Source organism: Gigantopelta aegis, chromosome 6, assembly GCF_016097555.1.
Source record: "Gigantopelta aegis isolate Gae_Host chromosome 6, Gae_host_genome, whole genome shotgun sequence".
Classification (NCBI taxonomy): domain Eukaryota; kingdom Metazoa; phylum Mollusca; class Gastropoda; order Neomphalida; family Peltospiridae; genus Gigantopelta; species Gigantopelta aegis.
Genome location: NC_054704.1, coordinates 40,536,064 through 40,597,011, shown reverse-complemented (window position 1 = coordinate 40,597,011; position 60,948 = coordinate 40,536,064). Strand labels below are relative to the sequence as shown.

The 60,948-nt window shown below is 35.0% G+C and overlaps 3 protein-coding genes and 1 long non-coding RNA gene across 4 annotated transcripts; 2 read left to right on the top strand and 2 right to left on the bottom strand.

Annotated features, from left to right (window-relative positions):
* Positions 1-5,681: 5,681 nt before the first annotated feature.
* Positions 5,682-19,299, bottom strand: LOC121375722. The gene is made up of 6 exons (XM_041503323.1): positions 19,184-19,299; positions 14,859-15,042; positions 13,483-13,707; positions 12,795-12,870; positions 8,450-8,560; positions 5,682-6,961 (listed from the first exon to the last, which is right to left on the bottom strand). The coding sequence occupies exons 1-6, from the start codon at positions 19,274-19,276 to the stop codon at positions 6,883-6,885; spliced, it is 768 nt and encodes a 255-aa protein (XP_041359257.1). The 5' UTR covers positions 19,277-19,299; the 3' UTR covers positions 5,682-6,882.
* LOC121375723 lies at positions 10,879-19,335 on the top strand. Its single transcript, XR_005958350.1, has 3 exons — positions 10,879-11,182; positions 16,133-16,227; positions 19,201-19,335. It is a non-coding gene; the product is annotated as an uncharacterized LOC121375723 (long non-coding RNA).
* Positions 19,336-24,355: 5,020 nt separating this feature from the next.
* LOC121375513 lies at positions 24,356-53,537 on the bottom strand. Its single transcript, XM_041503002.1, has 17 exons — positions 53,282-53,537; positions 50,070-50,205; positions 48,867-49,080; positions 48,129-48,281; positions 47,567-47,654; positions 46,440-46,564; positions 45,562-45,620; positions 45,128-45,200; positions 44,743-44,827; positions 44,212-44,287; positions 43,614-43,700; positions 42,488-42,634; positions 41,498-41,667; positions 30,865-31,015; positions 29,016-29,089; positions 28,616-28,720; positions 24,356-27,437 (listed from the first exon to the last, which is right to left on the bottom strand). Exons 1-17 carry the CDS (start codon positions 53,534-53,536, stop codon positions 27,312-27,314), a joined length of 2,124 nt encoding a protein of 707 aa, XP_041358936.1. The 5' UTR covers position 53,537; the 3' UTR covers positions 24,356-27,311.
* Positions 53,538-54,692: 1,155 nt separating this feature from the next.
* On the top strand, positions 54,693-56,861 carry LOC121374326 (histone acetyltransferase KAT8-like). Its single transcript, XM_041501388.1, has one exon. The coding sequence runs from the start codon at positions 54,709-54,711 to the stop codon at positions 56,068-56,070; it is 1,362 nt and encodes a 453-aa protein (XP_041357322.1). The 5' UTR covers positions 54,693-54,708; the 3' UTR covers positions 56,071-56,861.
* Positions 56,862-60,948: the final 4,087 nt, after the last annotated feature.

Genomic DNA, 60,948 nt, shown 5'->3' with positions numbered 1-60,948 from the left:
TCAAAGGCCGTAGTATGTGCTATCCTGTCTGTGGGAAAGTGCATATAAATGATCTCTTGCTGCATTTGGAAAAATGTTGCGGGTTTCCTCCGATGATTACATGTTAGAATTACTAAATGTTTGATATCCAATAGCCGATGATTAATAATCAATGCGCTCTAGTGGTGTCGTTAAACAAAACAAACTTTAAAATGTTTTGGTAGGAGTAGCCTGTGTGCTGGAAGTGAGTTCTCGTTCTCTGCACAAAGTCAAAATAATCATTTGTTAGACACAAGTTAAAATGTAATGCAGTACTGGAATGAATCTTGTGTTAGACAATTTTCAGATAGATTATTTGACTGAATCTTTTTTTTTAATCGCTAATTTAAAGACATTTTATTAGCCAAATACTGAATGTTGGAGCCATATTGTATACAAATTCAGCAATTGGCCAATTTTTAGAAATGGACAGGGGGAACGCTGCTGTGCTGAGGTGTTAAGTACAGGATAGATGTCAAATGTAAGTTTAATATATTCAGCGCATGACCTGTCGGAAAATAAGAAAAACCTTCCCTTTTTAATTTAAAAATTACTTTTTTGTTTAGGTAGGGGACAATTCTATATTACTGAACCGATTATTTTCTACTGCCCACCCTCCCACTCCCGATATTTTATATTAGGTACAGCCCCTGAAATTGAAAGAAAACCATTGCCAGACTTCTGTACCTTCCTAAACAAGAACATTAATTTTTTCACAAGGTCTAACTCCTTTAAAGAAACAAATCATCAGCTATAGGGTTACGATACAAGCTCATATTACTAGAAATTTATGTTAAAACAGCAACATATATAAGAGAGTAAAAGTTTATTAATCAATAAGTACAGAACCAGCTGTGTAAAAATACAAAGTGAAAAAGTTACAGTATAAAAAATACATTGGATTTTAGTAAACATTTATATATAATCACAGAAGATAAGACTGATCGTATTCTTTATAAAAAAACCCAAAAAAAACAACAAACAGAATCACAGGTTAAAGGCAACGCCACACGATACCAGTGCCTTGTACGAGAATAGACGATTGTGACAAAACATACGTTACGATTTCATCCGAATCACTGGTTGCTGTGCAGTCGACTATTCTCGTACGTCTCATTTATTTCACTGTGGGGGCGGGATGTAGCCCAGTGGTAAAGCGCTCGCTTGATGCGCGATCGGTCTGGGATCGATCCCCGTCGGTGGGCCCATTGGGCTATTTCTCGTTCCAGGCAGTGCACCACGACTCGTATATCAAAGTCCGTGGTATGTGCTATCCTGTCTGTGGGATGGTGCATATAAACGATCCCTTGCTGCTAATTAAAAAAAAAGTAGCCCAGAAGTGACGACAGCGGGTTTCCTCTCTCAATATATGTGTGGTTCTCAACCATATATCCGTAAATAAAATGTGTTGAGTGCGTCGTTAAATAAAACATTTCCTTCCTTAGTTCGTGTGGCGTCGCCTTTTAAATCTTTAACAGGTTGGCGACCGACGCAGACTGAATAACATATAAAGACCACAGACAATTTTTATTGGAGCACAATCGCAGACCGCCTGCGCCGTTGTTTCCGTTAAAAGATGGTTATATTTACCATGACGCAAATGTTTATTTTCACTGAAATTTAACAATGCAACAAAAAATCTAGTCAATGCAAACGAGTCGAGTCAGACAAGTCACTTGATAAGCTGTAAGCTACTAGCTGCAGTTTATCATTTTGCTACAAAACTAAACAGTCACTACAACTGGTTGTTATGCTAGACTCAGACTATCAACTGTCACGACAGAGTTAGCCAACTCGACAGTTGCGTTGTAATTTCCCCAACACCCAACGTACGATGGATGTGCTCAAATTAACAACTACTCGATTGTATGAGTTGTATACGACGATAATTGAGTTGTAAGAGTGCTCAGAATAGCAACTGGACAGTCGTAGAAGTCGTGAGATCGGCGAGTTGGCCAACAGTTGAGAGTCTGACACTAGCATTACAAAGTTTGTAGAAAGTTTTAGCATTGATCCTGAAGTCAGTCAATTACAAATTCAAATCTGTTTTATTAATTTATAAAGTACAGAGCTCACCATTATTTCATCTGTAATACAAATCATTTGTTCACGTTCAGTACATGTATATATATTTTATTATTAAAATTTAATGTCCAACTTTCAAAGTTTAGCAAAATCGGAAACTTAATACATTTTGCAACACAATTTACATACATAATTGTTCTAGCATATTTAGAAAAAAGTAAATAAAATATAAACATTAAATGCATTGTCCAAACGCAAATACATTTTATGCTATATGAAGCCTACGCCAGTAAAGAAACAAAAAAGGCCGAATTGACGAAGCCTGTTTTTCCTGAACGCAGGTATTTAAGCATTGTAAATACATGTAGATATACGCCTGTTAGACACAAACACTTACAACAGGCTTTGTAAATTCGGTCCAAATTGTTTAATTTAACAGATAAATTATAAATGCATTGGAATTGTTTGATGTTTCTCATAAATATATTTATGTATTTACTAAATGCTCAAATTATTCGACTAGTTTTGTTAAACAACTGCCACTGAATTTGAGATGCAAAACAAATGAAGGTTTCTCTTTGAAGTTCGCATCGAAAACCACATTGATTCATTCAGTCTCAGCAGAAACGTAATCTGGCTTTGATTGCATTCAGACTGTAATAGATTCATTCTGGATTCCAGCAAGCACGTCTCTCAGTTTCAACTTTAACAAACCATCAATCGAATGCTAAGTCACCAACGTGACCAATTTATCGCAGAGAAGACGTTCTCCGCGAACCTGGAATTAGATATTTACACTTCACTTGTCACCAAGAGGAAATATATGTTTTCTTAACAAGCTGTACAAGCCATGATGAAGTTAATCATTCTACGTTATTTTTTTTTTTTATATTTTTTTTTTTAAATCCAGGACTTCTCGGGAAGCTGGTTCTTCACATTGTCAGGTAATTATCTTTTAAGAGTCTGAACCACCCTCAGTGCCGTAGTGATTAAGCTATTGGAATTACGGCTGGTAGGATTTGGGTTCGCATACCAGTACGGCTACAACTCACAGACAGTTTAACAGCTCAACGGGCAGGCGTAAGACCACTATGTCGACTTCTCTCTCATTAACAACTAATCGTTAATCAATGTCCTCGACAGACAGTCCAGATAGCGGAGGTGTGTGCCCAGAACAGCATGCTTGAACCTTCATTAGATATAAGTATCAAAAGGTGAAATAAACATAAATTTAGGATTTTGGGATTCATTTCTTTAAAAAAAAAAAAAAAAAAAAAAATCGGCTATTTGAAACATCAATTTCAAGTTTGCATTTAAAATGAAAAAGGATGATATTTGTCAGTTTCAGGAATGAACCGAAATGGAAACGTTTTATCCTCAATCTTCATCTTACTGTTGTTTACTCATGAGTAAACAGGTTTTTCCCTACGTTTTAGCCATGTTAGATCTCTAATGAAACCATACATCAACTGTATTTAATGCTATTTCTGTTTTAATGCTATTTCTGTTAACAGATTATCACTATTAAAAAAAAAATCCCAAAAGATCAATTTCAAAATAAAGAAAAAATAACCATATATGAGCAAAATAAAACCTCCACCCAAAAAAAAAAATCAAAAAAAAATCAGTATTATGCAGCTACTTAATAAGAAAAGAAAATGTGCGATTAATTTATAAACACTATGGACTAACATATACAGTCAATTGTATAATAAAATGCAAAAAAGAAATTATGTTTAGTTTAAAATAATAATAACACATCAGTATACACAGCATACATATAGCATAACTACAGTAAAACCCCTTTAAACCAGACACTTAAGGAAAGTATTAAAAAGTCTGGTTTTAAGGGGTATCCAGTTTGGAGAGGTTATGTACTACTGTTTAGAAAGGGACCATGAAAACTGTGTGGTTTTGAGGGAATTCTGTTTACAGAGGGTCCGGTTTTGAGGTGTTTCAGCGTAATTAATAATGTAGGATATCAGTTTTATTTTCTGATGGTAAGAATTGGACATTCTGCAAGGCTTGATGAGTAGAATTCCTTATTTGGCCTGAACAGGATAAAGCCAATATCCCATCTTTATCCTGTAATCCAAAAAATATTTTTGGGAAAAAAATATTATTCATGTTTATTTCAGGTATAATGTACATTACTTAGGTCAAGTGAATGATTTGCGACATATTTTGTCACAATACACATCTTGCTGGTTGCAGGATCGGACTTTGTATTTTCCAGTCAAAAGAGTGGCTGTAGGATTAAGTATACATGATGGAGAGTTGTTTTTGTTAATGGTAAAAGACATGATGTGAAATTGAAATGTCTGATCTTATAAAGTTTGTTTTTGTTAAACGACACCACTACAGCCCATTTATTTATTAATCATCGGCTATTGGAAGTCAAACATTTGGCAATTTTTGCATATAGTCTTAGAGAGAGGAAACCCACTACATGTTTTCACTGGGAGCAAGGGATCTCTCATATGTACCACAGACAGGATAGCACAGACCGTGGCCTTTGATATACCAGTCATGGTCTGATCTTTATAAGCTACATGCTAGTTGAAGAGGCATATTTAAAATTAACCTAGAAAGGACATGTTAGACTTAGAATGATGTCAATCTGACATGACGAGATCTGAACTTTAATTATTTCGTCATGATCAGTTATATCATTCTTCAATAAAGGTTAATCCCATTAGGTTCTGTATTGAGGTGACAGTCATTGTAGCCTTTAACAATGCAAACATCTAAAAATATAATTAAAATCATCTGTAAGAGACTGCCCACTCAATGCACAAGTAGTATTTTTTACGCCAGAAGTGGATGTAGAATTGTTTTTTCAGTGATGGGTGTTTAAATGTTTAAAAAGGACACCTACTGTATTTAGAGAGGGTGCAACATTTAAAAAATGGTACCTATAATATTCAAAAGTAAATTGGGAGCGAGACGTAGCCCAGTGGTAAAGCGTTCGCTTGATGCATGGTCGGTCTAGGATCGATTCCTGTCGGTGGACCCATTGGGCTATTTCTCGTTCCAGCCAGTGCTTCACAACTGGTGTAACAAAGGCCGTGGTATGTACTATCCTGTCTGTGGGATGGTGCATATAAAAGATCTCTTGCTGCTAATTGAAAAAAAGTAGCTCATGAAGTGGAGACAGCGGGTTTCGTCTCTCAATACCTATGTGGTCCTTAACCATATGTCTGAGGTCATATAACCATAAATAAAATGTGTTGAGTGCATCGTTAAATAAAACATTTCTTTCAAAAGTATTATAATATTTATGGCATTAATACTCTCCCAGTGGTAAAATACTCAACAGATGAGCTGTCAGTCTAGGATCGTTCCCAGCCAGTGGAACCATTGGGCTATTTCTCATTCCAGCCAGTGCATCATGACTGGTATATCAAAGACCATGGTATGTGCTATCCTGTCTGTGGGATGGTGCATATAAAAGATCTCTTGTTACCAATGCAAAAATGTAGCAGGTTTCCTCTCTAAGACCACATGTCAGAATTATCAAATGTTTGATATTTAATAGCAGATAATTAATAAATCAATGGGCTCTAGTGGTGTCATTAAACAAAAAACTACATTTTTAATACTCGCCCAAAACACTTAGCCGGTAAAGATATTACCTGCCCCCCACCCCCCCACCCCCCCCCCCCACCCCCACTAAACAGCATTTTTTTAGTTCCATTTTTTTTAAATACTACCCTGTACTGGTTTCAACATCTAACATATACTGCATAAAAACTGTATACTAAATAAAAGTATATTAATTTATGTGAAATAGATAATAGTATTTTTACAAATAATCAATGTCATATATTTCTACCAATTGTTATAAATACCTACCATCGCGACCATAACTTTTTTCTATGATCGCCAGCCCGTTCCATCAGCTTACTATCGTTGTAAATTACGGTGAAAATTTACAATTGGTGAAATATAAGCCACTAACGTAGATGTCAAATGGCAGTGAGATGATTACTTCATGATTTTCTATTATGGATACAAACTCTTTGGGTAAAAATGGATCTGATATACACAAAATACCTTTTATAAAATGTTCAATGAAAAACATTCTAAGCCATACGACTGTCACACAAAACTTTTTGGAGGTAACTCTCATGTCTTAGGCATTCGGCAATTATCGCTTAGCAAATAAACTGACAAAGTTACTTTATGGATGTCTGATACCATTGAATACACCCAAGATGTTTTGAATGTTGTGTAACCAATGTATTATATAACTAATTCTAAGGGGCACTTATGACTACTGTAAGGTTGCTTTGCGGAACAGCTGTAAAGTTTACAGTGCCAGTTGTAAAATTCACCGTACGTCACTACAATTAACCTTAGCTATGATTGTTTCATGGAACGGAGCCCACAGCTGCAGCTTCTTTTACTCCAGAAATATTTCATGGTGCACCATTGACACATAACTATCTGTTGTGGTACATATTTCTTTCAATATGTTTAACCTAGAAATTGGTTGTTGTGTACAAGCATGCCTTTAAAACAAATGCAGATGTATATAAAATAAAAACAAACACAATTTCCTACAGTGATACAAATACAGTGTACACAAAGAAAATACATGAAAATACATTAAAAAAACAAAACAAGACTCAAAAGAGCAAGAAAAATAAAACAATAAAACATTTTTTTACAGCTTATATAACAAAAGCAATCACAAAACATGGCCATATCACAGGTTTTCTAGTCACTACATCATCATTATATTATTTATTTGTGTCGATTTAGGCTTAAAAACATAAACAAAACCCCAATTTCCTCTAGGTCAGCAGATAATAAAATGGAATAAACTGAACCAAATCAGATCAATTCCATCTCCACAGAAAATAATTCCATTCCATTTCCTTCAGATTGCAGATCTTTTATAACATCATCATTTCTGAAATGAAAAAAAGAAGGAAAAAAAACAAAACAAGTTAAAGGAAAATACTAGAATATGGCACGAATCAGTTTTACAAAGACTGCAAAATAACTGGGAGTTTTATTAATACTTTTTTTTAAATTTACTTTTATATAGTGAAACAACTCAAATCCAGACCCATTGCAAACGAGAATTCTCTCAAAACTGGAGATATTAATCTCTCTAAACTGAATACCTTTCAAAACAAGACTTTTTTCTTTGTTCCATGGGTGTCCGGTTTAGAGGGGTTTCACTGTATTATTAATTTGTCCTAAACAGTACTACTTTGTGACAAGAGTCACCCAGTGCCAGGACAATAGCAGTATTGGTTATTTACATATTTAGTATGTCAGCTAAAAAACAGATTGGATGTAGCCCATGGTAGTGTTTACACTCACTGGACCCATCAAGGCTTGTTCAGTCCCTAACAGTGCCTCAATAATGGTACATAAAGATCACAGTATGTGCTGTCCCATCTATAAAAAAATGCATAAAAAGATCCCTTGTTGCTGTTTTCGAGTAAACCATGTGGCTGCAGTAGGTTTCTAGTGTTTTTGCCAGAGGGTAAAATGGGAACGGTGCCATACCCACAAATATTTGCAGATTTCTTTTTTTTAAGTTAGTCATTTGACAAAATTAATTTCTTTTATTATTACTGTATGATTTTCTTAACCCTAACTCTAAATTTAACCCATTTTCTTTCTAGGGGAGGCCTTCTATACCCCCTGTTGACTTTGGTTGCATTCAATTCCATAGTGCCAAACCCAAAAATTTCTTTCTAGCAGAAACACTGGTTTCCCTTACTCACATTTAAAACAATGTTCTGAAATAACCATGTTAGGTATTTAATAGCTGTAGTCAACAATGTGCTGAGGTGCTGATAAACAAATATTGCTTTCCTTTTTCTTTTTTTAATCTTATAAGAATGACCTGCAAATCTGTATTTTTTAATATGACACTTTTACAGAATTTATAGAGTTAAAGTTTGTTTTGTTTTATTAACACCACTAGAGCACATTGATTTATTTATCATCGGCTATTGGATGTTAAACATTAGGTAATTTTTGACTTGTAGTCTTAGAGAGGAAATTTGCTAAATTTTTTCATCAGTAGCAACGGATCTTTTATATGCATCGTTCCACAGACAGGATAGCACATACCACAGCCTTTGATATACCAGTCGTGGTGCCATGGCTGGAACAAAAAAATAGCCCAATGGGCCCACTAATGGGGATCAATCGCTCGCCAGGCGAGCACTTTACCACTGCGATATGTCCCACCCAAATCAACATGTATATGAATGATCTGATTTATAAAAAATAATAATACAAAATTGTTGATCTGCTGACAGTTTCCACTTTCTAATGAACACACTGATTATAATGAATAGTTTTACTTTAAGAACACAATGACAGTTTGTGCGAGAACAGGGGTGTTTTTTGGATGACATCTTTGATTGATTCTCACCTCAGTTCTTGCTTGTTATAACAAACATGGATGTTGCTGGCTGCCTTCATCAACTTGATTGCTAGCTTAGCTCTAACACCAGACACTCGATCTGTGTCACAAAGGGTTAATCTGACAAAATATATAATAATCACCAGCAAATCAATTAACTATGGTGTGAGACCCACAATCTCGAGAGCTGTAACATGGTAGGACAGATTAAAAAGAAAGCTGTGTTTAAGAGTGTATTAGAACAGTACTTACATATAGGTTGAATGGTACCAAAGAAGAGAGTTCCTTGTCAAAGTTCGTGGTGCACCGTCAAATATTTACAGAGTAAAAACAACTGTGGGTGTGATTGGTAGTAATATGTGACATTATTTATTTGTGCAAATACTATTATCCATTGACAATAAAGAAATACACATGTAGTTGTTATACAGTTGTTATGCAGTATATACCAGAGATTGAAACTAATGTGGGGTACCCCCAAAAATGGAACTGCAATTTTAAGCAAAAATGACGGTTGCTATTAAAAACATTAATTAAATCTCTTAAATGGTATGTGACCCCCCATTTTCTTGGAGGTAGATTAGATGTGAGGTGCCAAACTTATTATTGCTGTACTTCCTGGGTGTGTTGATATGCTGCTTATATCAGTTTTATTAGTACACATTAACATTATCGGCAATAGGAATTGATTTGGTCTATTAGAACCTATATAAAGAAGCATTCTAAGAGTACTACTAAAGCAATACATATCCCATACTGGGCCCATCAAATTGTTCTGTCTTCTAAGTTCAAGGGCCATAATTCTGTGAAAAATGGGTAAATTGCCATGAAAGTTAAACTCAATTTGTAACAGAACAAGATAAAGCTATACACAAAATTTCAGCTCAATATCTTGATGCATTACACAAAAAAGTCCAGACAATAAATTTCCATAATCTTCTAAGTTCAGGGGCTATAACTCTTTTAAAAATGGGTAAATCATCAGGAAAGTCAAACTTGATCTATAACAGTACATGATAAAGCTACAATGTATATACAAAATTTCAACTAAAGTACATGTATTGTGAAGAAGCATCCAGAAAACTAAAAGTGGGACAGACGGATGGACAGACAGAAGGAAATGATAAAATTATGAGACAGAATTTAAACATAATGCCTAACATGTTAAAGACATAACATGAGATGTTCTGTACATGACTATCAAATACTGAGGGTATTTATAGCCTTGCTATAACAATCAGCATTCAGAATTTATCTTGGAAGTATTTAAGTCTTAAAAAACAAATTTGATCCTAAATACCCTTTTAATGTTTCTATTTCACGGGCATAGGAAGGTGCCAAAATGTGGGTGGGGCACACACACATATATATATATATATTAGGGTCCTGCGAATCTCAATTTTCCGTTCGAATCGAATTTCGAATCGAATATTCAAAAATGTTCGAATCGAATCGAATTTCGAATACCTTGGAGAATAATCAAGTGTATCAAATGCAGTTCACGAAGGAATATTCAGCTTAGTAAAGGAAATTAGAAAAGACTTCATTGGGAGTACATACGGTGATTAACATGATTACATAAGGTTGAAGTTTAAATAATAAAATGCCCTAAATAGAAAACCAGTACATACGGTAGGTTGAACAGTTGAACTAATACTAGATAATATCTTGGAAGTGATCATTTATTGGCTTATAATTAGATCACAAAATAATTCAAGTAAACGTGAAAATTAACACTCATCACCAATCGGAGATCAAAACTAAATGCCAGTGGATATTCTTCGCACATACAAAAACAGAATCCTAAAAATTAAAAAAGAAATATACTTGTTAAGTCAAGCAATGTTTATTGACAGACTTAATTATTGATTCAGTGTGTCATGATGCATATAACATTATAATCACATCATTTTCTCTGCTTGAAGTCTGACATGGATGGGATGAGATCAGTGTTTTTATATCCCGATATGAGTGTCTCTGCATTTTGGCGAGACAGAGAGTGTCGTTTGTTGGTTGTAACGTTTGTGCCTGTGGAATTCACCCTTTCTGAAGAGCAGTTAGTAGCTTGAATGCCGAGTGTGTCTCTCGCAACTATAGCCAGGAGTGGAAAAGACTCCACGTGATCCTGCTTTGTCTTCCACATTGTTTATTGTTTATTAATGTTAATGGTTGGCCATATAGTTTGTTCCTCCTTTTCCAATTATTCGTACACTGCAATATTTGAAATTCCGAATATACAAAAATTGAATCGAATCGAAGCTTCGCGACGATTTCAAATCGAATCGAATATACGAAGCTTCGCAGGGGCCTAATATACATGTATATATAAATACATGTAAAAAAATATATAAAAACATCGCTGCTCTCACAAAGTGGGGGGGGGGGGGGGGGGGGAGACATGCCCCCTTGCCCCACCGCTTCCTAAATCTTGAAAATTAAATGTCCTTTGTCTTATAATTTACTTAAACAGGTAATGTTCTAAGTGAGTCCAGTCTCATCACTTGAGAAGATTGTCCTCTTCTCTTTTTTTTAAACCAGTTAATTTTCATTAAATCACAAACATTTTCAACTGCATTTAAACATACTTTTTGCATCTTATTTCAGTTTATAAAGATGAAATAGTTTTCCACTGATCCACCAAATCTTAGGTTGAAGAGGACTCTTTTTAAAATTCTCTCTCCATCCCTCTGCCCACCTAATCGACAATCCTAGATCAACATTCAACATTCTCGTCAGTTACAGGTATATCGACCAAAGAACTAATTATATATGGTGATCATTTTATTAATTTAAAAATAAAAAATATGACTAACCCTTTTTGGGAAGATGTTCTAGATAGCTGGCGAAACATCCAGTGTAAACAACCAATAGAAAATGAAAACGATATAGCTGGTATAAACATTTGGTTTAACAGTAAAATATTAATAAATAAGAAGCCTATTTTTTATAAAAAATATGCAGAAAATGGAGTTTGTTTCATTAGTGATTTAGTTAATACTGATGGAGGATTTCTAAATCTATGCGATTTTATTGCAAAATTTAATATAAAAACAAATTTTCTAGAGTATGCTTCTTTAATTAATGCAGTGAAATGTTTCATAGGAATATATGGAAAACATAATGATGAAATAAACGAGTCAATTATAAACGAAAAACCAGTCTACCCCCACAAGCTAAAACAACTTCTTAAAGACAAAACGGGATGTAGAGAAATATATAAATTGTTATGCTACACAAAAACCATTCCAAAGTCTCAATTAAAATATAAAAATAAAGGTTTTTGTTATTCACCAGCAGAATGGAATATATTATACAATATACCATTTAAATGCATTAGAGATACAACTTTACGTTGGTTTCAATATAAAATTCTACACAGATTTCTCGCTACTAACACATTTCTATATACAATACATTATATTAATTCAAATAAATGTACTTTTTGTAATCATATGCCAGAGACAATTAAACATCTATTTTATGAGTGTTGCTATGTTAAAGAATTTTGGAAAGATATTACAAACTGGATATTCAATACTATAGAAGAGTGCATAATTATAGATAAACATATTGCCATTTTGGGTCTGCTTAAAAAAAACAAATACATATGCAATAAATTGGTTAATTATTAACATAAAATATTATATTTATTCCATGAAAATACAAAAACAAAAATTAAACTTCTCTGCCTTAAAAACTATAATTAAAGAAAAGTTGGAAACTGAAAAATGTATCTTATATAAAAATGGTAATTATGAAGATTTCAAGACAGTATGGGAGCAGTGGTATAATTTATTTCAAACATCATAAAAATTTATTAAATCTATCAAATATTGAGATATATTTATTTCTAAAATACCTTCTTCCCACTTTATACTCCTTCACACATCTTTTTATAATACTTTCTTGTATCAATACTAATTCCATACATAACATCTCCTTTTTCTTCTTTTTTTCCTTCTTGGACCCAGAAAATAATAATTAAAAAAAAAAAATTAATAAAAAAACCCAAACAAACAAAATATCAACAACAACAATATACATGGATTTTATCTATTCGTGTGTATATATTTTGCTATTTATATGTATGTATATAAAACTGTGTATATCATATGAAATTTTAAAAATATTGTGAGACAGTGAGCTCAGGGCACCCCAACCCTGACACTGCCTTTTTATATTCTGGGGACAATAAAATTTAAAATTTAAAAAAACAAAAAAAACAAACAAAAAACAACATTGATGATGCTTCTTAACTTGAATGATACAGCTTCCAAATGTCTGTGAATTCTTAACTTTATAACTATGACAAACTTACTATAGTGTCCCAAGTGTAACAAGAACCTAGTCATACCTGATTTTAGTCTTATCTGACACTGACTGTAAATCATCACTGGGTACATCTTCAGCCATCTTGGAAGTTCCGCCATCTTTAAAAATATAAAACTTGATCGTCTTAAAGACCTAAATGTGAGACGATTACTCATATGGATCTTTTACATCAGACATATTCCTATATCATAAGACATCTGATATTTTTATGTTAATAAGAAGATTCATAAAATAGATTAAAAATACAGTGACATATTAAGGATGTATTAAAAAGTGATCTCTTAAAACAGGTGGTTGATTTTTACAGGCAGCCAATGCAGCATGTTTGAATGTGCATACATCTATATACAATCAGCATGTATCAATGTGCATATTTTTATACAACAGATGTTTTGTTTAAGGTCATCAATGACAAAACATTTTGATCATAAGCAATCAAATCTGATTACCAGTTTAGAAAATGGATGCTATCTTTACTTTTTATTTTCTAATTACATTAAAAAAATATATAATCATTGTAAAAGTACAGTAAAAGAACAATGAGTTGAAATGATTTGATAAAATGAGATGATATGCTTATAGTTCAAAGGAAATGAAATTATCAAATTAGAACACATTCAAACACATTCAAATAACATAGTTTAAAAAATAAATTAAAGAAAGAAAACATTTGTCTCAAAAGTTTTTTTTGGTGAAAATAAATTCATCACCTTGGTTTGTGAAAAGTAAGTTGTAGTAAAGGTCATTAGGAATGCGAACTTCTGGCCAGCTGAAGTCTTTTCCTTCTTCCTTAGTGAGAGTCGGTTTTACACGCAATCCGTCTTCCGCATCCCAGCCATGACCGTACACATAGAACAGTTTCTTCTGTCGGACTCTAACAGGACCGTGTGTCACATGCAACACCTTTAATCCATCCTTTGGTTGTTTGTCTGCATCTGAAGTGGATATTATTTTCATATTTTACAGACTTTGACATAAAAACAATTATGGGTAGTGATTAATTGCTTCTCAAACTAAAATTATGGAGAACTATTTAAAATTAAGATACATGTATTATCATGCTGATACCATATAAATTCACTTGCTAAAGGCAACTAAAAATGAGTAGTACTCTCCTTGAACTAGTCTCAGTGGAGTGATGAGGAGCAAGAATGTTAGTCCACTTAAACGGTGAGGTTTTATTTTAATGTAATTTATTTATTACTGAAGTTTACACAAATTAAATTCTGTTGAAAAGGTCATTATGCTAAATAGCTCATAACATAAAATGTATATATTCTTTAAAGGTAATTAATTGTAAAATTGTTGCTAATGACACCTCAGCCCAGTTTAAAGAGTAGTTATGTGATATCTAACAAATGGTTATTTCAACAATTGGTCCTAGTGATGTTCCAATGATCGATTATTAAAATCCATATATGTTACTGTTATATTTTTTTTTTGGAATCATGTTGCCAGTTTGGGACTTAACTGTCTATTTATCCTTACTGGATCTCTTTTTGTCTATATTATATTTTCACGTTACTGATGCTCAATTTCACTTTGATATGAAACCGGGCTTCTAGATTATGGTAGCCCCACTCCCATGGCTAGTGATATTCAATGTTGGGCTAGTAAATAATTACTATTGCCATGCCCAATGGCTAGTGAATTGTTTTTTTTGTCAAATGTTGCAGTTAAGTATTTTGTAAATATCATGCCCCCACTCAATCCCCAATGTTAGTGTTTATAAGCTACATCTCCTTCTTTAGGTGACATATCTGATTATTACTATTATTTAGTAAAATTGTATTAACTTAAAGTAAAGTAGGGATAGTGAATATTTAATGGTGACTAGTAGACTTTTTAAATCACTGATCCTATGGCTAGTGGATTTTTTAAAAATTCTAGACACCCTGTATCAAAATGTTATATTATTTTCGATTAAGATTATGTTATGCCTATTTACTATGTAACATGTACGGTAATGAACATGGGGTTCCAACCCTCATATTATCAAAACACAATTTGGGGGGGCAATAAAACACACAACACAAAAAATCCTCTTCATAGAACTTATTGGCATTAAAAAAAAATCCCTACAAACCTGATCCAAATGTGTTGAGACGTGAATGGTAAAAGTAATTTGTTTTGCCACAAGCTTTTATTCCCTCATACGGCTTCTCAACTCTCTGTGCTTTGTTCCTCGGCTCCCCATCATACTGTGTGTATCTGTATCGGATAGACCCATGCTGCACATCAATCAACACTGGAGTGTCCAGAAGTACAGTCTGAGGATTAGAAACAAAATAATTAAATTAGTACAGTCAAGTGCGATAAATCAAATTTCAATATTTTTAAAAGTTCCTAAATAGAGTAGTGATAATAAATTTTATGAAATTGTAAATTATCACTTTTTAAAATTGCATTAGTTCCTGGGTGTATTTAGGGGTAAATTAACACAGATAATTCAAAATCATGGATTTATTTTTGATTCACCGAAACATGAAAGAATGAAGCTGTATGTATAAAAAAAAACAATTAAAAAATAATAATAATAAAAACCCACAAGAGAACAGTTCTGAATTTTTAATGCAATATAAATTATGCTACTGGTATTAGGCTATAAAAGAACTACTTGGTTTCAAAAGCTTGATTGCCAAATGTGTCTAAAATACAAATGTTTTCCTAAATCTGATTCCAGAGACCTTTAATTTGATTATTATTCAGTCAAATCATGACATTAGACTGACATGTAGTAAACCAGTACTGAAACTACAAGAAGAAACCTGGCAACCATGTGCAAAACTGCACTAATCTTGTGCTGACCTAGTGCAGTGCATGTGCCATAACATGTAGTGACAAACACTGGCATAGAAAAGGGGGGGGGGGGGGAGGGCCATGTACCCCCCACTTTTCAGATAATTTGATTTATATTTGCTTTACAATAGTGTAAAAGTGTGTAAATATATAAGTGTGCCCCCTCCCCTTTTGGCACCTTCCTACGCCACTGAGTCAAAGTTAATACATGTACAAGGTAAAACAATGCTTATACTTTGTTAATACTTTTGTTTGTTTATTTTATTTTGTGTTTTATGGGGGTTGGGGTAGAAAAAAATAAAGTATTTTAGAAGGGCTTCTATAATTTTCCAACAATCCACTAGGCTTTAACAATAGGAAAAAAAGAGAGGCTAAAATGCTTTACAATCACTAGGTAATAATTAACGTAAGTTTTATTGTAACTAATATTTGTGTGAATAACATTAATAACTTTAAAGTTGGTTTTGATTCTGTACCATTAATTATTTCCTTAGTATACAGTTGAGATTGAAGACAGTGTCGACAGATGATGCCATCTTGTGGATTAATGTTTTGTTACAGGCAAAGCACCAAGTGAACACTGGAGACATCATTCATGCAGTCTAGTTAATACAGTCCTGGTGTGACAAGAATTTCACATGCTTCAAACACCTTGGGTTGGTTGAATGTTAATTAGTAGTGTCAACTAAACTGTCAGTCTGGTTACAGCAATTTAATAACAAAAGGAGAAGACATCAATTTTTAATGATATCATCACAATTATAGACAGTAAAGTGGAACTGGGGTGAGTTTTTAACTTTTTGGGTGAGGGTTAATTAAACAAGGTAGGGAGGGAATTTGTTTTAGGGTAAGTTGACCTGTTCCTGCTGGCAACGTTTTGACTGTCCACTATTTCCAAACTGTACAGAGTCATCTGTAGTCTCATCCTAACATATAAACAGGATGTAAGGTTAGACAGAACACTCAACAGGTGCATGTGCAGGAATGTTTTATGGGAGAGGGAATCTAGACTGTGGTGACCAACGTTCATTGAGGGAGGGGCACAGGCACTTGACACATATTCATAATCATATTGGTATACATGAATAAAATTCAAAATTTGTTGTTAATCGATAAACTTGGTATATTTTCCAAACATTTTGCTTATACTGTCTTCATACATGACAAATTTATTGCCACTTAACGTGTATTTACATATACCAAAAATTTCGATCCCTACTATATAAAAGATATTGGTATATATAATTACTCATTAAATGACAATAAATTGTCATGTATTAAGACAGTAAATTCAATTATTGTGGAAATGAAGATAACTCAACATTATACACATTTCAATTTGGTATACTCTTCTTCAAATATATTACATTGATTTATCGTCTCAGTATGTATTATGACGTAGTATGTATTTTGGCGCGCTATCTTTAAATAGCAATTGTGAGTCATGCAGCCATTTTTGTTGACGGAAGTATTTTTTATTGATAAGAATAACGCAATGTTTTCAATTTGCCAGTTTGCAGCAAGTATAAACAATTAAAAATACCATGTAATTAAAAGTACTATTTTCCATAAGGCACTTTTAACATACATAAACATCCCTCTATCTCCAAATTTTCTCAATGACTTTTACTCACCTGCTGCACGAAACATTGTCGTCTGCTACTATTGAAAAAAAAACAAGTCAATCTATTTTTATGGACGTCCGAATGAGTCCCCTGTCCTTATTTTACATGCACTGTATACGATTATATTGGGTCAGGATTAAACAACGTTCAAGTGCATATTACATCTTAAAATAATATCTATTTCATATGAAATGTAAAGTGGACATTGTTTTGAATAATACTAATAATAAACAAACAAAAAAGTCTTGAATGGCTGTCAAATTTACCGCCACCCGATCAATGTACAAATAGTGACTATGTTTGCACTTTTAATTGTGTTATTTTTGACGTGTATTATTAATATGGAATTTATGGACATCGTTTCCAGGTTGTTTTCCTTAAATATTGGTCATTCACAAGTTATCTGGATGTTTCGGGTCAAAATACATACCACATCAAAAAGGTTAGAATATTACAGTATGCACATGTAAGCTAAAACTAAAACAAAAAATCTCACTATATATTGAATTTAATGTTTATATTTCAGTGATATATATACATTAGGTTATGTCACTGTAAATAATAAAAAAAGCATCGTTATTTTTACACTACGCGAGATCGTTGCTTATCTGCATCAAAACCCATACCGCGAGGATATATACAATAATTCTGTCAAGTAGGGATCAAAATTTTTGGTATATGTAAATACACGTTAAGTGGCAATAAATTTGTCAGGTATGAAGAGAATATGAGCAAAATATTGCGGAAATATATCAAATTTACTGATATACAAGAGAATTTTAAATTTTATTCATGTATTGTATATATCGTACCGTCATACAATTTCGATCGACATGTTTTCGATACTTTGTTTGTAACTGCATGTATCGCGAGATTATGCTATATATTACGTCACTATCAGCCTGAACATAAACAACGAAGTGTCTTTTTCCTCACAATATTAAAAATGCTTCAAGTCAAGCTGCCAACTTCATGTTTTAATTATAATACCATAAATAGTGTGCATGTTATCAGTTTTTCGTAATGCAATATTTTGGTACTAATGAAATGCTTCGCATAGCGATATCCAGATATCACAAATCCCTGCAAAGTTATCGTCTGCAACACTGACATCTGACCTGCCAAAGTTAGACGATATGCCACGTGATCATTACACTGAACAATAAAATTTATGGAAGGCTGGTTGGGTTAACTCTTATGTCATTCATAGCAACATTCTTTTCGGTAATTTCTGGTGGAGGCATGTTTACATGTGCATTTACATTTACTACAAATAAAGGTGGTTTGGTGGAATTAGATTTTTTGAAAATATATAGTTCTGTACCTTTGTCAGAGTACTTACGGTGACAGTCTGAATTTAGGTGCCGTTGATACGTATAACAAGAGGATTAGACATTAGCCTATGACGAAAACATAATGTAAATAGGTTTTCAGTAAACACTGTCTATTGGTCTGAAGATTATTCAATATTTTTTACAAGTTACAAACATTTCATGATTTTATTTTCAAATCAAGATTTTGATGTAAATTATTGCACGGAGTATAGACCCTTCACTGCCATAACAAGGACAAAAATTGACAGCCAATGAAACTATCGAAAACATATGAGGTTTGTGAAAATATAGCAGTAACACCTGTAGTATGTACGACTTAGCAGCTAGTTTTTTTGGAGTAAAACTTGGCGTTCATGGGAAATTATCACTGGTTTTTTTATAATAAACTAATGTGACTTGAGAAAGGTAAAGTAGTATTGTATGTACGTAGTATTGTTTTTATTATTTATTTATTTTTTGCTTATCGTATCGAAAACATAACGCCAGGATACTAATATGTGCCAAGTGCCTGTGGGGAGGTGGGGGGTGTTAAAATAAAGACAACTTGTCAATAAATGTATCCTCTATACAGTAATATAGAAGATGAATATTCTTTTTAGTATATATATGACTGATTTAATAATTAACGCCATGCCCACTATTATTTATTTTACCTTCTTTTCCTGTTTAGCCAGTTTGTCAGCGTAAACCACTCTCGGATTAGCGGGCGCTCCTACCACCGGCTCACGACTACTACCGCTTCCCATAATGATCAGGAAAATGTGTGAAGCTTTACAAATACATAGTTTTTACCAAAAAAAAAACTTATCTTATGTCAGTAACATCCGAAACTTTTCAACACGGAAAAGCGTCATAAATGTCACGGACAACAGTTGATTGGTCACGAGTCGGTTGTTGCTCACGTTTCTTATGACATGGCAGAAGTTCACCTACTCTAAGAAACCAGTCTATCTATACTCATTCTTTTAAATCTTTTTGCTGCAAGTGGTGCCTGTGCATGTGTGGTATGAAACTTTGAAAGGAAAATAAATTTGTTTTGTTTAACGACACTATTAGAGCTCTTTGGTTATTAATAATTGGCTATTGAATGTAAAACATTTGGTAATTATAACATTATAGTCATAGAGAGAAAACCTTCTACAATTTTTCATCAGTAGCAAGGGATCTTTTATATGCACCATATAGGATAGCACATACCACAGCCTCTAATATACCAGTCATGGAGCACTGGCTGGAACAAGAAATAGCCTAATGGGCCCACTAATGGGGATTGATCCTACACTGACCACACATCAGGCAAGCACTTTACCACTGGGCTCCATATCAAGCCCTAGAAAGTAGTATGGAGTTAGATTCCATATTACAAGGTTTATAATTAATAGCTGCAGTGACACCTCATCATATTACTGCAGTATTTTACTACAGCTACAGTTTAATAAACTCTTGTTTTTCACTGTCATTTATTTCAACTTATTTTTTGTGCTTATATCCAATTAAGGTTCAAGCACGCTATCCTGGGCATATATCTCAGCTATCTGGGCTGTCAGTCCAGGACAGTGGGTTAGTGGTTAGTTATTAGTGGTTAGTGAGAGAAAGGAGGGTGTAGTGATCTTACACTTACCCAGTGAGTCATTAAAATCGCTCTGGGTGGGAGCCGGTACCGGGCTGTGAACCCAATACCTACTAGCCTTATGTCCGATGGCTTAACCAGAACTGCATTTCTACAACATGAGCAGCATTTCCACAGTGAGCAATTGTATGCGTATGACATAATTAGATATTGAGTCTGGACTCTAAAATTTGTATAAGCATGGGCCCTGGTGAAGTTTGTGAAACACCCCCCCCCCCCCAAAAAAAAAAAAAACACGTGAAAAATCTCTAAACTGGACCCTCAGTAAACTGGAATTTCCCCCAAATCAACATTTTTCATGGTCTTTTTTTAAATATCAGTACAGAATATAACCTTTCTCAACTGGATACCTCTTAAAGTGGACTTTTTACTTTGTCTCATGAGTGTCTGTTTTAGAGGGGTTTCACTGTACTTTGTAACAGAAACCAGAGGAACAGCATCATGCTTCTCATCGTTATGTGACATATTATAGCTTCATTTTACTGATGGAAGATACAAACACATTCTACAGTTTAATAAACTCCTGTTTTATCACCACCTGTAGTTATCATGAACTGTTTCATACACATACATGTCTGCACCATGTTGTTAAAAGTACATGTAATTTGTAACATAAAACAGGGAAATACACTGTTAAGACAGAGAATAATAAAGTTTGAAATGACATAGCCAAATGGATACTGTTCAAAGTATGATTTGCAAAAGTAAGATCATTAATGTTAATGATCTATTCAGAATGAACCTTCAATTAATTTTTTAAAAAGCCAATTTTAGTTTGAGCCACTTTTTAACAACTCACCCCCATTTGGCAGTGAAAGAGAAAATGTTGTGAATACCCAAGTTAAAACATGGGTGTACCCGGTAGTGATTTAAAAGCGTACTCATAATATCGAGGTTGGTCTTAGCACTGATTCTTTGTGTAGTTGTGGAAATCATTTCAAAACCAAATAAAAACATTTTCAGCGAATTAATTTTAAATGAAAGGCAAAGACAAATTCTCTGGAATTCATTGCAAAGATTGCAGCCAATAAATTTACAATTGATTTTAAATGGTAAAAGTGTTCTAAGTGAAGAAGACAATAAATAATTTGTTTTATGTGTATTAATATATAAATGAAACAAAGCGTTTCCCTTAATTAGTAAATAATGTATGGTCATTTTTGTATGGCCTCTATGTAATCAGATTGTGATGCCTTGTTTTTTGTTGTGACTGCAGCAGACCTGCCATCTGATTATCAAACACAGAGAAACATTATTACTTCTTCTTTCATTCCTTCTTTCCTTCCTTCCTTCCTTCCTTCCTTCCTTCCTTCCTTCCTTCTTTCTTTCAATAATATTCAGTTCTGTTCATATTTAAATTGCATATATATATATATTGGTCATGACATGTATGTATTAAGGAGAAGGCCTAGTATGTTATATAACTTTTGCCTAATCAATATGGGTTTTTTAGAAAGCAATAAAATATGTTTTGATAAAAATCTCACCCCACCATTCTGTCCTTCACACAATCTCCTTCATGAATATTTCATTTCCACAGAATTGCATGTTCACACAAACAAGCATTTGGAATATTTGTTATCAACAAAGAAAACTGCCAGATCTAAATTAAAATCATGGCCTTTGAACAGTTCCAAACCTATGTAACCTTGTATTAAAGTGAATATAAGACAAAATCGCTCAAATCAGTACAAGACAAAACAGTCCAAAACATGTATAACTTTTCTTCTTTTTTAAAGTTAAGATGAAATAGATTTATTATTTAAGCCAATTGTTGCAGCATGTAAATGGATAGACTGGATTATTTAACTCAAGACTATACCACACCATGATCGTGTATGGTGAATCTATAAGGATAACAAAACTGTTACCCCTAAAAACAAAAGATGATGAGACTACACTGGGTATAGGTAACAAATATTTATTAAAAAAAAGATTTTAAAGGGACATTCCTGAGTTCACTGCATTATAAGATGTTTCCGACTAATAAAATATTTCTACAATTAAACTTACATATTAAATATATTTTCTTGTTTAGAATAGCCGTGTCTGTATATTCAATGTCTTTCTGGTCGTCTTAATATTTGTAAGAAGCCCAAACTGGATTTTGTTTTTAAATAATTTTGTACATACGAAAAAACTATATTTTAGGATATACAATGAAATTTAACCTAGTACAAATATTAGAATGATCAGAAACATGTTTAATATACAGCCACTAATATTTTATGCAGAAAAATATATTTGGTATGTAATTACAATCGTTAAAAAGTCTTTGTTAGTCGATAACATCTTTAAAATTGCAGCAAACTCAGGAATGTCCCTATAAATAAATTTGTAGGCCTTTTTTTCTCTTTTTTTTCAATGAGATGCACCCAAAAAATATAAAAAAGGTAATTACTATATTGATGATTAAAGAGGAAAACATTTTGTACTGAGGATACCGGTAAAAGAAAAAAGAAGACTCTTCGTGATTAAAAGAAACTGACTTATTACCAAGCTGTAAAAAAAGATTCAAGATTTGATGAGCAAAGGAAAAGAAAGTGAAGAAAGAGACTGCTGTACCTATTTACACAGAAATAATCATAAATGCAGACACTTTGTTTTAAAAAACAAACTGACACCCACACAGAAAGGAAATCAATGTTTTGAACAAAAAAAAAGAAGTTTGTTTTGTTTTGTTTAACGACATCACTGGAGCACATTAATTAATTAATCATCACCTATTGGATGTCAAACATTTGGTAATTTTGACATATAGTCTAAAAGAGGAAACCTGCTACATTTTTTCATTAGTAGCAAGGGATATTTTATATGCACCATCCCACAGACAGGATAGCACATATCACAGCCTTTGATATACAAGTCGTGGGGCATTAGCTGGAATGAGAAATAACCCAATGGGCCCACCGACGGGGATCTATCCTAGACCGTGTTTTGAACAAATATATGCAAGTGCATGTACATTATTTAAACAGCAGCTAGTACATATCAAAACTATGGCAATTTGAACAAATTCGAATTTTTGAAAAGAAACTCTCCCGAAGCTATGTCCCCCACCCACAATAACAGAAATAAATTTGTACAAGCACCTTTACAGACAAAACACAGTTTAGCGGTTTTGTATATTTAAAGAGTCTGATTTGGACAGTTAATTAAACAATGTCATCATAATAATATACTGAAGATCAAAAGAAATGCAAATACTTATATAATTTAAGAGAAAAAAAGAGAAGGCATTAACACACAGAGATTCAGGAGAATTACAGTTTGATACACAATTTGTCATTTCACAGACCTGAGCATTTGTCATTAAGAAAACCTACTTACAAACTATAATTATATTCATATACGTACCGTATCTTTGTTTAACACCCAACAGTCAATGAGTATTTTCGTGCTGGGGTGTCATGAAACATTCATTCATTCATTCTAATAATTACAAACTAACCGTAACCCTGATTTGCATTTCTTATGGTGATCAGTATATATAAAAAAAAAAAGTCTTTAATTTTGTTATCACTTTATACCAATATAAAGTGGTTGGCATTGATGCCTCTAATTGTAGTTTTTAACACAGCAGTCATGTAGCAATGGTTGAAAAAAAGTTTTTTTTGCTTAACGACACCACTAGAGTACATTGATTTATTAATATCGGCTACTGGGTGTAAAACATTTGGTAATTCTGACATAGATAGGAAACCAGCCATATTTTTCCATTAGTCGCAAGGGATCTTTTATATGCACCATTCCACACAGGATAGCACATACCAGTCTTTGGCTGGAACAAGAAATAGCCCAATGAGCCCACCGATGGGGAACGATGCAGGAGCCACCATGCATCAGGCAAGTACTTTACAACAGGACTACGTCCTCTGCCCCCACTCCCCCTCCACCTCATGGTTCAAGAAATAGAACCGTAAAATGCTACATAGTTGTCAGATCAATATTAGTCAAGACTAGCTCTGGGCAAGTAGAACATTTTCCCAAATTATATCTGAAAAAATAGAAAACCCCAGTTATTTTTCAAAAAAAATCTCCATATTACATTAATTATTTCACCAAATTACAATAAAATTTGCTGATTGTTTTTAAAATTCACATTTTCTGAATTTGGTGAGTGACAGAGTTAGCCGTGACTGCTGTATATGTTTTACCAACTTTCACCTTGAGTAAATAAAACAGCATACAAATCGAAAATAGAAATATTTTATTACAAATTGCAAAAATATAAACATACAATGGTTTGTCACGTGTAGAATAAGCACTTCAAAACACACATTTATATGCATACAATTAATTATGGTATTTTTCTTCCCTTTTTTATTATTATTATTTTTTTATCCCTTTTTCTACCAGCTTTAAATTGTCTTGCTTTTATTCGTTGCTAAACATTCAGAGTATTATGCTTTCGACACCTATCATTCATTTTAAAATCCTGAGTTTTTGGTGTGCTGTTTCTGATAAAAAAAAAAAAAAATGTACGGCATGCAGCTTTAAGTACTATACAAAAAAAGAAGAAGAAAAAACAAAAGAAAAACTATTTACTGAATACTGCATTGTTTTTTCCTCTTTTTTTTCTTTCTTTTTGGTTCCTTTCTTCAATTTCATGGAAAATATGCCATCCTCCTAAAAACTATTGACATAATTATAACAAATGAACAACCCTAATTATGCCTGTCAATTTTGACTTCCTGGTTACAAAGACAAATATCAAAGTGCAGTAGTTTTCCTTGCACAGCCCAGTGACAAAATGCATTACTTTAATTTGACCTTCAGAAAAATACTGACGATCAAAGCAGCCAAAGTCTTATCTGAAGTTATTATTATTTTTTATACATTTTTTTAAACACAAATATAATAACACATTTATAATAATATAAAAAATGTGGAGCTAAACATTAACTTTGGTTTGACTGCACACTTATTGTTTACAAATGCAGAACAAATTCACTCAAAACTGGACTTAAATGAACCTTGTATGACTACCAGGTTTACAAAGAGCCTATTATTTTTATATACCGATATATATAATACAATGCAGATAACTGGACCTGTACATAAAGGACACCTGATAAACTCAGGCCATGATTTAGGTCATCATTATAAACAGGTTTCAGTGTTAGATTTACATTCAAATTGTACATGTCCTACAAATTTTAAGTAGCATAATTATGCTTACAATAGTGATTTGAAAAAAAAGTATCACCTTAGTCTGAACTTTAGGAATCATTAAATATCATATTAATTAAATTAAACAGTTAAACAGATGGCCAAAAGCTAACAAATAAATAATAAAATATTAGTCATATTAAAAAATAATATAAAGACATGTTAATGGACGGATGGATACCTAAATATATCCACAAGAAGGTAAAAAATAAAGTAATACTTAATTTATATATCACATGACCTATAGTAAAAGCAGTATGGTCTGTTAGTTTAGAATAGTTTATTACACGATAGCACCCTCATCTCAGTTTGGTTAGGATACATTAAAAACTACTACTCTCTGAAAGTTAACTCGTCAAAGAATTCAGCACAGCATACAATCAAGTGAAAAACACACATACACTGTCAGTATCAGAACATGTGAACATCTGTATAACATCATACACCATCTGTTCACATGAACATCTGTATAACAAAACACACCATCTGTACATGTGAACATCTGTATAACATGAACCTCTATATAACATTATACACCATCTGTATATGTGAACTTCTGTATAACATGTGTATATCATCTGTGCATGTGAACATCTGTATAACATGTAAACATCTGTATAACATGTGAACACATTTGTACATGTGAACACATCTGTATAACATGTGAACACATCTGTACCTGTGAACATCTGTATGACATGTGAACACTAATTGCATAATAGGTATACACCATGTGAACATCTGTATAACATCATACACCATCTGTACATGTGAACATTTGTATATCATGTGTATACTAACTGCGTAATATGTATACACCATCTGTACATGTGAACATCTGTATATCATGCAGTCAACAAGTTCAAAGCATATCAACACATGGTGGGGTGGAACAGCAGTTCTGAACTTCCACCGATCAACCTTAATTGTTTTGGCATGTTTGACCTCAATAAATTACATATAAAAATGCAAAATATACACATATTGATGAATGGATACTAAATATATCCACATTAATAAAAAAATTACAAATATCACATATCTACATAACACTTCAGTAAGGTTGTACTAATTTATCACAAAGAATTATACTATAAATCATTATGACAGTAAATCTGATTCAGTCAAGTACTCTGTATATTTTTGCACTTGATTTCAAGATTTAAAAAAAATAGTAATTTTTTTCACAGACTTCATCATCATTTATACCCTAATGTACCCTAGCATCAGCAATAGAGGCAAAACAAAGATCATCGCTGCTGCTGCTACATCATCATTCATATCACTGGTATCATAATAAAATGCGCTGACATGAAATAGACAAAATGTTCAAAGCCTAACTGAAAAATAGTCAACATGTTCGAAGCCTAATAGAAAAATACACATACTACACCAACCACCTTCCTTATGCATTGTACTGCTTTCCCCAAGTTAACCGTTACAACTGAAATGAAGCTGTAAATAAAACATCCTGCTATATTGTTGTTAAGTGTATTGTATGTGTACAGAAGATGGCCTTGTAAATGGGGAAACATGTGCCAATCCTTTTGTTCTTTGTGCAATAAATTGTACAATATGTTTTCAATCAAAACCACCTTCTAGTTTTAATAACACAAATATATTTCCAGTTGAAGTGAAAAACTCACCACCTATAGCTGGTATCCTAGTCTAGTTTTATTTGCTTTTCCTGATATCATATTAAGCAAAACATATGAAGACAGAACCTTGAGTATTACTAGTAACCACAACTATCCCTCTCACCCAAGAATATTCTTCATTCCATTATTACAGATAAAAATCAATTTGGAGGGAATTAAAAAACTTTTTTTTTCTTCTAATTTTACAACCACAGATGCATAAGACGATTAACACATTATATGTATGTCTGTATGTTAGCTAGTGAACTGTCAGACTATCTCTCCTATATAATGAAATGCTATCACATAAAGGTGTGTGTACAGTGACAGGACTCGTGGACATCAAGTGGCGGCCTGGTATGAGATCAGACAGATGGGTTTGACTTGCGACTCGTCAAACACGATGTATTCCTGATACAGAGAGAACTCATCATTACCACACGCATCCATGCCGAGACGACCAGGTGTCTGGAAGAATGGAAATAATAATAATAATAATAATAATAATAACAGTAATAATAATAATAACAATAACAATAATAATAACAGTAATGATAATAACAACAATAACAATAATAATAATAACAATAACAGTAATAATAATAATAGCAGTAATAATAATAATAATAGTAATGAGCGTTCTGAGAATACTGCTAAAGCAATACATGTCCCCTACAAATGTTCATTTTCATATCTCCTAAATTAAAGGGCCATAACATTGTGTAAAATGGGTAAATCGCCATGGAAGTTAAACTTGATCTGTAACAGTTCGTGATAGAGCTATATAAACAAAATGTCAGTTCAGTATCTAGAGGCATTATGAAAAACCCCACCTGGAAAACTACACAGACAGACAGAAGGATGGTAGGGCACTAACAAGCATTCTGAGAGTACTGCTAAAGCAATACACATCCACTACCGAGCCCAACAAATGTTCAAATCTCCCAACTTCAAGGACCATAACTAAGTAAAACAGTTAAATTTTATTTTTGACAGAGTTATGGCCCTTGAATAAATTCCCATAAAAATCAAACTTATCTGGCCATAATTCTGTCAAAAGCTATATAAATATTTTTAGCTGAATATCTTGAGGTGTTGTGAAAAGAAATCAGGAAGCCTATATGTGGGACAAATGGACAGAGACATACTGAAGGACTGAGACAAAACCTATAGTCCCCACCGGTTGGACCGGTAGGTGACTAACAATAAATAAAAATAAGTTTATTATTTTTATGTGATCATCATCTAATGATGTAGTGTTAGGCAAATCCATCCTTTCCTTTTGTCTGTCTGTCCATATCTCTGTCCAGCTGCATGTATGATGAGGAATCAGTGTTGCATTTCAAATCTGTATCTATGCTATAGAGTAATAGCAAGTCAAAGCAGCAAAATATCAAATCAAAGTGACTTAACAAATGATGCAGAAAGTGCTGATTGTTTTCAGCCGATACTTACAGAATAATTTGTATTCACATCATCTGGTAATTCTATATGTTCTTAAATTTTTGCATTATTTTTGTTTCCATTCTTTTTTTCCAGACTTAGCTGTCACAAATGATATGATATATGTGCTTCGTATGCATGTGAGTACATCCAGCGGATGTATTCTGTGTCAAAAATAATAAGGATTGAGTAAAACCACTTACTATGATACTGTCAAAACCATCCTTTGGCCTCTTTCTTGTACGGTCTTCTTTTATAACTGTTTCCACAGTACCCAGACCAACCTCAGCTAACAACAGTTTACCCAACTGTAATGAAACAGAATCATGAAATGTTTTACATTACAAACAAAGAAGACAGCTGTAAAGTACCATCCTTGTTTACAGAATAGTGTTCCATGAGAATATAAAAATAACAACACCACGCTAAAAAATTAACAAGCTCAATAAAAGTATTTTTTTTTTACCTTTAAATGAATTTTTCACACAATGTCAATGAAACATATACCTCTTAATTACCATTATAACACAGGTGGTATTTACTCATTAAGGTTAAGATAAAATTTCCAATGCTTGTTTCCCTACTGCACTTGCACATACTCACTGCAGAGAACTGAGCGGCAGTTGATGGCTGTTTTGAAAAGTAAAGACCTCTTCCATAATCTCCATGCGTAAAATCTGAAAATATATGTATTAAAATTAATTATTAAATTAAGTATATTACTATCCATATGGTTGAACATAACTGAGTTTATAATAATCATACTATTGCTTTTTGTTCTTGTAATTCTGATAGATTCATCAAATTTTGGTTAATTTGCCACAACTTATTTAAAATGTTGGTTTTAGTTTGGGGTTTTTTTTGTTTTTGTTTTTCTGTTGTTTTTTAGCCCAAATATTGAGTACATAATTGGTCTCTCTTGCTGGGTTGGTGTTGTTGTGTTTTGTCTCTGTGGAGAGAAGAAAACAAATTGATATATTAAATCTTCATGTAACTATGTATTATACTTATGTCTCTCTTATTATGTATGTCGATATCATGTTAATAAAAATGGAAAAAATAAATTAATAATAATAATAATCATCATATGAAGCACACATGTAATAACAAGTGTTATGATGTAATTGTGGGAAGAGACGTCATAACATGACATTGCTTCTCCAGTCCTAGCTCAGACTGTGCATTTGAAATATGGCGACATTTCGTCATCTCCTTCTAGTTGTGGCTGAAACATTTTGAGTTGGGTGTTGTTATTCATAAATAAAACAACAATAATAATATGGATAATAAAGAAATTATTACACTTGCGTGTGAGTCGTACTAATTTTACGAAATTCGTGTCAGCATTCATGTATTGCCCTCGCTCTCACCCGGACAATACAAAAATCCCGACACTTGTTTCGTAAAATCAGTACAACACACAAGCTCATATAATAATCTCTATATATGCACATTTAACTCTAGGAAGAAACAGTGAACATAACATCATTTTAATTGAATTCACATGCTTCCATCCAGTTGAGATTCAAGAAAACTTGGGTATCTGAGGCATAATTCAGAAAACTCTTTTTAGCTCTCTTAAGCAACATCATCCTTGCAAGTCTTTTTGCATTGCACGACGACTATGCAAAGTTGCAAGAGTTTTGTGAATTAGACCCTTGGGCTGTTTGTACAGAATTTGGGTTAATGGTTAATTTTTAGTGATTAGTGAGAGAAGATAGTGTTTAGTGGCCTTACATTTTCTCATTAAGCTGTTAACTCATTCTTGGTGGCAATCTAATTAAAATTAGCTCCACTATTACATGTGGATCTAACACTAGCCAGTTGGAGCTCATGTCCACCATTCAAAATCTTACTTGCAGAATCCTGCCAGTGATTTAAAACTAACAACATTGCGTAGTCCCCAATGTCCAGGTAACATTTCATGTGTAAATAATAATTTAAATATTGACCAATCACATTTCGCCTTTTATAACGTTATTTGGGAGCATACAAATTCTAAAAATATCGGGCGAGTCTATTTTAGTGGCCGCAGTACAGCGAACCATACCAATACGTATGGGGTGGGTTATCAGTCTTCAATTTTACATTAAAAATTATTTATTTATTTATAAAAAACAACAACTAAATCAGTCTTCAGTTTTACATTACAAATTAGTTATTTTATAAAATAAAACATGTTTTAAGGCATTCTTAATTCACACGAAACATGTCGTATACCCTCAGGATAATTCGGAATGTTTTCAAATTATTTTTAAATCACTGGCAGGATTCTGCAAGTAAGGTTTTGATTGGTGGACATGAGCTCCAACTGGCTGCTGTTAGATCCACATGTAATAGTGGAGCTAATTTTAATTAGATTGTCTTGGTGGGAGCTAGTATTAGAATGCAAACTCAGTTCCACTACTTCAGCGAGGCTGATCAATCATTATATAATTGAAAGCAATGTTACCTTCTTCAGAAAAACCATGTCTGAGTATCTCCGGTATCCTCATGGGTCTCTCCAGAGAACCACAATAGTAGAGCTCTGTTACCAAGTCACAATTGTGAAGCTTTTGTCGGCTTCTGTTGAAATTTTCCTTTACGTCTTCTGATAACGTTGCCTGGAATAAAAATCACAGACACTAAAATACCACAAATTTAGCATGATTGGCTTATCTGTATCATGATATATTATCTTAATAGTCTGGGATCCAAGGGCTTGAAATTTTGATGGACCTGACTCCGCACAACATACTTTTGCTTTGCTATTTATTTGTTAGAACAGACCTTCAGGGTAAACAATTGGGTGGTCTGCTTTGCTGGAAACATTGCAAACAAAAAATATGACCATATGTTCATGTATACTGCTTTTTGTTGAATCACAGGCTCTATTGAATTGGGGCATTTGAGATTTCATCAATTGTTTTAGTAATTAACCACCTATAGTTTTAATTACTTTCCCTGTTGGACAAGCAGAAGTACAGACAGCAACAAGCCACGAAAACTGAAGTATATCCATATTGTTTTTTAAGTTTACTTTTGAAATTAATGTGTTTTATACCCGAAACCTAAATTGGTTAAAAGTACACTATCTGTATGTACATTAAAACAGCTGTAGTTTTAGTACTTTATAACTATCAAACCCTAAACATAATGGCAAACTGTCATATGTATGTTTGTTAATATTTACTTGCTAGTGAGTAATGTCAGTGAAACTGTAAAATTACATGTCGATCATTTCATTGAAGCAGATAAAAGCGGTCTATTAATACAGCATATAATCTGTGTTTTATTTAAATAAATCGTAGATGGTTATTTAGATTTTAAAATATGAATAATAATAAACATCATCAAATCTATGGAAAAACAAATGAAGTTTGTACCACCTTATCTTGGAGGTAGTATTTAAACACCTTGCAGCAATGTGTAGACTGATAAATTTATAGGAATAACTGATGAAATGGTTCCTTTTTTATCATTTGCTTTATAAGAAACATTCAACTGTGCGAATGTCAGCTATTTTTTTAATTGATATGATATCCTTATGCTTCCATACTTGAAAGTATAAATAATGTGAAACAATAGAGTTGCCATTTTTCATTCAGTGGGCTGTCATCGGCCAATTCTCGGGATCTCTTTTGACCTTGTTAGTCCATTTATGAATTTAGAAAGTATTTTTAATTAATTAATAATAATACATTTGCCAGTCAGTTTTAATATTAATGCTGCAACCATAAACTGGTATACCACGATATTTCAACTCGATACGAATCGCGCTACAGTTTTGCATAGCGATTTTTATACGTTGTTGTTTACAAGTTGAAATAAGTTTTACCAGAATTAAGCTGATATCTTTGAATAAGCATCTCATTTTCTAGTGAATTTAAGAAAATAACATTCCCTCCCCAGTAAAAATAAATAACTACATGTACTATTAATTATTGTCATAAATGTGTGTGTGAGAGAAAACAAAATCTGCAAGTTTGTACACTGCCCTATAGAAGTAGTTTTTATTCCAAAAGATAGGAATTTAGAAGTATTATTTGAAATGTGGAAACTGCTATAGTGAAGTTTACTTACTGCTTATGAAAACTATCCAGCAAGTTTATCATTCCTGTCAATAGTTAATTATTCACTGCTGTCTAATTTCCTTAGATCACTAGTTCAAACACAAGCAATCACACATTTCACATTAGCCTTTGTTTAGCCTCGCAGGTCTTAGCTTATATCTTGCATCGACAGTACTTGGGACATCTTGCAGTGATCAGACTCATTCAGCATCACTGTTGCACATCTCATTAAAATACAGTTTCGGTAGAAGAATGTAAAGCAAATTTTCCTTGGTAATAAAATAATACATCGAGGTTGTCATCAGTCATCTCATCTATACATACATTTGAGCAGGTGTCTTTTAACCAACAGAACATTTCACGAACAAGATTAAGGGTACTTTACCAGTGTTTTCAACATTCTTTCCTCGCGTGTAGGAACAGGTCATAGGATCACACCCAGTTAGGATATATTGAGAAGACATGGCAACCATGTTATACTTTGCTTCATTCTGCCATATTTACGGTCTAGCTATGGCTCAGATTGTAGACATAGTAATCACAGTTTGCATAATAGTACGACTGCTATAGCCAGCATATTGGAGTACGGTATATAATTATGTGAATCACCATTGAGCTGGAGTAGGCGAAGATTCTGAGCTGGCTTGAGGTAAGGTCCATATCTAACACAATCGGCAGAACGCATGCTTGTGATGATTTGGTTTATGTTTAGTGCCAGTCAGTGGACCCATTCTCTGCTTGGGTTTCCCGTACGAATCAGTGGCATACGACTGGTATATCAAACACCATGGTTAGTGCTGCCTTGTCTGGGAAAGTGCATATTATGAAATATCCTTTGCTGCTAAAGGAAAATACAGCGGGTTTCCATCAGGATTAAAATTATGTCCGAATTTTTAAATATTTGACATTAGCCAATAATCAATTAATCAATGTGTTCCAATGGTGTCGTTAAATAAAACAAAGTATAAGTGAACTGGCTAGCGGCTCGATGTGTAGATATGATTACTAGCTAGCATCACAGGACGAGAGAGGGACTGCATTGTAGAAAGACCAGCCACTGGTAGTGGTACAACTGGCTAGTGCTCGATGTGTAGATATGATTACTAGCTAGCATCGCAGGACGAGAGAGGGACTGCATTGTAGAAAGACCAGCCACTGGTAGTGGTACAACTGGCTAGTGCTCGATGTGTAGATATGATTACTAGCTAGCATCGCAGGACGAGAGAGGGACTGCATTGTAGAAAGACCAGCCACTGGTAGTGGTACAACTGGCTAGTGCTCGATGTGTAGATATGATTACTAGCTAGCATCGCAGGACGAGAGAGGGACTGCATTGTAGAAAGACCAGCCACTGGTAGTGGTACAACTGGCTAGTGCTCGATGTGTAGATATGATTACTAGCTAGCATCACAGGACGAGAGAGGGACTGCATTGTAGAAAGACCAGCCACTGGTAGTGGTACAACTGGCTAGTGCTCGATGTGTAGATATGATTACCAGCTAGCATCGCAGGACGAGAGAGGGACTGCATTGTAGAAAGACCAGCCACTGGTAGTGGTACAACTGGCTAGTGCTCGATGTGTAGATATGATTACTAGCTAGCATCGCAGGACGAGAGAGGGACTGCATTGTAGAAAGACCAGCCACTGGTAGTGGTACAACTGGCTAGTGCTCGATGTGTAGATATGATTACCAGCTAGCATCACAGGACGAGAGAGGGACTGCATTGTAGAAAGACCAGCCACTGGTAGTGGTACAACTGGCTAGTGCTCGATGTGTAGATATGATTACCAGCTAGCATCACAGGACGAGAGAGGGACTGCATTGTAGAAAGACCAGCCACTGGTAGTGGTACAACTGGCTAGTGCTCGATGTGTAGATATGATTACCAGCTAGCATCACAGGACGAGAGAGGGACTGCATTGTAGAAAGACCAGCCACTGGTAGTGGTACAACTGGCTAGTGCTCGATGTGTAGATATGATTACCAGCTAGCATCACAGGACGAGAGAGGGACTGCATTGTAGAAAGACCAGCCACTGGTAGTGGTACAACTGGCTAGTGCTCGATGTGTAGATATGATTACCAGCTAGCATCACAGGACGAGAGAGGGACTGCATTGTAGAAAGACCAGCCACTGGTAGTGGTACAACTGGCTAGTGCTCGATGTGTAGATATGATTACCAGCTAGCATCACAGGACGAGAGAGGGACTGCATTGTAGAAAGACCAGCCACTGGTAGTGGTACAACTGGCTAGTGCTCGATGTGTAGATATGATTACCAGCTAGCATCACAGGACGAGAGAGGGACTGCATTGTAGAAAGACCAGCCACTGGTAGTGGTACAACTGGCTAGTGCTCGATGTGTAGATATGATTACCAGCTAGCATCACAGGACGAGAGAGGGACTGCATTGTAGAAAGACCAGCCACTGGTAGTGGTACAACTGGCTAGTGCTCGATGTGTAGATATGATTACCAGCTAGCATCACAGGACGAGAGAGGGACTGCATTGTAGAAAGACCAGCCACTGGTAGTGGTACAACTGGCTAGTGCTCGATGTGTAGATATGATTACCAGCTAGCATCGCAGGACGAGAGAGGGACTGCATTGTAGAAAGACCAGCCACTGGTAGTGGTACAACTGGCTAGTGCTCGATGTGTAGATATGATTACCAGCTAGCATCGCAGGACGAGAGAGGGACTGCATTGTAGAAAGACCAGCCACTGGTAGTGGTACAACTGGCTAGTGCTCGATGTGTAGATATGATTACCAGCTAGCATCGCAGGACGAGAGAGGGACTGCATTGTAGAAAGACCAGCCACTGGTAGTGGTACAACTGGCTAGTGCTCGATGTGTAGATATGATTACCAGCTAGCATCGCAGGACGAGAGAGGGACTGCATTGTAGAAAGACCAGCCACTGGTAGTGGTACAACTGGCTAGTGCTCGATGTGTAGATATGATTACCAGCTAGCATCACAGGACGAGAGAGGGACTGCATTGTAGAAAGACCAGCCACTGGTAGTGGTACAACTGGCTAGTGCTCGATGTGTAGATATGATTACCAGCTAGCATCACAGGACGAGAGAGGGACTGCATTGTAGAAAGACCAGCCACTGGTAGTGGTACAACTGGCTAGTGCTCGATGTGTAGATATGATTACCAGCTAGCATCACAGGACGAGAGAGGGACTGCATTGTAGAAAGACCAGCCACTGGTAGTGGTACAACTGGCTAGTGCTCGATGTGTAGATATGATTACCAGCTAGCATCACAGGACGAGAGAGGGACTGCATTGTAGAAAGACCAGCCACTGGTAGTGGTACAACTGGCTAGTGCTCGATGTGTAGATATGATTACCAGCTAGCATCACAGGACGAGAGAGGGACTGCATTGTAGAAAGACCAGCCACTGGTAGTGGTACAACTGGCTAGTGCTCGATGTGTAGATATGATTACCAGCTAGCATCACAGGACGAGAGAGGGACTGCATTGTAGAAAGACCAGCCACTGGTAGTGGTACAACTGGCTAGTGCTCGATGTGTAGATATGATTACCAGCTAGCATCACAGGACGAGAGAGGGACTGCATTGTAGAAAGACCAGCCACTGGTAGTGGTACAACTGGCTAGTGCTCGATGTGTAGATATGATTACCAGCTAGCATCACAGGACGAGAGAGGGACTGCATTGTAGAAAGACCAGCCACTGGTAGTGGTACAACTGGCTAGTGCTCGATGTGTAGATATGATTACCAGCTAGCATCACAGGACGAGAGAGGGACTGCATTGTAGAAAGACCAGCCACTGGTAGTGGTACAACTGGCTAGTGCTCGATGTGTAGATATGATTACCAGCTAGCATCACAGGACGAGAGAGGGACTGCATTGTAGAAAGACCAGCCACTGGTAGTGGTACAACTGGCTAGTGCTCGATGTGTAGATATGATTACCAGCTAGCATCACAGGACGAGAGAGGGACTGCATTGTAGAAAGACCAGCCACTGGTAGTGGTACAACTGGCTAGTGCTCGATGTGTAGATATGATTACCAGCTAGCATCACAGGACGAGAGAGGGACTGCATTGTAGAAAGACCAGCCACTGGTAGTGGTACAACTGGCTAGTGCTCGATGTGTAGATATGATTACCAGCTAGCATCGCAGGACGAGAGAGGGACTGCATTGTAGAAAGACCAGCCACTGGTAGTGGTACAACTGGCTAGTGCTCAATGTGTAGATATGATTACCAGCTAGCATCACAGGACGAGAGAGGGACTGCATTGTAGAAAGACCAGCCACTGGTAGTGGTACAACTGGCTAGTGCTCGATGTGTAGATATGATTACTAGCTAGCATCGCAGGACGAGAGAGGGACTGCATTGTAGAAAGACCAGCCACTGGTAGTGGTACAACTGGCTAGTGCTCGATGTGTAGATATGATTACTAGCTAGCATCGCAGGACGAGAGAGGGACTGCATTGTAGAAAGACCAGCCACTGGTAGTGGTACAACTGGCTAGTGCTCGATGTGTAGATATGATTACTAGCTAGCATCGCAGGACAAGAGAGGGACTGCATTGTAGAAAGACCAGCCACTGGTAGTGGTACAACTGGCTAGTGCTCGATGTGTAGACATGATTACTAGCTAGCATCGCAGGACGAGAGAGGGACTGCATTGTAGAAAGACCAGCCACTGGTAGTGGTACAACTGGCTAGTGCTCGATGTGTAGACATGATTACTAGCTAGCATCGCAGGACGAGAGAGGGACTGCATTGTAGAAAGACCAGCCACTGGTAGTGGTACAACTGGCTAGTGCTCGATGTGTAGATATGATTACTAGCTAGCATCGCAGGACGAGAGAGGGACTGCATTGTAGAAAGACCAGCCACTGGTAGTGGTACAACTGGCTAGTGCTCGATGTGTAGATATGATTACTAGCTAGCATCGCAGGACGAGAGAGGGACTGCATTGTAGAAAGACCAGCCACTGGTAGTGGTACAACTGGCTAGTGCTCGATGTGTAGATATGATTACTAGCTAGCATCGCAGGACGAGAGAGGGACTGCATTGTAGAAAGACTAGCCACTGGTGCAACTGGCTGTCGTCTCCCTGTGCTGATCCACCCAATAGCTGATGTACATTTTTGTGATGGGGTGTTGTTAAACATCTATTCATTCATTCATTCCTCCTAGGGCATCTCTTAGGCTGTGGACTCTCTCTCCATAAACTAATAAAAATACCGTGGCTGTGGATTCAGTTTGAATTACACAAAATATCTTATCAAACGAGTATTAACCTCCCTAAGGCCACATTGTAGCTGGACTTTCTTGAAATATATAATCAAACTGGATGAATTCAAATACCAAGTTTAATTTACTCAAAGAATGCATTCCTCGCTTGCATTTTCCTTTTGGTTTATGGCTTGATGCCTGTACTTCTGGTTTACAGGCAATTTACAGGCAATGTTTTATTTGTGGCCACATAATGCAGGTACATGTATACTGATTTGGGATTAATTTTAGGATGTCATAGGCGTACGGGTTTCCATTTTTGTAGGGGGGAAGGGGGGCAGGCTGGCTTTTGCCCAAATTAAGAAAATGCCAGAATCTGGATAACAACATTTATTCATCTTAGCATTACTACAAAACAGCTATATAGGGTTGTAAACAAATCACTACACATTTTTACATGGATTACAACTAATTATGAGGGTAGAATGATGGAAATACAAGGTCTCAGAACAGCAAATTTTCCCAGAATATCTGTATCATTTTCTGCGAATTTGAGGTTTTTGCTCCAGCACTAGGGGGCAGTTGTCCTCCCTCCCTTTTTCTATATAGTAACTTTAGTATGTAGTTGCTGCCAATGCTAGACAAGTAACAGTTTAATAGAGGTCACTTATTAATAAAGAATTCAGTGAAATTAAATGTCTACCATAACTTTATTCAACATTCAGTGTAGCTGATGGTTTCAGCCACTGATGTTTTTCTCAATGTACATGTATGTGAAGAAATAAACCTTACCAAAAATACCATCAATTACTATTTTATTTAATAAATTAGATTTTTTGTTAACAGTCATTGAGATGAAGTTTTATAGATGAAACTGTAAACCCAGTGTCAATAATATAAGACTTATAGTTTGTGAGAAATGGGGCTAAACGCAAAACTTATAAGTTGAGCTAAATATAAAAGATGATGTCATTACCATAGATACCGCCGCCGTTGTAAAGGTAATACAAGTACCTACGTCTCGTCTTTTTACTTCATAAAGGCAATACAAATCATCCAGGAGGAACAAAACAATAAACATAAGACAGGTGTCTGCTGACTATGGATAGTGACATGTTTAGGTTTGACTGTACTTCCATTTCTCATTGCATAGCCATTGTTTCTTCTGATGTTTAAACATTACTTTTGTCTTCGTAGATCCAAAGTAGAAAGGGGAACACACAAGGTTGGTCAAAATATCCATACACATATACTCACACCAATACAGATTTGTGTTTAGCTTAGGTTGGAAGTGATCCTTCAAGCTTAGATAGTTTCCACTGGTATGGAAGAATTGATCAGCATCATTAATAACAGTTCAGCATTGGTGGTGGGGGGGGGGGGGGTTAGATTGACAATGGGCGGCCCACGTGATTGTCCACAATCTTCCTGGTACATGTATTTATAACACGTCTATGAATCCATGCATCAGAACGCATAGCATCTGTTGAACTGATTTTTTGTTTCTTTTTTTTGCTTTTAATTTGATTTTCGTGCATATGTGATAGTGTTTGTATATAGTTTTAATTGTTTTGACATGTAGTAAGTCTAGGTATTGTTATCTATAATAATTATTTTGACATGTAGTAAGTCTAGATATTATTATCGATTACTCGGGTATTGAGATACAGATGTGCATTTCTTGCATGTGCGACTGTAGGCACGTGCGTTGCGCCTTCTATTGTTCTCTTGGCTATATAAACTCTGGTCTGTAGGATGTTTGACTACGATATAATGCTCGGTTGGATTCGCTGCTGGAAGAGGGGAAATATTCGGTTCTTGTAAGTTTGCATTTAACTTTAATGTGATTTATGAAGTACTTGTAGAATATTGTAGAGGTCTTTACAGATGTCTTTATATTAAAATGTGAAGTTTATACTAATACATATGCTTAGGTAAGGGAGTGTGAATATATTGGACGGGTTGGAATGTCTATATGCTCATGTAGACATGTATTGAAGAATATTATATTTATTACATGTATTTGAAACTGTGGTCAGTTTATACCTGATTATTAATAGTTATAATTGCATAGTTGTACGATGATTTATTTCTAATTCAGATTCGTCGTTTGTGCACGTGATGACGTGACGGATTACTTCGTTACTGGGACAGCTTGGTCCACATACTTGGTATGTTTATGAATAAATTGTACCTGCTATAATTAAGAAATGGGTTATGTGTAGATTATGAAGGTACAATAGTTCGTATTATGTGGGTAGATATTTTGTATATTATGATTTTATATTTGACGTTTGTTACGAGGTTATTGTTGACTATTATATGTATTATATGTAATATTAGGATTATAATGATTTAATATTGTGTAATGTATGTTTTGGCATGTATATGAAGTAATTTGTATGTGTATTATATCATACCATTGGATGATTAACATTATATTTTATTATTGGTGTATTTACAGTGATGTTGGTCCTAATAATTAATGGATGAAATTATTTGTAATATTTTCAGAGCTGTAAAGAAATAAAGAATGAGAAAATATGAATAAACCTGAGTAACATTCCACCTCACTGTCGTCTGTCGTCTATTTGAACCCATTATGATGCTGATGTTTAAACATTACTTTTGTCTTCGTAGATTCAAAGTAGAAAGGGGAACACACAAGGTTGGTCAAAATATCCATACACATATACTCACACCAATACAGATTTGTGTTTAGCTCAGGTTGGAAGTGATCCTTCAAGCTTAGATAGTTTCCACTGGTATGGAAGAATTGATCAGCATCATTAATAACAGTTCAGCATTGGAGGGGGGGGGGGGGGGGGTAGATTGACAATGGCGGCCCACGTGATTGTCCACAATCTTCCTGGTACATGTATTTATAACACGTCTATGAATCCATGCATCAGAACGCATAGCATCTGTTGAACTGATTTTTTGTTTCTTTTTTTTGCGTTTAATTTGATTTCCGTGCATATGTCTGATTAATGTAAAAGCACGCTATCCTGGGCACTTACTTCAGTTATCTGGGCTCAATGTCCAGGTCAGTGGGTTAATGGTTAATTGTCTGCCATTATTAGAATGTATTTAATGAGCTACAGTAACAAGAGGTTTTGTAGGGAAGAACATAATCAATTTTTTTATATTATTATTATTTAGTTTTTTTCTACAAAAATATTGGATAGTATATGTATAAATGTAGCCATAATTTTTGTTTGCAAATTTTTTGGCAAAGCAGACCACCCAATTCTATCACAGGAAGGCCTATTCAAACAAATAAAACACACAATAAAAGTGTGTTAGGTGAAGTCAGGTTCCACCCATTTTTGAGGGCTTTAAGACCTGTGGATCCCGGACTATAATTACAAAATATATACAATTCATAATCCTCAAAATGTTTGCCGTTTCAAGAATATAAGATAATCAAAATTATTGACGACTCTGACAAGCGATTGCAGGAATTTTAGCGGGGGAGGGTCTGAACTGAAACAAGCGAAGTTTGGGGCGGGGGGATCGAGATGTTTCTTGATCCCTGAAACCCTCCCCCTGCACGTGTCGAATATTAGATCAAGCCAGTTCAAAAAAAGTGAGAGTTTATAAAATTAGTACAGTTTGGATAACCAGATGATCATTTACTCAAGATGTTTGAGGGCATATTCTCCAAACAAATATGAGTATTTCTAGGTGAATTCACAATTATTTAAAATTACAACTCAAATACACTAATATCAAACACTAAATTAAATACATATTAATATTGTCACTATTGAATTAAAATGTGCTTTATTAACATATCATTAAGTACTTACTTTGGCAACAGATGTGACCTCGTATGATGTTTTGACATTTGGGTCGGATTTCATGGACTGTATGAAATTTTCAGTGATATTATAAAACATGGTTGCGTCTTGTGTGTGATCATATGGGTCTTGCTGACTTCGAACACAAATATTCGGAAAGGACACGTAGTTAGATGAACCTACATGATATCAAAATAATAGACTCATTATTATATTAAAATTACAGTCATTATATTATTTAAGTCAAAAAAAAAATTCATACACATGTACAAACTAATTCAAGCACAACACATTCAATAAGCCACCTCCTGGCTTAAGAAACCAATTTAATATTATCCAACATCTGATACAGTACACATTAAACTGTATTAAGCTTTCAGTTACTTTAAAGAGTTAAATCAGTCAATTAGGTGGTAATATATCAGTGTTGTTTACTGACATGACAAAATGCTACAAATATAGTCATTTCAGTGCTTGTAGGAGCCAAATATAGTCATTTCAGTGCTTGTAGGAGCCAAATATAGTAATTTCAGTGCTTGTAGGAGCCAAATATAGTCATTTCAGTGCTTGTAGGAGCCAAATATAGTCATTTCAGTGCTTGTAGGAGCCAGAGGTACACTTTATAAGCAGTGGTGAATGACGACAAACATGAACATAAAATATACCCTAACAAAAAAAGAAAAAAATTAAATTAGATTTTAAAAAATGGTTGTGCAAGTGATGGATTTCGATTTTGCTGACTTACCTTGTATTGGTAATGGTAAAACAAAGCAAACTGCTGTTCCTCTTGCAATAAGCTTTATAAGGAAAGGTATATGACAAACTTAAGTATAATTTTTTTTTTTTTTTAAATCTAATTATTTAAATGCTTGTGGACCAAAACAATTTCACAATTAATAAATAGCAGTCCTTTAATTCTTAAATAAAAATGGTCACTAAAGCAGATATACGAGTACATACAAAACAAACATCTGTGTATCTATGGTGACACTCACTGACCTATGGACGTGACTTTGTGTATGTTGCCACCATCACTGCTAACAGCATGCAGATATTTGCCTTGAAGACTTGCCTGCATCATGTCCACTTGTCGCTGGAGATCTTCGATCAACTCCTCAGTACAAATGTCATCATTCTCATCATCATCTGGTCCCAGTACAAAATATTTATAATTGACTATCAGTAAAATAGTTTTATCAGTGGTGTCCCAGTACATAATATTTATAATTGACTATCAGTAAAATAGTTTTATTAGTGGTGTCCCAGTACAAAATATTTACAATGGACTATCAGTAAAATAGTTTTAGTAAATAAAATAAAATATTTTGAGATAATGTGTTACAAATGATGCTGAAGATTTATCAGTATCTCCGTACAAATGTCATCATTTTCATCATTATCTTTACTGATAAAATAGCCATCATTGTCTGTTAATAAAATAAAAACATGTTGAGAGAGAGTAATAACTGATACTAAGGATTTATCAGTGCTTTAGTCTAAATGCAAATATTTTTCTCATTATTGATCATGTTTTAATGTAATCCGTTGCACATGTTATTATTTTTACTAGCATCGTCTATGTTTATGAGATAAAATAATTTCATACAATCTGTACGTCATCATTTGTTAACAAGATTAAACACTGCAAAATTATTATTTATAAATGTTATCATATCAACATCAAATTATCATTATCTGTTCATAAAATAAAAACAAATGTGATCATTTGCAATAATCATCTTTTTTAAAAATAAAATAGTCATCATTATTTGTTACAAAATATATATAAACTTTTAGCAATCTGTTATAAAAGTTATGGATATTCTATCAACTCCAACTGTGACATCTTGTATTTTAAGCAAATGTCCTCATTCAAGCATCAGATCCTGCAATTTTAGTAAATTTGAAATAAGTTACAATTATTATGTTTTTGTCATACTATCTGTAAAAAATATATTTCTATTGTAAAATGTTTGGTGAGGCCTTATTATAAAATTAATGACTGATGGTCAATCACAAAACCATTATTTCTTGAGTAATAAATATAATTTAAACCAATGTTTCCATGAATTGTACTATATATAAATGGAAATAACTCGGTCCTATATAAACTAAAATAAGTCACCATGATGGTTTAACTCCTCAAACTTGCTGTGAAGTGTCAGAGACTGTGAAGTTGCTTTTGACAGTCTATAAGAAATGAAGTCTCGTTCTGAAAACCAAACAGACTTCAGTTTATTAAAGCAATGAGCAAGGTGACAACTGTTTTATAACATTAAAGATCACTGAAGTCGAGATATTAAAGACTAAAGATTTTAATATTTAAAAATGACCCGTTATTAGGAAATATAAAATATTTCAATCTATTTTTACTTTCGTTACTGTTAAACTGCACATTATTGTTAATTACTTGCTTAAATTGTCCATTTTGGCAAATCCAGTGTATATTCTGGCTTTCCTGGTCTTTGTTGTAACTCAAAATTGGAAAAAAACCTATCTCAGAACTATGGTCAGTGAATTAAAAAAAACACATAATCAAACTTAAATGGAAACAACACTTAATTCAGTCACATTTGTCCAGCACATCTGTTTTGTTCAGTCTCTGTTTTAAAATAAAACAGTGTGGATTTGTCTGGTTGTTTAGGGAGAATTTAAGATTCTTGCATGTGTGTAGTATATTATATTATGATCATGTATGGTACTGGTTACAGAAAACATCTCACCGATAGCCAGTTTTTCCATCTTCAGTTTATTGTTCTCCATGGCAATCTGCGTCAGAAGTTCTGACTGTGCCTTCACCTACAGGAAAAATATCTTGTACAATACTTATCACAATTATTCATTTGTCAAAATAATTTAACAAACATGAATAGCAATTTGATTAGTTTATCCACAAATCCCTTAAAAGCGTAACTGCCAAAAACTGGACTATAAATTGAAAATTATATATATTCATGTGGGGTAGTGAACATAGGTACATATGTTCTTTTGAACTACTCCAGAGGAAATTCTATAAAAATATGCTCAGCGATTGTACAACCTGAAATATAGAATGGGCATATGTTACTATTCAGTTAATGCTACCCACCATAAATATATTAGGTAATATTTGGTTGAGACATTTAGTAGGTGGACATTCTCTGACATAATGCCTTTCACACATATCGGTACACTGTTGCGAAAAATTCTTCTGGTTTGTCGGAAAGTATTCATTATTTAGATGTATAATATGTGTTTAAGACAAAAGTACTCACAACAGATTTGAGCTGTAGTACTTCATGCTTCATTCTCATCACCAGTCCAACCTGAGCTTGGTACGCCTCCAAAGTTTTGTCCTTCCTGTATATATATCAATACAGTAAAGTTTTGTTTAGTAAGGGGAAACCAAGTACATGTATAAAGAGAATATAGACAAAAAACCCACCCCTGAAACACAGACAAAAACAGTATTTGAAATAGTTCTTCTCAAAGTTAAAGCTGGGGTGGAGGTTGGCAGGTCACATAAAAAGGCTAGCTTAATACAACGATTACCCTTGCATTATTATTATTATTATTATTATTATTATCTACTGATTGTTCAAATCTTCCTTTGTGCGTGTACTTATAAAACTGGGATATCAAAATACTGGTGTATCTCACCATTTGTTAAAATCAAGTTCCAATTCAAAGAATTCAATTCCAGGTACACAAGCTGTCTTCAGCAGTGTAGACCCTGTAATAAACAGAAGAATATTTGATAATAACATATCACATTATGTAACAATCAAACTTTCAATTAAAAATCTACAATTTTTCTATGGAATTTTTCTTTGTAATTAACATTTTAATAAATCAAGTAATTTACATGTAGTTCCAAATGTTTTCAAAAAACATACATGTGTATTTAAGGAACATTACGTTTTTAATGGAATTTTCTTTAAAATTTGTGCAGATCATCAAACCTGTGTAAAGCAGCCATATACAAGAATACCCAAGACATAACAATTGTAAGGTCACCTTTTAGTGAATGCAACTTGTTAGGTGATTTCTATCAAGATTACTACATACATGTAAGTAAGATGCAAAATATTTACCTGAAAATCCGGGTAAATAACACATCAAAGTGCAATTGGTAAACTGCTCTGCAAGTTCACTAAAATGAACAAAATATAAAAAATATGTAAGATTCTAGAGTAATATAGCTGATATAGCTGGGTAAACTCAAATGGTTCCATAGCAAAAATGATGAGTGTGTAGTTTTATTAAAGCCATCAAAACACATAATGCAGATTTGCAGGGGGTAGGGTCCTGACACGTTAGGCTACTGACCTCTTATTTTGGCTCCAAATTGCACCTTACCTACAACACTATGTTTCTCTCATATTTAGTACAATCAGCATACATTCTGCCCTCGGAAAAAAAAAATCCTGAATTAACACATCATCAAAATGTTGATTTAATATAACCGAGTTTGCAATCTAAGATAACGAGTTGTGCCAAATGGGCTTTAAGTTACTAATGACTCAATTTTGTGATCAAAGATGCTTACAGCAGCAAATATATATGAATCATTTTCAGTTTTATGATATGCACAGGAGCTTGCATCAATTCTTATAACACCATCAAAATTTTATTTTGAAAATCTTTTCATACTACTCCTGACATGACATTTCAGTGAAGAGAGAGACCCAGTGCTCCATGACACACATATTATATTGAAAGTACTGAAGGTGCTATATACTATAGCAGTGGAAAAATGCATTCCAAATTTACCTTCACTGCTAACTGAAATATGCTAGCTTTTTCTTTTCTTCTCTAGACTATGGGCCACAAATACAATCTGTTAGACACCCAATATTCACTGGGTGAACAATGTGCTGAAATGTGGTTAAAACAAACATTGCTTTCCATTTCATTGTCAAAATCTAATGCATTTTGTTCATTTATCATTTTTAATTCTTTGATAACTCACCTGAACCTACTGTTTAAAACCACATCATCTGAGAATCCGTATTTCTGGAAAAACTTTAAGGCAGCATTGTCTGCATGTACGACCACAGCCTCATAGGAACCAACAACATTCTGAGATGTCACAAGCTGAAGATGAAAACATTCCACATAAAAAGAACTATTTTCCATGAGATAGTTTCAATTTTATAAATTTCACTCCAGTATTTTTTGTTATAGGCTTACTCACCGGCCTCGGTGGTGTCATGGTTAAACCATCGGACATAAGGCTGGTAGATACTGAGTTCACAGCCCAGTACCAGCTTCCACCCAGATCAAGTTTTTAACAACACTACACCCTCTTCCCTCTCACAAACCACTGACAACTAACCCACTGTCCTCAACAGACAGCCCAGATAGCGGAGTTGTGTGCCCAGGACAGTGTGCTTGAACCTTAATTGGATATAAGCACGAAAATAAATTGAAATGAAAAAAAATGGGCCTACTATTAAATGTTAGTTTTGTTTTTATTTTGCATCCATGGACTAAGTAACCACCCAATAGCCTTTCTTTTTTAAATGCTGGCCTTATTATTGAAGCTATCTCAGTATTACATGAACCCAGGAGAGTAACTGTCCCCTAAATGAAATATCCAAGCTCTATACTTATAACATTGTTTAGAATCAGTACCGAGATTAAAATTTAAAGATCTGTCACAAATAAAACTCTATTCATTTTGTACTGTATTAGAATTTAGACTCTAGATTTGTAAATGTTTCTTTTATATCGTCTTAAATACCTTTTGACTCTGCCTTGTGCAGAAATACGATAGTGAAAATGCTATTGGTTATGTCATTTAGATCTGAGCTCAAATCCAGACTCTGAATTTTTTTATAAGCATGAGTTTGGATATTTCCAACCATTACTCTGAGAAACCACAGTAAAACAAATTCCAACGTAGCCAACTGTAAATTGTTATACATTCATGTTAAGACTTTTAGTACTAAACAACTATATATTAAAATGTGTTATTTCATTTAATTTGTTTATCTTATTGGTTAAATTACAAAAGTTATTGAGGCATGGAATGGTTAAGTATTTATAAATTGACAGACAGACAGAGAGACAAACAGACAGATGCTGTTCACTTACAGATAAGAGATATTTGCCAATACCAAAATTCCTAAATCTTTCTCTGACAGCGATTAAAGTAAGATGAATCACACGATCTTTGTGATTCCTGCAAAACAAAATCATGATCAACAGTTAATCAGAGCAATAATAACAAGTCACTTATATATATGAAGTCAGGTTTACAACTTCATATTTAATCTGTATAATAAAAATTCTCTATTGATTTCCAGTGAATGCCATGCATCCTTAGAAAAATGTTTAAAAACCCACTGTTAGTTTCTATAACCATAACACCAATTCACATTTTGTTTGTAACAAAATTAATTATTCTTATTTTTTTCCACATACATGTAATAATTGAAAACATACCAACTACTGAACTGGTGGATCAGATTGTAAACATCATACCAAACCTACCTTTTTTATATTTCTCTAAGCATATTAATATTACCAAAATGCTACATTTTGTTGATTCAAATTGTATAAATTCATCAATGACTCTAATTACCATCTTATCTCTAAACATTCATAGGCCGAGTTATTTAATATGAACTTTATGACAGAAGAATGAAATATTTACACAAATTTCTTTTCAAAAGTGGCACAGCCGAGAAGTCTGCTTTCCACACCGATATCTTCCTCTTTCACATCTTTGTTTTCCTTTCTCTTTTTCCTCCGTGTTGAGGCTTCTTTTATAAAAGCATTAATACCGACTGAAAAATCTTCTTCATCACTGTATAAAAAATGATAATGTTCATATCTAATTATATATTAATAAACAAAAATTAAGCAACAATAACAACTTATTAAAAACAAATTCTTACATGTCATCTTGGAAGTCTTGGCAAATGATATAATGTTGTTGTTGTCTAATATATGTTACTAGTACCTACAGAACAAACTTTTTTTTTCCTCATATAATTGTATTACAAAATATATAAACATACACCTTTTAAAACAGAAATGTGTCCATAAAATACAAATTTCCCCTCTTTCATGATGTATATACTATATGGATAATAGTAAATAGTTAAGGAGAGGACAGTCTACATTAAGACACCATATTTCATGTGAACAGTTGTTCTATTTGTATGTTGGTTATGCAACTTTAATTCATATGAACCAATATGTTACGTGATGAACTGTTACTTGTTGAAAGTCACTTTAACAAGTACCTGTATCACAGAAATTGTTCATTAATGATTTGCAATAAAATAATTGTGTTTCATTTTGCTTAAAATTGCAGTATCAGCTGGAAACAGTGTCATTAAAATGTAAGGTATACAAGTTTTGTAATCGTCCCCTGTTCTACATTTACCTTTCCTCCTCTTCTTCCTCTTCATCCTCCGTGTCACTGAACACTCCACAGAACACACTTGGTTTACTCTCTTCTGGTTCATATGCATCTTTGTCTCCGGCAGCAGACACTTCTTCTGTCTCAGAGTCACCTGCAGAGCTCTCGGCAGAGTTGGAATCAACCTGCTCACTGTCTGCACACATGTTCTTCCTATTTTTAACTTCTTCAAGCACCTCTGGTAAACAGAATGAAATTAAGTTTTCTTTTATTACTTTAGGTACTCTTTTATTACTTTATGTACGGGTTTTTTGGTCTGGTTTTAACTTTATTTTATTATAAATAAAATTAAATTAAAAACAGACAAGATATTTTTTTGTCACATTGTAGTCAGATATCAAGAAATAACATTACATAAGTTTATTGAAAATCCTGCATTAAAATTGCTTTTTGGCTACAATGAAAACAAACATGACCAGATTTAACTTCCTTGAATAGTGATGTAATTCGTACATTTTTTCCTCATCTGCAGCTGTGTAGTGAACATACTGAAAATCATCAAGTATGATATCACATATGAATAACAATGGCATCCTGTTTTCGAATAAAGTTTTGAACATTTAGTGTACAGAGATTATTATACAAGCCTGTGTGTCGTACTTATTTTACGAATTGAGTGTCAGGATTTTTGTATTGCCCGAGCGAGAGCGAGGATAATACATGTACATGAATCTTGACACAAGTTTTTTAAAACAAGACAACTCACACGCGAGTGTAATAATTTCTTTATTATCCATAGTATTATTGTTGTTTTCTTTATCTATAACACGACCCAACTCAAAATATTTCAGCCACAACTAGAAGGAGACGACGAAATGACGTCATATTTCAACTGCCCAGTCTGAGCTAGGACTGGAGAAGCAACGTCATATTATGATGTCGCTTCCCAAAATTATGCCATTAAACTTGTTATTACACTTGTTCTTCTTATGATTATTATTAATGCAGTTATGTTGAACCACGTGGATAATAAACATAGATATTTTATGGTGAAAGCAAAAGTAAGAATAAGACTTTTTACTCATTAAGTATTCAGTAAAATAGATTTAAACGTATAACTCATAGTTACTCATTTTATCATAAAGTTAACCTTTAAACCTGTGACATACCCACTGCACCATCAAGATCAGTTATATTAGTTTGTACACTGTAAACATGTTTGGTTACCTTGAGTGTCTCTGACAAGCACAACTGTTCTGGCCCACTTTTCACACACGGTGGAATAGAGAACATCTGGAGTCATTTCTGACAGTGAAACATCATATAAACCAACTACTGCATGAAGAAGCTCTTGGTTAGAAATCTGAAAATATGCAGATACGGCGTAATGAAAATAAATAAATAACAACACTGTTCTTTCAGTATTCTGTGTATATATATATTATTCCCTGATGAAGCCTGAATAGTCGAACATTTGACAGATTTCCCCGATGAAGCCTGAATAGGCGAAAATTTGAATTAAAGAGGGATATATGACTTTTAAAGGATTATATGTATATATAGAGATTATTACCAGAGTGTTTTTCGGTATCGTCAATATCATATATTAGGAATAAAAATTGTATTATACATAATTTTTATTCCTAATATATGATATTGACAATACCGAAATACACGAGGGTAATAATCTCTTTATTATATAAACTCAAGCTTAATACAACGTGTTTTTGTAAACTGTACAAGCAACTTTAATTCCAGTCCGCCATTACTAGATATTCAAATGACGTAAGAATATGTGGCGCGGTGTATTTTTGAATGGAAATAACGTCAAACTCGAATGACGTCATTTTGGATGTCCTTACATCAATATAAAGTTATGCCTAACGTTTTTTGTTTTCTGAACGCCATTAAAATGTTTGTATTTGATGACTATGAATGCATACGTCAATCATGGAGTGTCACCCAAGTACGTTTGCTTAAATGTCAATAAACCTAGTGCCAAGACTTCAACTAATTTACATCTAATTTGCAAAGTTATCAAATTCTTAAAGTATGTGATCTGAAAAATATGACATACTTTGATTGCACTGAAAATGTAAGATATTATATCATAAATATATATATACATATATACACACATATAACAATAACTTTACCAAGACATTTGTACATACAAGCAAAGACAAAATTGAACACACATTCGATAGTTATTAAAAAGATGTCGCCATATACCCCTATCAACCAGAAACATTTGGAATGGTGCATTGTGGTTTGCTTAAAACTAGACCATGCATTTTATTTACATGATCAACAAGTGAAAATAAATTAAGACTTACAAACACAATCAAAATTAATATTTATGAAATATACCAAAAAATTGTTGATTACAAAATTGGCAATAGAATGAAATGCTTGTGGTATTTGGATTTTTTCCTAAATGTCAAGTGGATCATTTCAAAGACTGTATGGTAAAACTTCAATACCTGGGTTTTTTTCTTTTAAATATGTTTTAAGGTTAAAAATAGCTTAGTTATAAGATATACATGTACTGCATTAAAAAAGTGAACAATTATTATATACTCTTCAAAAAAAGTAATGCAAAGCCAGATTTTCATTGTATGTTTCTAAATCGTTTAATACATGAAAGAAACATGGCAGAAACTTGCAATTTGACACAGATAAACAACATTGACAGAGGCTGTTGTAACAGCCATCCAAGTTCCCAAGGTCCCGTTTGACGTCACGTACAGTCAGTAACGAGTGTGACCCCCATGAGAGTCAAGTACTGCCTGGCACCTCCTGCCCATCAAAGCAATCAGTTGACGGATGACATCCTGCGGAATTGTAGCCCACTCGGCCTCCAAAGCGGCGGCCAGCTGTTGTAGTGTCTGAGGTTGGGGTTGTCGTCATCGCAAACGTCTATCCAGTTCATCCCACAAATGCTCTATTGGGTTTAAATCTGGGGATTTCGTCCACATAGCGCTGTGCTGTCAAGTTCCCCCTGATGTGCACCAAGTCTGTCCTGGCGTTGTAAGAGATGGCTGCCCACATCATCACACTTCCTCCACCAAATCTGTCCACTTCCTGTATGCAATTGCGTGCAAAACGTTCACCTCTTCGGCGGTAGACACGTGCCCTTCCATCCTGTCTGCGGAGCATGAATCGCGATTCGTCACTGAACCACACATGTCTCCATCGTCTTTGAGGCCATACCCTGTGTGCTTGACACCATTGTAGTCGAAGCTGTCAATGCTGCTGGGTTAAAATCACGCCTCTAACAGGACATCTGGGTCGCAATCCTGCCTCTCGTAGACGGTTCCGGACAGTCTGGTCAGAGATCCTACGCAGTCCCGGTATTGCAGATTTAGTGGAGGTAGCCGTGGTCATCCTTCGGCATAGGTGGCGCAACCGGATATAGCGATCCTGGGCAGAAGTGGTGACACGTGGTCTACCGGATCTGCGAAGGTCACGTGTTGATCCATGCGCCTGGTAGCGGATCCATAATCTTGAAATGGTGCTAGGGTACACATTGAAAAGCCTCGCAACCTCTGATTGGGATTCGCCTGCTTCCAATTGTCCGACGGCGTTGTTCCTCTGTGCTTCATTCAGTCTTGGCATTGTGAAAGCTACGCTGACAGTTTTAAACTGAGTACAGCTAAGTCCTGAACCCTGCACTTTTATAGGGCTTTTTGTGCCTCTTGCATATGCACACCAAGCCGACCGTTCAAATCACTGAATTGACCGCAGGTGCGGTTTTGCGATTGTTAACTTTTTCACACCTGTCTTCAAGGTCATCAAATTCCGAACAACTTTGCTGGTGAAAATGCATTTGGTACGCTCCATTACACAACATACTTAGCGTTCGGAACACAATGTTTCCACACATCCATATTTATTAGGAAAATTTCATTTTTGCGTTACTTTTTTTGAAGAGTATATTTCATTCAAATACAAATTCATTATACATTGTGTTTTAATTTAACTTTAGAATTTAATATTGATGTTGATCATCAATTCATTTATATATATACCATTATTTTACACCCAAAAGACAATGTATTTTTTGGTGCTGGGGTGTCATTAAACATAAATTTTCATTTATTATAAGTCCATTCTCATGATTCTGTATTTGTCATTTGGTGAGGCTTCTGAAAACTGTGAGAACATAATTTTGTTTGCATCAGTCTAGTTTTACATATCTAACCAATTTTTTGTTCGCACATTATCTTTAGGACATAATTTACACGGTTATGATGTGTTACTCAAAAATGAAATGCACAATGCAGGTTACCTGATATTTATTCTCCTTTTTTTGTATAACCCATACAATGATACATGTGTACATGTAAATGGGTTGAACAAATTAAAATTAAGAAAGGTCTGAAAAAATTATGGGGTGGGGGGACATTTATGCGCCTTAGATTGAAGCACTGTCATACCCCATCAATAACTCCATTTTTGCTGTCGGCTTTTCCAACTTGAAGCAGTCTTTTGAAATCCACCAGAACCGGCTTAGCCTTCACAGTCTTGCCTAATAAGTCTGTGAAAATCTGCTTGCTATCGAGTTGTGATCCAGGCATTACACGATAATCAGAAAAATAGGTCCGATTATCTGAAGAGGCTTCATTTTCTGAATCGTCCTCTTGTTTAATATCAACGGAATTATTCTCAGTAGCATTCCCATTTTCCGCCATTTTGTCAACAAAACAGTACCGCAGTGAATCGCCAAGTGCATATTATTCGGAATTCTTCGGATATGTTCGTAAACCATATTTTTTATTGATGATAAAAAAAAAGAAAAAAGTTTGTTTTGTTTAACAACACCACAGGAGCACATTGATTTATTAATCATTGGCTACTGGATGTCAAACATTTGGTAATTTTGACATATAGTCTTAAAGAGAAAACTCGCTACATTTTTCCATGATCAATAGTAGCAAGGATCTTTTATGTGCACCATCCCACAGACAGGACAGCACACACCACGACCTTTGATATACCAGTCGTGGTGCGCTGGATGGAGCGAGATGGGCCTACCGACATCAATCGAGCGCTTTACCACTGGGCTATCCCCCCCCCCCCATTAATGATGATGGTGATGATGATGATGATGATCATGATGATGGTGATGATCATGATGATGATCATGATGATACTAAATAATGACGACGACGATGATGTTGATGATAAAAAAAACCGGACAATTAAAAAAATATGTAACAATTAGAATTGTCATATAAACTGGATGCGTTATTGCAAATTGAGTCAGGGTTCCATTTTTACTATAACCCATGATATTGTAAATGGCATGGCACGGAAAGAAAGCAAAACTGGATGATATGGGATGCTTAAATATTAAAAACATGTTCCAAGTGTGGGTATTAAACATGAAATGTGTTTAACCGAAATATTATATATATATAATATGTTAGCTGACCACCAGCAGATAACATGCAAAACTCCAGTATATTATTATTTGTGTAACAGACTTCGAAAGTATGAAATATAGATAACGGTGACTGCTATTTATCATAGAGATATCCAAGTATACTCATAAATAAACTTGAACCGTAATTAAATGTCTATTGTCACAATTGGTTATTTTTATACTTATCTTGACCCTAATTCTTACCCTAATCTTAATTAATTTTCCTAACCCAAATCCTGATATGTTGCAAAGAAAGGAGATACTATGGAAGAGTTGCCCAAATAACTACATGGTATCGTTCTCGTAAAAATCAATTGAATAATTCGCTGTGATGAGAAAATTTAACACATACAAGGAAATAAGTAGATGTAATGCGAGACCACATATGGGTGCGTCAAGGACACAGACGGAAAACTAGACATAAAGAAGAAAAGGAATATGGCGGAAAGCGTTAAAAAGGATGTCGCAATTGATTGCAATTCTTTAGCTTCTCATCAGACAGGAAACATTTCTGGGTTGAAAAATCTGATGGCGTCAAGAACTGATGACAGAAAAGACAGTAACCGCAGTGATGACGCCATTCCTGATATTGGCGATCACTATTTTGTTCGAAGATCGGACAATTCATGGCATCCCGCGGAAATTATTCAGGTCAGGGTTGACGATTCCGGCTGTAAACACGAATTTTATGTGCATTACGAGGGTTTTAACCGGCGACTGGACGAGTGGGTTCAGATAGACAGATTTAATCTCTCCACCAAGATTGATGACCAGCAGACGAAAGTGAAAGACCTCACAATTAATCTAACTGATCTTGCAGACAGGACGGATAGAAAAATCACCCGAAATCAGAAACGAAAACACGATGAAATCAACCATGTCCAAAAAAGCTACGCAGAAATGGATCCAACAACAGCTGCTCTGGAAAAGGAACATGAAGCCATTACAAAAGTCAAATATATTGATAAAATTCAAATCGGGAGATATGAAATTGATGCCTGGTATTTTTCACCATATCCTGAAGAGTATGGCAAGCAGCCGAAGTTGTTTATTTGTGAGTTTTGCTTGAAGTATATGAGGCTAGAGAAAACGTACAGATACCATCAAAGCCAGTGTACCTGGAGACATCCACCTGGGAAGGAGATCTATAGGAAAGGAACAGTGTCTGTATTTGAGGTTGATGGCAAAGATGTGAAGATCTACTGTCAGAATCTCTGCCTCCTTGCAAAACTTTTCCTTGACCACAAGACCTTGTACTTTGATGTTGAGCCATTCCTATTCTACATTTTAGTCGAAGTTGACAGAAGAGGCTGTCATCTGGTTGGTTACTTCTCCAAAGAAAAGGAATCACCAGATGGTAACAATGTCGCTTGTATCCTGACTCTCCCTCCATTCCAAAGAAAAGGTTATGGAAAATTTCTCATTGCTTTCAGCTACGAACTGTCAAAGCTCGAAGGTGCTGTTGGATCACCAGAAAAACCTTTATCAGATTTGGGGAAGCTGAGTTACAGAAGTTATTGGTCCTGGGTCTTGCTTGAAATCTTACGAGACTTTCGTGGGACTCTTTCCATAAGGGAGTTGAGTCGAATGACAAGTATTGGTCAAAATGACATCATCAGCACATTGCAGTCACTGAACATGGTGAAATACTGGAAGGGACAGCATGTGATTTGTGTGACCCCGAAGCTGGTTGAGGAACATCTCAAAAGTGCACAGTACAAGCGGCCACCGCTCACCGTCGACACGTTTTGTCTGCGTTGGGACCCACCAAAGAAGATTCCCAAGTTAAACAAAAAATGATCTGGTCTACATGTGTGCAGCTTAATTTGGACAATTTTCAATTTATTTGGTGAAATTGTCATTCATGTTTAATACTGAAATATACATACCCTAAAATACTAATAATGGGATGGGGAACTCTGTAACTGTTCACATACTTGACACATGAAAGTTTACAGATGTACTTGTTGTATTTTCATGTTTTGGTTCATATTTTATAGTGTATGCTTTCTTAGAATCTTACTTTATAAATTCTCACAACATGCAAGTCATAGCTTGTACAGTAAAGAAATTATCGTAGGCAAAGTAAACCATTGCTGGCTTTTCATCCGGAATAATTTATTTTCTTTCACAGTGCAATTGACTGCAAGTACCCAATACTTGTTGTATTTTCATGTTTTGGTTCATATTTTATATTGTATGCTTTCTTAGAATCTTACTTTATAAATTCTCACAACATGAAAGTCATAGCTTGTACAATAAAGGAATTATCGTAGGCAAAGTAGACCATTGCTGGCTTTTTATTCGGAATAAATTATAAGTTATTTTCTTTCACAGGGCAATTGACTGCAAGTACCCAGTACATATATACATGTATGATTGATCATTCTGTTTGCTAGAAACATTGCTTAATGTTGTTTTTGGATTTTTTTGTTGTAAAATTTCTTAATGTTTTGTACCCAGTTCTCTGCAAGTGTTGAAGCTTTTGATATTAGTAGACATGGTAAATAAAAAGGAATTTGTTTATGTATTGATCAACAAATGTACAATGTATCATCATTGTTGTTAAAAGTATTAAATTTCATTTGTAACACTTTTTTCATTTTTTTCTGCCAGAAAGAAATGTTTGGGTATGGCGCTATGGAATTGAATATTTACAATGTGTGTACTGAATGTAAACAGTGTCAATGGGGGGGGGGGGGGGGGGGGGGGGGGGGGGTGTCAGGGGCCACCTCCAAATAGAAAATTGGTTAGTTTTAGTGTTAGGGTTATGAAAATCATACAGTAATGATAAGACTAATTAATTTTGTCAAAGGTTAACTTAAAAAAACTAAATCTGCAAACAAATTTGGGTATGGTGTCATACCCGTTTTATCATCAGGCAGAAATCTACCACGGTGTACACTGTAGTATAAAACATTTTTGTAATTGATGGGACAGGAAGTATATGTACTTCTATGGTAGGCGCCCACAGTGTAGAAGCAGGGGTGGATTATGGAGGGTTTCCCAGTTGCACGGACACGCACACACACACACACCCCGGCTAAAAAAACAACCCCACCACGTAGATCTAAATTGATGTCAACGTAAAATGTATAATTTCAAATTATAAACATTTACATATTGTTTCCTAAAGCATAATCTGTCCCTGAGAAGGTCTTAAGTAAAGTAAAAAAGTAAAGTTTGTTTTATTTAACGACGCCACTAGAGCACATTGATTTTTAATCTTATCATCGGCTATTGGACGTCAAACATATGGTCATTCTGACACTGTTTTTAGAGGAAACCCGCTGTCGCCACATAGGCTACTCTTCTTTACGACAGGCAGCAAGGGATCTTTTATTTGCGCTTCCCACAGGCAGGATAGCACAAACCATGGCCTTTGTTGAACCAGTTATGGATCACTGGTCGGTGCAAGTGGTTTACACCTACCCATTGAGCCTTGCGGAGCACTCACTCAGGGTTTGGAGTCGGTATCTGGATTAAAAATCCCATGCCTCGACTGGGATCCAAACCCAGTACCTACCAGCCTGTAGACCGATGGCCTGCCACGACGCCACCGAGGCCGGTGAGAAGGTCTTAAGATGCAGTGAAACCCCTCAAGACTGGACCCTCTATAAACCAGAATTCTCTCAACTGGACGTTTTTCGTGGCCCCATGATCTACATATTTTTTTTACACTAAAGTTTACCTCTCTAAACTCGACACCGGATAAATAATACAGGCCCAAACTATTTATTTAATTCAATTTGTACTTCTTAAAAACGACAATTGGTGCCACTAATTGTTTCGTTTGTTGCTTTGCAGTCTTCAGCTGGATCATCCGACTGAACACAGCTACTGCAATATGCATATGTTCAGGTTAGCCATTACATGTGTAATCACCGTTGTATATGACTAGGTGATGTGGCAAATAACAATTGTTGTATTGAGCACTTAAAAGATCAAGTGACTGCTTTGATATCCTCGGCGAACATATTTATAGTTTGCTTCAAGGATAGACAAAAACTGGATTTAATCCACTGACTTCTTGTATTTTAAATATTTGACAAAAGTAATGTTGGCTTTGCAGTGTTGAAAAGATGCGAGTAGAGTTTTATTGCCATATCGGTTGATAAAATTAAAATCATTAAAACTTTTTAAAGTATATATAGAGGATACTCACAGAGTGTCTTGTGATATAATTTATCAGCACGAGTTGATAAAAGTATGAAATCTGAGGCTTGCAGGTTCTCTATTGGATTATTATCAGTTGGATAAATCTGGTGTTTTCCCTAGCTTGTTTTAGCATAGTGCGATACCATGCCTCAATAGTCTAGTCTGTGGGCCCATTGGGCTAGTTCTCGTTCTAGCCAGTGCACCACGATTAGTATATCAAATGCTGTGGTATGTGCTATCCTATCTGTAGGATGGTGCATATAAAAAGATCCCTTGCTACTAATGAAAAAATTTAGCATGTTTCCTTTCTTAAGACTGTATGTCACAATTACCAAATGTTGGCCATCCAGTAGCAGATGATTACTAAATCAGTTTTCTCTAGTGGTGTTGTTAAAAAAAACTTTAACAATAGTCTAGTGCTATCTTGTCCTAATCAGCACCATGCTGCTCTGAGATTAAACACGCCTTTTTCAATAATTAATTCTAAAATTGCCTTTACAAAAACTCGGAAAACGTATTATTAATTAATAAAATAACCCCATCATATATTTGTTATTTATTAAAGTAAGCACATTAATTACATTTATTTTTATTTCAATAAAAAGTTTTTTGTCTTAATGAAAAAATAAGGTGCCCTGTAAATGGTGAAAAAAGACACTAGAAGTGTTTAGTCTGCCATGCTTTGCCAGATTTGTAGCAAAAACACTAGGTTACATACACACGGCCGAATACGAATAGGACACCAGTGTACAACAAAATCTTTTGTATCGATACAAAATTCTCAAAACCAGACGAAATACTTTATCCCATTGAGGGGTGGGACATAGCCCAGTGGTAAAGCACTCGCTTGATGCGCAATCGGTCTGTGGTCGATCCCCTAAGTGGGCCCATTGGGCTATTTCTTGTTCCAGCCAGTACACGACGACTGGCATATCAAAGGCTGTGGTATGTACTACCCTGTGGGATGGTGCATATAAAAGATCCCTTCCTGCTAATCAGAGTAGCCCATGAAGTGGCGACAGCGGGTTTCCTCTCTCAATATCTGTGTGGTCCATAACCATATGTCTGACGCCATATATCCATAAATAAAATGTGTTGAGTGCGTCATTAAATAAAACATTTCTTTCTTTGTTCCATTGATATCCAGTTTCACTGTATATTGCCAGTTGGATTGGGTTTTTTGGCAATGACCATGATTCATTTCTGCATTTTGGTACAAGTAGCCCATGTAGTTGCACTTGTTTTATCAAACCACCTCGGTGGATCCATTCAGCTGATTGTTGTTTTTCTCGTTCCAACCAGTGTAGCACAACTGGACACAGGCTGTGGTATGTATTTTCCTGTCTGTGGGAGTGCATAATCAAGATCCCTTGCTGCATTGGTGAAAATGTAGTGGGGTTTCAGCATTACAAAGGGGCAGAACGTAGCCCAGTGGTAAAGTGAACACCTGATGCACGGTCAGCCTAGGATCGATCCCCGTCTGGGGACCCAATGAGCCATTTCTCGTTCTAGCCAGTGCGCCACGACTGGTATATCAAAGGCTGTGGTATGTGCTATCCTGTGTGGGATGGTGCATATAAAAAGATTCCTTGCTACTAATGGAAAAATGTAGTGGGTTTCCTCTCTATGACTGTCAAAATTACCATATGTTTGACATCCAATAACCAATGATTAATAAATCAATGTGCTCTAATGGTGGTGGTAAATAAAATAAATGGAATTACCAAATGTTTGATATCTAACAGCCTGTGATTAATTAATCGATGTGCTCCAGTGGTGTCATTAAACAAAACAAACTTTTTGTTTTATCATCGTCTAGTTTTGAGCAGATATAAATTTTGCAAATTTATTTATTAAACTTGAAAGATAGCAGAAACTCTGTGGGTTTTTTTTTAACAGATTACATATATTAATAATTATAACATTGTATTGTGCCAATGCTAGGCTTGCATATAGATGCAACCGATATATAAGTAATGGTTTTCCTCCACTTGGCGATGGTGGGATAGTTCCCTATCACACCACTGATTGGTGGCCATACATCTTGTGATCGTGCTGAATTCCAAAATCAAAAGAGCCTTGCGATATACCCAGATTTTGTTTTTGTACATATTGAAAAATCTGAATCCTGGGTTTGTCTCCCAAGCGATGTTGTCACATGTAGCACAATTGCTTCATTCATTTTGAAGTCATGATTATTAAGTGAAGAACTGCTATACCCATGTTGAGTCACCAAATTTAATAGAAAGAAAGAAATGTTTTATTTAATGATGCACTCAACCCATTTTATTTACGGTTATATGGCATCAGACATATGGTTAAGGACCACACAGATTTTGAGAGGAAACCCGCTGTCGCCACTACATGGGCTACTCTTCTGATTGGCAGCAAGGGATCTTTTATTTGCGCTTCCCACAGGCAGGATAGCACAAACCATGGCCTTTGTTGAACCAGTTATGGATCACTGGTCGGTGCAAGTGGTTTACACCTACCCATTGAGCCGTATGGAGCACTCACTCA

Excerpts from the sequence above, each read along its gene's own strand:
- LOC121375722 (XM_041503323.1), bottom strand. The coding sequence starts at position 19,276 with ATGGGAAGCGGTAGTAGTCGTGAGCCGGTGGTAGGAGCGCCCGCTAAT. Across the intron at positions 15,043-19,183 it reads TGGCTAAACAGGAAAAGAAG|ACTGTACTTCTGGACACTCC; the intron begins GTAAAATAAATA and ends TCTAATCCTCAG. Across the intron at positions 12,871-13,482 it reads CTTACTTTTCACAAACCAAG|ATGGCGGAACTTCCAAGATG; the intron begins GTGATGAATTTA and ends ATATTTTTAAAG.
- LOC121375513 (XM_041503002.1), bottom strand. The coding sequence starts at position 53,536 with ATGGCGGAAAATGGGAATGCTACTGAGAATAATTCCGTTGATATTAAA. Across the intron at positions 45,201-45,561 it reads TTATTTACCCGGATTTTCAG|GGTCTACACTGCTGAAGACA; the intron begins GTAAATATTTTG and ends TGTTTATTACAG. Across the intron at positions 44,828-45,127 it reads GAACTTGATTTTAACAAATG|GAAGGACAAAACTTTGGAGG; the intron begins GTGAGATACACC and ends ATATATATACAG.
- LOC121374326 (XM_041501388.1), top strand. The coding sequence starts at position 54,709 with ATGGCGGAAAGCGTTAAAAAGGATGTCGCAATTGATTGCAATTCTTTA.